General features: G+C 41.6%; 1 long non-coding RNA gene across 1 annotated transcript; it reads right to left on the bottom strand.

Annotated features, from left to right (window-relative positions):
• Nucleotides 1-32,676: 32,676 nt before the first annotated feature.
• Nucleotides 32,677-52,235, bottom strand: LOC122451669. Its single transcript, XR_006272504.1, has 3 exons — nt 52,062-52,235; nt 47,361-47,363; nt 32,677-32,689 (listed from the first exon to the last, which is right to left on the bottom strand). It is a non-coding gene; the product is annotated as an uncharacterized LOC122451669 (long non-coding RNA).
• Between the last annotated feature and the right edge of the window lie 19,854 nt (nt 52,236-72,089).

The following is a 72,089-nucleotide window of genomic DNA, read 5'->3' as shown; positions in this document are numbered from 1 at the left end:
CGTGAGCACACAGCGGGAAGGCTGCTAGCATCAGGAGAAGAGACCTGGGAGAGGACTTGCATGCAGAACATATGAAGAGCTCTCAAAACTTAACAGTAAGGAAGCATATGTCTCAATTTAAAAAGAAGCAGGAGATTTGAACACTTTACCAAAAAAGATACATAGATGGCAAATAAGCACATGAAAAGTTGCTCACCTTCATTAGACATGAGAAAAATTCAGATTAAAACCATCATGAGATACCATTACACACGACATCGAGCCAATGGAAATTACTGGCTACACCTTATGTTGATGAGGATGTAGAGAATTGGGAATTTTATAAACTGATAATGGGAATATAAAACGGTACAACCACTCTGGAAAACAGTTTGGTACTTTCTTAAACATACATGGACCGTAGCATCCACCCATTCTGCTCTTAGGTATTTACCCACATATATAGACAACTTATTTTCAACAAAAAAATCAAAGAAAATTCAGCAGGAAAAGGAGAGTCTTTTCAACAAATGATGCTAAAACAATTGTATGTACATATGCAAAAACACTTCAATCTACATATTGTACCTCACACAAAATTTAACTGAAATGGATCATGCATCTAAATATAAATCCTAAAATGAAAAATCTGTAGAAGATAAATATAGGAGGAAATCCTTGTGACCTGCCTTTTGGCAAATATTTCTTAGCTATGACACCAGAAGCATATTCCATAAAAGAAAAGGCCTGCTAAATTATACCTCACCAAAACTGAAACCTTTCTTTCACTTTTAAAAGACACTGTTAAGAGAATGCAGAAACGAGGTACAGATCATGATAAAATCCTTAGTGTTAAATCTCTATTTGTATAGATAGAGCATGTGGTTCTAGGGCTTGCCCGTGTCTCAATGTGACCCATAAATGCGTCAGGAGTTTTCTACCAATTAGAGTTTTTGAGCTTCTAATTGAAAGGGTGCACTGAATGTCAGGATGAGCAGAGGGAATGAAAATAAAACAGTATTTCTGAAGGGCCAAAAAATTAGCAAAACTCAGTGATTATTTTAAAAGCATGCATTTTTCTTTCTTGAGATCAAAAAGTATAGGGTGCAAATAGAGACATGTAAATGTTTTAAATAAAATAGCAATTATTATGGTGATAGAGTTCCATTAAAACATAAGGGTGTTATATAAAACAGACTATTACAAGTTATTTAGGAAAAGGTACCAATTATTATAAATTAGTGGCTGTTCTTTTTAATGTAGCAATGATACAAACTCACAGTCAGCAGGACTGGGAGTCCACGTTCCTTTCCTGATCATAACGATGGTTTCTCCTTAGCCATCTGTGTCCTCCTACCTGATTCTTTTATAATCAACAGTATTTGTTTACAGATGGCTGAGTGGGATTTGGGTAGAATTTGTGGTTACAAGGCATTTCTCTTTATACCTCTGTCTTGTTTAATAAGTGCTCATATTATGACTTTGTTGTCATTAATAATGGGCTCTGAGCAGGTAATTAAAAAGCTCACACGCATGCTATCGAAATACCAATGGCATTTTTCACAGAAGTAGAAGTAATAATCCTAAGATTGTATGGAATCACAAAAGATCTTGGAAATCCAAAGAAATATTGATAAAGAACAAAGCTGGGGGTTTCATGCTCCCTGATTTCAAGCTACACTACAAAGCTACAGTAATCTAAGTGGTATAGTACTGGCACACAGATAGATCATAGATCTACGGATCAGAATAGAGTCCAAAAATGAATCTGTATTTATACGGTCAATTAATCTACAACAAAAGGGCCAAGAATATACAGTAGGGGAAGAGATAGTCTCTTTGATAAGTGGTGCTGGGAAAAGTGGATAGCTACATCGAAAAAAGAAAGCAAAAAAGAAAAGAAACAGAACTTCTTTCTCATACCATATACAAAAATGAATTCAAAATGGATTAAGGCTTAACTGTAAAACCTATAACCATAAAACATCTGTAAGAAAACATAGGCAGTGCTTTCTTTGACATTGATCTTAGCAATAGTTTTTTATCTGTTCCTCAGACAAGGACAACAGAAAGAAAAATAAACAGATGTACCTAACCAAATTAAAAAACTTTTGTATGGTGAATAAAGCTATCAACAAAATGAAATGGCAACCTATTGAATGGGAGAAGATATTTGCAAATGATATAGCTAACAAGTTAATATCAAAATACATAAAGAACTCAATATTTAAAAAAGGCAAAGGATCTGAAGATATATTTTCCCAAAGAAGACATATAGATGGCCAACAGGCATATGAAAAGATGCTCAACATCACTAATCATCAGGAAAATGCAAATCAAAACCACAGTGAGATATCACTTCACACCTGTCAGGATGGCTATTATCAGAGAGGCAAGGGAAAAACAAGAGTTGGTGAGAATGCAGAGAAAAGGGAACCCTCAAGCACTGTTGGTGGGATTGTAAATTGGAACAACCACTATGGAAAAAAGGATTGAGATTTCCTCAAAAAAATTTAAAAATAGAATGATCATACAATCCAGCAATTCCATTTATGGATAGTTTCCAAAGAAAATTAAAACATGAATTCAAAAAGATATTGTCCTCACTATGTTCATAGCAGCATTATTTACACTAGCGGAGATATGGAGGCAGACTAAGGGTCCATTAACAGATGAATAGATAAAGAAATAAAGAAGATATATATATATATGTGTGTGTGTGTGTGTGTGTGTGTGTGTGTATATATATATATAAAACCTAATCTCTGACTGCATTGAATTCAAAAGTCTCTTATCAGCTTTTTTAAAGTGCACATAATTCACGTATGTGCTTATGTGATGTTCAAAGTCAGTTAACTCTGTGGCATGACGTGTGCGTGCTCAGTCGTATCTGACTCTCTGTGACCCTGTGGACTGTAGCCCTCCAGGCTCCTCTGCCCATGGAATTTTCCAGGCAAGAAATGCTGGAGTGGGTTGCCATTTCCTCCTCCAGGGTATCTTCTTGACCCAGGGATCAAACCTGCATCCCCTGCATTGCAGGCAGATTCTTTACTGCTGAGCACCAGGGAAGTCCGTAAAGAAAACAATGTATAATAAACAAATTGGTGTTTAGAGATAGAAATTATTGGGCACAGCTACACTGCAGTGTCGTAACTCCCCAGGAAGACATAAGGAAGAAGCTGGATCCTAGCACGCGTGTGTAGCATCACCACACGTGGTGCAAATGTGTCCTGATGAGCTGTATGTCCTGGTCACGTTTGTCTACTACAAACACCCACTGATGGTGCATGATGTACCAAAGCAGAAATCACATCTTTATAAAGTTGGAAATAAGACTATAATACAATTTTTCTTCAGTATATATTACGATAATACCATATCTGGAAAATTCAGTTTATATGAAAGCTCTGAAAAGGAAAAAAAAAAAAGCTTACACAAAAGATATACAATATCAAGACCAGTAACATTTGACTGGAAAGTGGGGTGTTTTCTGGATCCACCATTTCCTTTGGAAGGAAAGATTCCTCCTGCCCATCTATCAGAATTTTTTTTGCGTTTGCCTGTGGGCTGTACAAGACTGAGAAAGGAGTTAAGTTCAAGGTAATTATAAAATCAAAAGGTTAAAGATTTTTTTTAAAAGAACAAGGGGTGATTTTTGAGTATGTGGATCATTTAAACGTTGTTTGTTTCTTTGAAATGAATCATATTCTCTGGTTCCACTGAAAGGCAGTTTTGTTTGGAAATAAGCTTTAATGGCAATATATAATTTTCCTTTGAAAAACAACTTCCTATTTATGGTTTTGTATTTTAATTACTATAGGTTAATATCTGACGTTTTTCTTAACATAAAATAGAGGAAAAAGGTAACACGCGTGGTCCATTAACCCCAGAACATGGCAAAGATAGGTTTTTCTTTTTTCAACCTTTTGCACCACAAATAAAGGAGAATGATTTACTATCCTAGGGGGGAACATCTGAAAATAAAAATAAAGGAAGCACTAAAAGCATTCCTTTTTAGCCCTTCCGTGGAAGCGGCTCTTGCTTTCCCGGTTAGACTGGCCGCCCCCTCGCCTCCCTGGGCATCACGATGCTTCCTCCTCTGGCCCAGGGTGGAGGCACGTGTCTCCCAGGGGGCCTGCGGGCAGCCCCGGCCCTCAGTCCCAGCTCTGTAGGTGTTTAATGGGCTCAGCGAGAATACCTCCAGGTGAACTCTCCCAGAGCCCAGACGCCTCTTACAGTAGCCTCACTGACACCTTTTAACGCTTATGGTATTTTTCTCCTATTTCAAAAGTGCTCAGGGATTTGCAGATTGTGCATGGAACTCACCTCCGACTATGCTCATAAACTTTTTTATAGGACAGTATAAAACATTCAGGGCTTCTCAGGTAACGCTAGTGGTAGGGACCCTGCTTGTCACCGCAGGAGATGTAAGAGGGGGATGCGGGTTCCATCCCTGGGTCGAGAAGATCCCCTGGAGGAGGAAATGGCAACCCACTCCAGTATTCTTGCCTGGAGAATCCCATGGACAGAGGAGCCAGGCAGGCCATAGTCCATGGGGTCACAAAGAGTCGGACACGACTGAAGTGAATTAGCATGCGGGCAGGCATAGAACATTTAAAAGCTCTGCTCTTCTTCTTATGTAATTTATTTGTAAGTTTATTTCCTTTCCTGCAATATATCCATCTAATATATATGTTACCTCTTCTGAAATAAATCCATCTAATATATATATATATAAACTATATATATAGATTTGTGTGTATCCATCCCTAATTATGCAAATTCTGTTATTATTTAGAATGAGATTTTTTTGAGTATTTCAAGGCACTTAAAACATTTGACCTACAGTTAAGCAAGTGTTAAAAGAAACACAAAAGGTCTTTCCCCCTTGTTCCAAGAAGTGGAACCTGCTGCCTTTCTAAATGAGAAATATCTGAGTATGGCTACTGACACGAGCTTATCACTTTCCAGCTTCACATTATTTATTTCTGACTTGTTTAGTGTCCGTCTCCTCAACGTGCACGTGGGCTCCAAGAATGAGACTTCATCTTTCTTTCTTTTTTGTCTGCACCAGGCGGCATGTGGGACCTCAGTTCCCCAACCAGGGCTGAACTTATGCCCCTCGCAGTGAAAACGGAGTCTTCACCGCTGGACCAGCAGGGAAATGCCCGTCTCTCCTTTTGTTACTGTATCCGGGGAACCTAGAGTGATTCCTGGCCCATTTGTTGAATGACTAAATAAAAGAGTAAATTTTTTAGATGTCCATTATGTAGTACCTTATTTTTTCTCATGTTATAAATAAGTAAAATAATATTTTCCTCACAAGGTATTATAAAGATAAGATGATGAAAGATAGGCATACTCTCAGTCTTATTCTTGGAAAAATATTGGTTCCCTTTATTCTCCTCTAAGGAGTGGTTCTCCAAGTTGGTGATATCAACCCTGTGGAAGACATTTTGGAAATCTGGGGGTGGGGGGAGGATTTTTGGTTATCATGGGAGAGAGAAGCAGTATCCACTGGGCATTTCCAGGGGAGCCAGAGGTCTCTCCCGCCTGGGAGAACCCCTCACACTCAAAATGACCCCACGTCATGCATGACTTTTAATTGTCCCACTGGACATACAGATAGGTCACAGTTCTGTTTATAGTTACCAAAGCTAGAGTCCAATCCTATTTTACAAATAAAAACGAAGTTTTTATAACTAATACAGTATTTTTACAAGTGCAACAATTACAAAGGTCAAGGGAAGGCTGAACTTTTAAAAAATAAAGATTTTCAATAGAGAGCTCAGTAGTTACCATTGTGATATTTTTGCTGGCAAATGGCTAAAAACAATTCTAAACAATAAGACAGATCTAAAATGAAAAATCTAAAATCTCCCTTCTCCCACACCTACCATTAGCTCCACACACACCTAAAGTAACTCCTTTTGAGCAATTTCTGCTTTCTAGGTCTTTTATAATTATAATTGCCATTTAACACAAAGTATGCATTACTAAATTGAAATCTGATATTTCTTGGGACATCAACTCTCAAACAATATTTATTATTTAATGCAACATTCTTTTCCTCTTCCCCATCTTCTATTTTGCTATCAGCAGTTATTATTTTTACATTAACTAAGTTTGTAATAGGTATTCTGTATTGTACATCTTCCACATTTGTTTGTTTTTTTCTGTAGACTTTTTCTTAATATCATTTGACGAACATTTACATTGTGACCTAAATATTATACACTGGAGAAATAACTGATGTGACTGGACACGTATCCTGATGTGAGTGGACATGTAAAGAAAAAGAATACAATTTTATATTATCAATCCTCTAATATTTCAGGTGGATAGAAATATTATTTTTATCAATTTCTCTTGCTGCTCTTTTTCCTGTATCTCACTCATGCTTAGTGGGTATTCTGTTATGTTTTCCTAGATTATCTACATGCACTTTTTCATATGGGTGCATGGAATATGGTTTTCTTTCAGTTTGCTTTACAAATCGCCAAATATCTTTATCTCTATTTCTATTTCTTCTTAGAGTTGATAGTTTCTAATAATATCATGTCAAAATGGGGAGAGGAAATTATTTCATAGTGTTCTACCACTCACTGCTGCTAAAGAGAAGTCCTGTATCCATTTCTTTGTAAGATACCAGATCTTCCACTCTGGAAGCTTTCTTGATTTATATCTTTTTTATTAGACATTTTCTTCATTCACCAAGATTATATGTGATGTTGTTGTTATTGTTGTTCAGTTGCTCACTCGTGTCCGATTCTTTGTGACCCTATGGACTGTAGCCCACAAGGTTCCTCTGTCCATGGGATTCTCTAGACAAGAATACTGCAGTGGGTTGTCATTTCCTCCTCCAGATGATTTTCCTGACTCAGGGATCGAGCCCACGTGTCTTACATCTCCTGCATTGGTAGTCGGGTTCTTTACCCCTAGTATCACCTGGGCAGGCCATGAGGCTTGCCCAGTTCAGTTCAGTCACTCAGTCGTGTCCGACTCTGTGACCCCATGGACTGCAGCACGCCAGGCCTCCCTGTCCGTCACCAACTCCCGGAGTTTACTCAAACTTATGTCCATTGAGTTGGTGATGCCATCCAGCCATCTCATCCTCTGTCATCCCCTTCTCCTCCTGCCCTCAATCTTTCCCAGTATCAGGATCTTTTCCAATGAGTCAGTTCTTCCCATCTGGTGGCCAAAGGATTGGAGTTTCAGCTTCAGCTTCAGTCCTTCCAATGAATTTTCAGAACTGATTTCCTTTAGGATGGACTGGTTGGATCTCCTTGCAGTCCAAGGGATTCTCAAGAGTCTTCTCCAAAACCACAGTTCAAAAGCATCAATTTTTAGGTGCTCAGCTTTCTTTATAATCCAATTCTCACATCCATACATGACTACAGGAAAAACCATAGCTTTGACTAAATGGATCTTTGTTGGTAAAGTAATGTCTCTACTCTTTACTGTGCTGTCTAGGTTGGTCATAGCTTTTCTTCCAAGGAGCAAGTATCTTTTAAATTCATGGCTGCAGTCACCATCTGCAGTGATTTTGGAGCCCCCCCAAAAATAAAGTCTGTCACTGTTTCCACTGTTTCCCCATCTATTTGTCATGAAGTGATGGGACCAGATGCCATGATCTTAGTTTTCTGAATGTTGAGTTTTAAGCCAACTTTTTCACTCTCCTCTTTCACTTTCATCAACAGGCTCTTTATTTCTTCTTTGCTTTCTGCCATAAGGGTGGTGTCATCTGCATATCTGAGGTTATTGATATTTATCCTGGCAATCTTAATTCCAGACTGTGCTTCATCCAGATCAGCGTTTCTCATGATGTCCTCTGCATATAAGTTAAATAAGCAGGGTGACAATAGATAGCCTTGACGTACTCCTTTCCCTATTTTTAACCAGTCTATTGTTCCATGTCTGATTCTAACTGTTGATTTCTGGCCTGCATACAGGTTTCTCAAGAGGCAGGTCAGGTGGTCTGGTATTCCTGTCTCTTTAAGAATTTTCCAGAGTTTGTTGTGGTCCACACAGTCAAAAGCTTTGGCTTGGTCAATAAAGCAGAAGGAGATATTTTTCTGGAACTCTCTTGCTTTTTCGATGATCCAGCGGATATTGGCAATTTGATCTCTGGTTCCTCTGCCTTTTCTAAATCCAGCTTGGACATCTGGAAGTTCACGGTTCATGTACTGTTGAAGTGAACTCCCCAGGTTGGTAGGTGGCCAGTATGCTACTGGAGATCAGTGGAGAAATAACTCCAGAAAGAATGAAGGGATGGAGCCAAAGCAAAATCAACACCCAGTTGTGGATGTGGCTGGTGATGGAAGTAAAGTCTGATGCTGTAAAGAGCAATACTGCATAGGAACCTGGAATGTTAGGTCCATGAATCAAGGCAAATTGGAAGTTCTCAAACAGGAGATGGCAAGAGTAAACACTGACATTTTAGGAATCAGTGAACTAAAATGGACTGGAATGGGTGACTTTAACTCAGATGACCATTATATCTACTACTATGAGCAAGAATCCCTTAGAAGAAATGGAGCAGCCATCATAGTCAACAAAAGAGTCTGAAACGCAGTTGTTGGATACAATCTCAAAAATGACAGAATGATCTCTGTTTGTTTCCAAGGCAAACCATTCAATATCACAGTAATCCAAGTCTCTGTCCCGACCAGTAATGCTGAAGATGCTGAAGTTGAATGGTTCTATGAAGACCTACAAGACCTTCTGGAGTTAATATCCAAAAAAAAGAGGTCCTTTTCATTATAGGGGGCTGGAATGCAAAAGTAGGGAGTCAAGAAATACCTGGAGTAACAGGCAAATTTGGCTTTGGAATACAGAATGAAGCGGGGCAAAGGCTAATAGAGTTTTGCCAAGAGAAAGCACTGGTCATAGCAAACACCCGCTTCCAATAACACAAGAGAAGACTCTACACATGGACATCACCAGATGGCCAACACCAAAATCAGATCGGTTATATTCTCTGTAGCCAAAGATGGAGAGGCTTCATTCAGTTCAGTTCAGTTCAGTCCCTCAGTCGTGTCTGACTCTTTGTGACCCCATGAACCACAGCACGCCAGGCCTCCCTGTCCATCACCAACTCCCAGAGTTTACTCAAACTCATGTCCATTAAGTCAGTGATGCCATCCAGCCATCTCATCCTCTGTCATCCCCTTCTCCTCCTGCCCCCAACCCCTCCCAGCATCAGGTTCTTTTCAAATGAGTCAGCTCTTTGCATCAGGTGGCCAAAGTATTGGAGTTTCAGCTCCAGCTTCAGTCCTTCCAATAAACACCCAGGACTGATCTCCTTTAGGATGGACTGGTTGGATCTCCTTGCAGTCCAAGGGACTCTCAAGAGTCTTCTCCAGCACCACAGTTCAAAAGCATCAATTCTTCGGTGCTCAGCTTTCTTCACAGTCCAACTCTCACATCCATACATGACCACTGGAAACACCATAGCCTTGACCAGATGGACCTCTGTTGGCAAAGTAATGTCTCTGCTTTTTAATATGCTATCTAGGTTGGTCATCACTTTCCTTCCAAGGAGTAAGCATCTTTTAATTTCATGGCTGCAATCACCATCTGCAGTGATTTTGGAGCCCAAAAAAATAAAGTCTGACGCTGTTTCCACTGTCTCCCCATTTATTTCCCATGAAGTGATGGGACCAGATGCCATGATCTTAGTTTTCTGAATGTTGAGCTTTAAGCCAACTTTTTCACTCTCCTCTTTCACTTTCATCAACAGGCTCTTTATTTCTTCTTTGCTTTCTGCCATAAGCGTGGTGTCATCTGCATATCTGAGGTTATTGATATTTCTCCCGGCAATCTTGATTCCAGCTTGTGCTTCTTCCAGCCCTGCGTTTCTCATGATGTCCTCTGCATGTAAGTTAAATAAGCAGGGTGACGAGGCTTCATTAAGGAGATGTAAATTGAGAGTTACACTTTAGCAGTTGCATGTGTACATGCGATAGGTATATGTTTGGCCGATTATGCACTGAGCAAAGATCGATGTGACTGGACAAGAGGACGACACAGACACGAGGACAGCGTGAGTGTCCCAGGTGCAAGGAGCGGTGCCCAAACCTGACCTGCCTCACTGGACTTGACCTCATCAACATCTGGAGGTGGATGGATCAGCGGATGGAGCCCTCAATCTGAGTGCAGGTTCTTGAACACAAGTGACACTTCAGGGAAGTTTTTAGGATATAATTTTATTTCAAAATCTGGTGAGCTTCAAAACAGACTTAAAGGAAAAAATGTTGGGGAACGAGAAACAGGCCCTCTTAGCAGGCTCTGTTCTAACAAACACACATTAACTTGAAATGTGGCCTATGCTGATCCAGATGTTCTGAGAACATGAGAGGCAGGAGAATTGTGATGGGTTTGGGGTTGATAAGCTGCAGGGAGGGCCGTGCTGAAAGCAAAGGCGACCCCTGGCTGGAGGAGCCTGGGAGCTCAGGGAGGCGGAAAGAAAGAAGTACACAGAACCCATCCCCAGTCACAGTTTTTTTTTTTTTTCCATTTATTTTTATTAGTTGGAGGCTAATTACTTTACAATATTGTAGTGGTTTTTGCCATACATTGACATGAATCAGCCATGGATTTACATGTGTTCCCCATCCTGGACCCCACCCCCCCAACCTCCCTCCCCATCCCATCCCTCTGGGTCTTCCCAGTGCACCAGCCCTGAGCACTTGTCCCATGCATCCAACCTGGACTGGTGATCTGTTTCACCCTTGATAGTATACTTGTTTCAATGTTATTCTCTCAGAACATCCAAAAGTCTGTTCTGTACATCTGCCCAATCACAGTTTTGACTAGAACCTTCCTTAATGTGTTCAACAATGTAAATCATGGTTCCTTTTTATTTTCTCAGCATGTTATTATTCCCCTGCATCAGTGTCTATTTTAAAGTCTTTGCTAAAAACTCTGCTAAAGTTATAAAATAATAAAGTTCAAAGCAAAACAAAGAATGAACCGTTTTACTGTATTTACATGCACAGTCACACTTGGTGTTTATAATTCCACATGGACTTGTGAGAGGCTTAACCTTCTCTGTATATAGAAGTCCATGATTACTCTAGTGTTATTTCTCTCTGCTGCTAACATAAAAAGGATCCAAACATATTTGTAAAACAAACAAATTAATGTTAAACTCTTATAGAAATAAAGGGAACACCATGTAACGACAAAAAATACAACTCCTACAAAGAAAACCAAAAAGAACCCAGACATACATGAGGTGTTATTTATACTCTACAGAATGTAGCATGCATTTCTTAATGACTTTTATTCAAAATCTCATGTGACCCTTTCTTTTATCTGAATGCCTTCTTCCTGCCCTCTTTTTCTTCCTTTTTCCTTCCTTCCAAGATGAAGGACCTGGTAGTTTTCATCACTGTGATCTGATTCATCTTTCCTTAGAAGAATAAAGAAGAAACCTTAAAAGAGCCTTAAAATTGCTCACAGGGCCCAAGGCGCATTGAACAGAATCGTTTGGAGGACATTATTCATCCCTAAGTCTTGATAATGTGATGCTTTGTGTGTGTGTGATTTGTGTGCAAGTTGTGTTAATTATACTTCATGTTTAGAAAAATACTCTTTTTTCTAAATGAACAGTGTAAATGTCAGTCTCATTAGCTATCATTATTACCTGTCAGAAAGAAGATGCTTTCCATGAATGATAATTTCCCTCTAGAGTTCTGAGGACATGTACAAGTGTAAAAATTCTTTTTTATGTTTTCCTATTTTCAGTGTCAGTAACCTTGCCTCATTCTTTCAAAATGTTTTCCAACCACTCTGAATTTGAAAAAGAAATAAATTGGCCTGATTATAAGGTACTTGGAGAAGGAAATGGAAACCCACTCCAATATTCTTGCCTGGAGAATCCCATAGACAGAGGAGTCTGATGGGCTACAGTCCATGGGGTCATAAAGAGTCAGACACGACTGAGCAACTAACTCTAAGCTACTAGCTTGAATTAGTTCAGATTGATTCATGGCCTTAAAAGTGAGCAGTCTTATTATGGTAGGTCCTCCTCTTGGGCAACTTCATACCAATAATGGTAACAAGAGAGAGTCAGCTTTCTCATCCTCAGCTTTCACATCTGAAGATTCAGCCAATGGAAATTTTGAAATTTCAATCTGTGGTTGGTTGAATCCATGGATGTGAAACTTGTGGATACTGAAGGCCAAGTGTATTCATTGTTCTAAGCCACTTAAAAAAGTAACTAATCAACTTCATTAACTTTTATTGGCGTACAGTTGCTTTACCATTTTGATTCATTTCTACTGTACAGCAAATAAATCAGCTATGTGTACACACATATCCCCTTTTGTTGGATTTCCTTCCCATTTAGGCCAGCACAGACCCCTGAGGAGAGTTCCCTTCTGCACTGTGCTGTAGAGTAGGTCCTCATTATTTACTTATTTTATACATATGAGTGTATACTCATCAGTCCCAATCTCCCAATTCATCCCAGCCCCCCGAACCTCTTGGTAACCTTAAGTTTGTTCTCTACATCTCTGACTCTATTTCTGCTTTGCAAATAAGGGACTTGAGTGTCTGCAAACTTTGGTGTCTGTGGGGACTCCTAGAACCAATACCTTGCAGACGTCAAGGGAGGTGTGTTGTCTGAAAGGTGAAGGTGAAGGGGAGTACAATCCCCACTTTAATGCTGGTTGTCTCAAAGATCCGATTTTAGCTTGACTGATCTCTCTTTGGACCACTTCCTGCTGGACAGTACCTATTTGGTCTAAATGTCAACAGGCCCTTGATAAGATATGCTTTTTGAAAGGGCTTCCCTAGTGGAACAGACGGTAAAGAATCTGCCTGCAATGCAAGAGACGCGGGTTCGATCTCTGGGTTAGGAAGAAACAGACAGCCAAAAACGATGGTATGTAAGCTCCCCAGTGCTCTGGTATCACCCCTGAAGCAGAGTTATGAAGGATTTTCTGCCTTTCAAATAATTTACACATCCAATGTCTGTTTCTTTTGACCCCTAAAATACTCTGCCTTGTAAGGATCAGTGAGTCCTAGAGATTATTACCTAAAGTCCATATTTTATGGTTCCACTGAGACCCAAAGAAGAAATACAATTTGCCCAAGCTTGTTATTCCAGTTATTAGCAGAGAAAGTGCATTTTGAATGTTGCATATTTGATACAGGGCCGTTTAGAAACATTTGCTGAATCATACTACTAGTCTTTTTGAAAACTTCGGTAAACCCCAAAGGCACAGAGAAGGTGGTGTCATAAATGAGATTTCATAAGTTAATGGTAAAACCAGGGCTGAAATTTTCATCATAGTTCATTTTCTTTTCCTCGTCTATCTCTGAACCTGCTATATAATTGAAAATCTAGATTCAAAAGAATATTTTCAAGGATAGAACTTCTATCAGCTGTTGAATAGGAGCTGGGGACAGAACAGCAGCAGAACATGGAAAGCTAGTTCTCCCTGAGGAATATGGAACACCCAGGAAAGAAGGAACGCTATTTAGGAACTGTTCTATTAGAGCTCTGACTACCTTGTTAGGACACCATAATCTGATTGTAATGCCCCATGGAATCTGCCAAGTTCAGGTGTATCTACTTAAAAAGTGAAACAGTTTCTAGGACTTTATCAATATGACAAAGAGTTTTCATTAAAAATGACTAAAACCAAAAAAAAAAAAAATGACTAAAACCACATATAAGATGGGTGATAAAATGTTCACTAATTATTTAAGTGGTATGCTACAAATTTTAAGCAATATGCAGGCAAAAAGACAATGGGATTCTAGGGTAAATTTTCAGTCTTTTTATGTGAATCAGGCAAAGCAATTAGCCTGATATATTGAATTGGCCAAAAAGTTTATTTGGGTTTTCCATTAACATCTTATGGAAAAACCTGGATGAACTTGTTGGCCAACCAATTGTGAGAATGGTTCCCTCCCACCTGGTTCATTGGAGACTTTTCTGCGTTTGTGATTTCATTCTGCATTCTTCCCCGCCTCCTGTCTCATGTTGATCTGTACTACGTCGGTCGTTTCTCCGGAGGAGGGCTGACAAAGTGTTTACTGCTGGCTGTTCTCAACCTATGTTAGCGATTTTTCAGGCCAGACTTCAGTCACAAACTGGTAAGCAGTGGTGGCGGAGGGGTGGTTGAGATCTAGTCGGCTGAGTGATTTTCCTTCTCCCTCTCGGGGTCAGCAGCTTCAGCTCCTGCTCCCCCAGCACTGTATCCTGACTAGGGCTGTCACTGTTTCACTTGGATCCCCGCCCCAATCCTGCCCTGAGGCTGGACTTGTGGGTTGGATCTGGGGAAGCAAATACCTCGCCCCACTGGCCAGTGGTTCAGAGAGGAGCACGTGAGCCGCATTGGAAGAAGGAGAGCTCTTCTGGGTCTTTTGCTAAAAGACAGGGAGGACTGTCCTGCTTGCTGTTGGGGAGCATGTAACGAGAAGACGTGACCTTGGACCTGATCCATCCATCTTCCTAACTCCAGGGCGGCCACTGATTCTTAAGGAGGTTTTGTATAGATTTGAATGAAGTACACTTTCTCTTGGGCTTCCCCAGTGACTCAGCCTGCAATGGAGGAGTTGCAGGAAACGCAGGTTCTATCCCTGGGTCAGGAAGATCCTCTGGAGGAGGGCATGGCAACCCACTCCAGTATTCTTGCCTGGAGAGTCCCATGGACAGAGGAGCCTGGTGGGCTACATCCATGGGGTCATAAAGAGTCAGACATGACTGAAGTGACTTAGCACGCACACACACTTTCTCTTAGAAAAGCTTTTTGTGGTGGATACATTATTTCTCCATAAGAGGAACTAGAACAGATGTACTATTCTGTTTAAGTAAATGAAATGAAATTATTGAACATAAAATAAGGAAAACTTAGAATATTTTGTCACAATAAATAGGTACCCAAAGTTACTATAATGTGAAAATTTTTAAACTTTTATACATTTTGCTCTTTTGGAAAACAAATTCTTTCACTGTTTGCTCCAATATCTGTTTTTTCTTGAGATGTTGCAGGCATTGAAATAATTTTTTTTAATATTTCTTAACCTTAAAAAGCAATATTCTCCAGTGGTATCTGAAGTGGGAAAACAATTTAAGGTCCTTTTTTCAATGTCAAGGCTGTACTGAGCCATTAATTGATTTTAAGGGAAAATGTTTATATAGTTACAATGGTTCAAGCCATGATTTTCTTCAGCACGACATATCTTTCTCATGATGGTGATATTTCTATATCCAATATAGAAAAAAATTGATTTCGAGACTTAATTTTGAAATATAGACCCACTTGATCAAGGAGTTCACAGTCAAAAATGGTCTTTTTACTCTCTTCCTCTCATATTCAAATTGGATAAGTTAATATCAGTGTCAAGAGGCTGTAATTTGTTTATTATCAATTTTTTATAAGCATCATTGTTTGATTTTTCTTCACAAATGTATTAATCCCTTAATGCCTTCAAGAAAATCAGATGCATTGAATTTGATTCTTGCATGATGCCTGGTTAATTCTGAGCAACAAACTTAGGAAGGAAATACGTGAAAGTGCAACTTGGACTTGTTTTCTAGAACAGACGCCTTCGTTGATAGCTCTCATAGTTTCTAAGAGTACAGTGTCTTACCTCCAGCTGTGTTTTCGGTGTCATGATAGTGTCAGCTTGATCATCTCCTAGAATTGTCAATAAACATGTCAACTTGTGTTTACCCTTTAATGTTTCACTGAAGCTGAAAGCTAGTTGGATAGCTCTTGGATAACATAAAATGTGGTGGTATCAACAAAGAAGTTACCTGAGGTTTTCATGATCAGACTTACACAGTGTACACTCACAAGTAACAAAGAATGCCTAGGTCTTCTTTTCTGAGGATCTCCTTTGACACTCCATTATGTTATCTATGCATAGTTATGGCACTAGTATGCATGCTGGGCTTTTCAAAATAATTTTATCTAGATGAAATTTTCAAAAATATGCTTCTGAAAATGTATTCTTTTGGATCCATATGTATATGGGACTAAATACTTGTATTTTAAACATCTGAAAAAAATCTAACAATGATTTTTTAAAGTCTACATGGCTTCCATGAACATTGGATCTGTAAGAATTGAGAAATAATGCAAATGACTCTGTGTCACACAAAATAATTGTGATCATTGCATCTACTATAATTTTAATCATTTGGTTTTATATTTTACTTCCCAGGAGGTATATTATTCAATGTTGATATTTGTCTTCTATGTAAATATTCTACTACATTATTACCAGTCATTGCTATTGTTGTTATTGTTTAGCCACTAAGTCATGTCTGACCCTTTGCAACCCCATGGACTGTAGCACATCAGGCTCCTTTGTCCATGGGATTTCCCAGGGAAGAATATTGGAGTGGGTTGCCATTTCCTTTTCCAGGGGATCTTCCTGACCCAGGGATCAAACCTGTGTCTCTTGTATTGGCAGGAGGATTTTTTTTTTTTTAACCACTGAGCCGCCTGAGAAGCCCTCAGTCATTGCTTTGGTTTCTGCCAGATATAGACCATTCCCACTATTAGCCTTATATAGTCTCCTGGGTGGTCTTCTGAACACCATGATCATCTTCCCCATAATGGAATTGTGTGTATTATGAGTTGGACAGTGTGAAGTTCCCCTTATTAACCACATGCAGCACAAATAATCACCTATTGTTTAGATCAGACACCACTTCAGAATCCTCCACCACTGCACCCATTCTTGTTCTTCAAATTATTTTTTTGTATTCCCAAAGAATTTTTTTAAACATAAATGTAATACAGAATCTTTTGAGACAAACTAAAGTAATTAGGTGCAGATGGTGACTGCAGCCATGAAATTAAAAGAAGCTTTCTCCTTGGAAGAAAAGTTATGACCAACCTAGACAGCATATTAAAAAGCAGAGACATTACTTTGCCAACAAAGGTCCGTCTAGTCAAGGCTATGGTTTTTCCAGGAGTCATGTATGAATGTGAAAGTTGGACTATAAAGAAAGCTGAGCACTGAAGAATTGATGCTTTTGAACTGTGGTGTTGGAGACAACTCTTGAGAGTCCTTTGGACTGCAAGGAGATCCAACCAGTCCATCCTAAAGAAAATCAGTCCTGAATATTCATTGGAAGGACTGATGCTGAAGCTGAAACTCCAATCCTTTGGCCACCTGATGTGAAGAACTGACTCATTTGAAAAGACCCTGATGCTGAGAAAGATTGAAGGTGGGAGGAGAAGGGGATGACAGAGGATGAGATGGTTGGATGGCATCACTGACTCAATGGATATGAGTTTGAATAAACACCGGGAGTTGGTGATGGACAGGGAGGCCTGGCATGCTGTAGTCCTTGGGGTCGCAAAGAGTCGGACTCGACTGAGAGACTGAACTGAACTGAAAGTAATTAGAAGACAGGGTTATTTATAACCACTTCAGTATTTTTTGTGTGTGGTAGTTCTCCCAAATAGTCTACTTGTATCATTTTATAAAGGTTCAATTTATTATTTGAGGTTGATAATTTTAGTATTAAAGAGTAGCCAAATTTTATGGCCTATACCTGGTTAGCAGAAAATACATTTTGTTTAATAAGTTTTTTGCTTTAAAAATTTGTTTTGTTTTAAATCACAGGTTTTGGTTGACATGGACGCAGAAGTAAAATTCCTATCTTCTTTCTGTAGACAGCATATGTCTATGCTACATTTTGTTCAAGTAGTAATTACAAAGACTTTTCCTTTTATTGTATGTTTGCATCTAGTATTTTTGTCATATGTATTCAATATTCCAAATATTTCAAAATTTTACTTCTCTGATGGCTTTTCATGTTCTGTTTTCTGATCTTAAGAAATTCAAAAAACATAGTTTTTCTGGTATCTGGAGAAAAATAATGTAATGGTTAATATTTTATTTAAAAATTTGTAATATTTTAAGATAAGTATGTATAAGCAGTTAAATTTTGTATGAGTGGCTTTTCTGTAATAACAAATAGCAAACTTCTATGATTATTAGATTATTATGTAATATGATCAATTTATATCCAAATAATACTTTGTGAGTTATTGGTGACTATTATTACTATATGGTTTGGAGTATAGGGACAGATTTAAATGGATGTGTGAATTGAGAACTCATAGATACTGTTCTAACATGGTAATCAACAGACGGACGATATAAACTCTGCAATTTGAAAAATTCAATTCACCCAGTGTCCTCATACTTCAACAAGAGGTTTTTTAAGAAAATTGAGATGTTAAAAAAAAAAAGAAAATTGAGATGTTTACCAACCAATAGATCAGCCCCAAAATCAAAGAGGTACACTTTGTTTAGAAGCACAGGGAATTTTAGATGTTGTTAGATCAACTAGTTTTTTGATTATTAATTCCAGTTTTATAAGTCAAAGTAAAATGGCACACATTTACCCATATTGGAACAAGATACTTCACTGCCATCTGCCAAAAAATTGTCATCATAAATATAGAAACTGTCCACTGTCCACCTTAGAGTCAATAAAACTATAATCATAGAAATAAAGGGTCTATGATGTAACTAGTGTCACATTAGATAAGTGCCCTTGTGCAGTGTGAAACCTGAACAACCATACATGACAGCCTTGTCCCAACCCCTTGGAGAAAATAAGTCTGTTAGCACCTGAGCTTTTCCGACATTCATGACTGGTGAGCTACATTTGACATCTTCATTGTGGCATGATTTTGCAGGACTGAAAAAAAGAATTCTTGGCAGTGTTCAGTTCTGGAAGTTGTGTCTATGCAATTCTGCTTTGGAAACACAAAGTCCGTAAGCTGGCAAGCTTTTCTGTAATCATTATAACCTGAAAAAATTTGAATTTTCAAACTTTGCTATGACGGGAACTCTTTTCCTTCCCTTTTTCTATTTGTGAACAAATTAGAGGTGGTTTGGAGTAGAGGAAAAGTCTGCTCTTTGCTTGGGTGTGTCCTAGAGTCCAAGGTTCAAGCACCGGCCCTTCTGCACCTATTAGGTGCCATTCATTTGTTATTCCCTTCGTTTCAGGTCTGGGTGTGAGCGGGCAGAGCCTTCAAGAGGACCCTCCTGGCGAGGGTCCTACTTTGGAGAAAACAAATCTGATCTGAGGAGAGCTGCCAGGTCAGTTTCCTATGAATGTAACAATTTGTTGAAATCACATTTGCTGAATAAAATCTGTTCATATATCTTGCTCAGATGAGATATTAATGTAAAAAATACATATGTATATAGGACGAGATGGTTGGATGGCATCACTGAGTCCATGGACATGAGTTTGAATGAACTCTGGAGATAGTGAAGGTCAGGGAAGCCCGCTGTTACACAGTCCATGGTGTCACAAAGAGTCAGACGTGACTGAGTGAACAGCAAGTGTATGTTAACATACAGATAATATGCATATAAATGATAGGTGTACACTTTAAGCAATGAGGTTTTATTTACTGCACAAAGGTACAGCACAGAAGGCTAGGTAAAGAGAGATTAGGTTCCCAACCAGTGTTCCTGTTCTCTTCTGCAATCGAAACCTTCTGGGATCCACATTCAAGGCAGGGAGCCCTTCTCCGGAGAGGTGTGGTCAGTCGGTCTGCTGTTGTGCCCAGGAAGCTGTATGTTTTTAGAACTACAGAGAGGGCGCTGATATTCATCCGGGAGACTGGATTTGCATTTTTCCAAGTTTCTTCCAACTCATTTTTGTTCTGTATCACAGACCGGTCTGCCTCTAAAAGGAATCATTCAATTCCCAAATGTTTACCATGTACGTATTATCAGCAGAATTATAGGAAATACGAATACAGATAAGATCCAGTTTTGAAGGAGGTTAGAGTGGTAAAGAATCCACCTGCAATGCGGGAGACCTAGGTTTGATCCCTGGGTTGGGAAGATCCCCTGGAGGAGGGCATGGCAACCCACTCCAGTATTCTTCCCTGGAGAATCCCATGGACAGAGGAGCCTGGTGGGCTACAGTCCACATGGTCGCAAAGAGTTGGACACAACTGAGCAACTCAGCACCCAGAATCTAGGAGGAGAGATAAAAACCTGAAAATGGCAAGACGCAACAGCATCACCCAGCCTGTCCGGTTCCCTCCCAGGAAGTCGGAGGTGCTTCTCCAAGTCCCGGATGTTATATTCTCCGTACAGTGCTGTGGCAGTGCTCCCGAGCTGACATTCAGAGATGAAGGAGCAAGTGAGTTATCAGGCGCAGGGAAAGGAAATTGAACACAATGACTCTTTGTCGTTAGGAACAGGTAGGAATAATTTCTACCTTGAATTAATGTAAATAGACCTCTGTTTTAGGATTTAAGATTTCATTGAAGCTTACTATGGACCCTTTCCATTATTGTTGTGGGTCTACTGTCCACATTTATTTTAAAATATAAAAGTGCTGTTTTTCTGAATTGATCTATAATTTATAAGGAACATCATTATAATTACAAAGACGGTATTGTTATTCTGCATTCATCGCGTGAGAATGGTCGCTTAATGCTTATGGTAATGCCTTCCCTATTTCTCCACAACTGATTTATCACTTGTCTGACCCAACTTCCCCACACACCATTGTTCTGTGTTCTCCACACCCCTCACTTCACAGAGGAATGTTAATAATGGGATATGTTATTCAGCTTTTCATTTACATGCTCTGCGATGCCACGCTGTATAATTAATCACCATCACAAATGTTCTCTTGTCTATGCTTTATCCATATATACTCTTTCTGGGTCACTGAACTAATAAAGCCACGTATTCTAAGCATCTTTGCAAATCGCAGCCTATGGCTATGAGGCAGTTAGTAAAATGCATAAGGTAAGCTTTGATTTGCAAGATATTTTCCATCAGTTAAATACAGGAAATCTTTTCCAATGATGCATGTGCTAATATGAATAGAATCCACAGTAAACACCTGTCTTATGTTTGATAAATACTAGTGTTTTCATAGCTTTTAAATATTTATAAAATTGTTTTAAAATAAAGTTGAAGGAAAGACGAGACTCACCTTGTGCTCTTTTTCTTCAAATAAGGAAACAAGTCGCATATTACTTCTTAGTAGAAAATTTCACCTGGCTGAAGGTCAAGTAACCCACCAGGCATTCAGAAAGCCACACTTGGGAGGACTTCTCTAAGACCCTGCTCTTCCAATGCAGGAGATACAGGTTTGATCCCTGGTTAGGAACTGAGATCCTGCATATTGCAAGGGTGGCCAAAAATTTTTTAAAAAAGAGAGAGAGCCACGCTTGAAAGATGAGCTCTCTTCCCTCCAGTTGCTTTTCTCTGGGTCTGTAGAACAGATGGATTTCTCAGGAGGTGGGTTACAAAGTAAATGTGTTTTCTTACATTTCTTTGAGACAGTTGAATCTAGGGAGCACCCCCCAGAGACTTGGGCCCCTCTAATCCCTTTTCCCCCATTAATGGCACTGACTATAATCTGGGAAAGAGTTCATTATCTTCCCGCTAAGAGGGAAGAGCTACAGGTACGATACCCAGGATACAACCCAGGTCCAAAAATGTTAATGCTCGAGCAAGGATGTCGTTAGAAATCAGTGTCAGAGTCATCAGATCAGAGTCAGAAACAAGGGTCGGAGTTTCAGGCTAGACAGAGGCAACAGAAAAATGGATGTTAGAAACAGCTTGTCTGAGTGAGGTTTTCTGATTTGTTCTCTCACTCATCCTTTCACTCAGCAAACATCCACGATCACCTGTTCTGTGCATGGTCCTTCTCTGTATGGAACTTAAGTTGAGGGGTGTGGGAGGCGGGGGTGGAGGCAGGCGACATCCAGCAAGGTGCCTTTTGGCTTGATTAGAACCGTGATGGGAGCTCCCTGGTAGTCTGGTCTAGAGTGAGAACCTGAGGGCCAAGTGAACATGGGCTCCGAGAAGCAAGGATGGCGATGAGCTTAAAGGATGAGCAGGAGTTATTAGAATAGAGAAATGCACAGAAACAGGAAACCTGGGTCCAGCTTCCGAGCTGGAGCGGGGACGGTAACGGCGGGCGGCTGGGGGGCAGGGAGGGGCGATGTCAGGTTCGCACTGCGGTGTGGGGCCCAGAGTCCGGAGTGAGGCGGACCCACACCCCGGACTGCCTTTTCCTGGGGCTGCCCTGGCAGCTCGGTGGTAAAGAATCCGCCTGCAGGCAGGAGACCCGGGTCCAATCCCGGGGTCAGGAAGATCCCCTGGAGGAGGGCCCGGCAACCCACTCCAGTGTTCTTGCCTGGGAAATCCTGTGGACAGAGGAGCCTGGGGGCTACAGTCCAGGGGGCCGCAAAGAGTCAGACATGCAAAGAGCTGGACCCTAAGCCCACACGCGGCTACGCTGTCTCACACACATCCACCTCTTTGAGCCTCCGTTTCTGAAACCGTCACAGGTAAATGATGCAAAGGAAAAATATAACAGGAGTAATAATATTGCAGTGGGGTTGGGAGAACTAATTTTAGAGTTTTGCTGTTATGGCATTTATGACTTCATCCACGTAACTGCCTGCCCGTAGCTCAGAGATCCTTTCAGTCATATTTTTGATTTGCTATGACTTATGCCCCAAAGTTAAAATTGTGATATCAATTTTCTGTGTAATCAGGATTGCCATTAATACTGTCCATATGCATTCCATAGCCCTTTTATAATGAATTTATCTAGGTTTCCCACCCCAGAAGATATTTTCCTCTGGCAATTTATGGAATAACTAAATTTGAAAGCAAAAAGAATCTATCTCAGAAGAAATGGATTGACTTTGTCACTAGGGGGAGACCTAGCCAGGGTTTGAAACTTGCCCCAACTTTCAGAATTCTTTTCTTTCCTTGGAGATCTTGAGGAGAAGCAATGAAGTGGGAAAAGGCTTTGACAAAACTTGACAGTCCCTGCAGGAGGATTGGAGGTTTTCTTTCTTTCTCTCTTTCCTTTTCTTCTTCTTTTTCCCCCCTGTAATGGCCCTTAACTCTTATGGCAATCCACTCCAGTATTCTTGCCTGAAAAAAGTCCCATGGACAGAGGAGCCTGGTGGTCTACAGTCCATGGGGTCGCAAAGAGTCAGACACGACTGAGCGCACACAAGCCCATAGCAACTGTTTTCTACATGGTGGATAATAACTCTTAGGGGATACAGATGCTCAGACAGCCTAGAAACAGCAGGTTAAGCCAAGACTTGTGGTGGGGGGAAGGTGGGGCAAAGGGGCATTGCCTCCTTTCACAGGACCCTCTGGGAGGGGAGGGACGTTTAGTAAGCACCAAGATTTCTTACTGGTATTTTCAGTGACCATAGATAGTCTGTGTTTATATATCCTTGTACACTTTTTTCTATTATATATATATTTTCTGTTAACTACATTTCTTGCTTCATCTTGAGCCACAAGCAGTTGCGAAGAAGAGGGGTGGGGAGATCTGGACCCTTTTGCAGAAGGAGAAAGCCGAGGAGAAAGTCGTCTCACAGGTAACCTCCACGGGCTATTTACCTGAGGAGCCAGCTCACAGGAGGGTGAGGCCACTCAAGAGGCAGAGTTCCATCCAGTTAATGATCTCTCTTTATTTTATTTTATTTTTTAATTTTTATTTATTTTTATTTATTTTTTTGTCATACATTGATATGAATCAGCCAGCAGGCTTGAGCTGAGTGGCACACCCATTTACCTTTTCAGTTCTCTTCAGTCTATCAGTGTGGCTGATATGAGAGGCTACTTGTAATAAAATAGCAGACTTTTATTTAAGATAATGCAGAGTATAAACATGAAATATAATTAATTATGAGGCTGGTTTAAAAAATAATTTCGGACACCATCGTCGCTATTAAATGCTTCTAATTGTACAGTTTATAAGTATCAAGTGCTAGACCTCTCACCCAAGTGATAATTTATATTCAGCAACGTGGCATTTGCCTTACTGAGCACCTTTTCTGAAGTCCACGAATCCCACTAGCATAAAGTTCAGGAGATTCAAATTATATTATGTACGATTGAGTTAGGGGTCACTAGGAAACCAATGAAAATATTTTAAAAGAGTATTTTTTTCTGATTATAAGAACAAGTGTATGGTAAACAAATTTAAAATCATCTTTCTTTTTTTTTTTTTTCAGGAAGTGATAACCACTGCTGTCATATTGGGTTATTTCTTTTTATCTCTTAATCCATAACTTTTTTTTTTTTTTACAAAATTGAATCTTGTATGTACAATTTTGTATTCTGATCATTTCTTTCCCCCAGAGAACAAGGTTTGTGGTTTCTACACTCATCACTGTCTACAAATGGAGCACATGTATTGTTCTTCTTTTAAATACAAAATCATTAGAGATTGTTTTTTAAGCTACATAGTAGTTCAGCCTTTTCCCTTATCATTAAAAATGATTGTAACTATTACTGGAATAGTAACAAGATATTTCATGACATGGATATATCACAATTTATTTACCAGTTTCCTTATTGTTAGATATTATTTACAATAAATAATCCTGTAATAAAAGTTCATGAAATATTAGCAGTATTTTACTGTATTTAATAAGGATGATTTACATTGAAACCACAAAGCTATTTTTTAACTATAGTGAGATTAAATGGCTATATTTTTAAATGAAAACTATAAGCCACTAACAGTAGAACTACTAGAAGCTGAAGTTTCTGTGACATATGACAATTCCTTAGGATATCTTAAAAACCCTTTTCATCTCAAGAATTGGATACAGGTACCACGTCAGTGATGATGAGTGCTTTCATATTAATAGAATATGAATAGAATAGAATAGTAGAATAGGGACATCCCTGGTGGCTAATCACCCCTCACACTTAAGAAGTGTTTACGCTGCAGCAAGCACACTGCTGAGTGTTCCCACTCACATGAGTTCTTAATCGTTAAAATAACCCTGTGACCATCCACATCTCTTCAGATGACCCAACTGTGTTCCTTTTAACATTCCATTGCATATGTGTACCACATCTCGTTTACCTGCTGATGGATGTGTAGGGGGTTCCATGTCCTGGCTACTGTACAGAGTGCTGCAGTGAATGTTGGGGTGCATGAATCGTTTTGAATTATGATTTTCTCAGGGTATGTGTTCAGTAGTGGAATTCCTGCATCAAGTGGTATAATCTAGGAAAATGTTGCAGATGAAGCTATTTGCAGGGCAGGAATAGAGGGGAGACGTGGAGAAGGGACGTGTGAACATGAGGTGGGGGTTTGGGCGTGAACTGGGAGATTGGGATTGCCACATGTATACTGCCGTGCGTAAAACAGCCAGTGGCAGGCTGCTGCCGAGCACAAGGAGTCAGCTTGGCGCGGTGCTGACCTCAAGGGGTGGGAGGGGATTATATTTATTTATAGCTGATTCACTTTGTCATATAGCAGAAACTAACACAATATTGGAAAGCAACTATACTCCAATAAAAATATGTTAATTAATTTAAAAAATAACCCTATAGGATATAGAATATTTTATTGTTATTTAATAAATAATGCCTCCTGGGTATGGCTTCTGTAAGGATTAAATGAGTTAATACACTTATGAAATGAACCAGTACACATAAATAAATATCATTTAACTATATACGCAAGTAGTCCACAGGAAGAGGTCTAGATGAATCTATACTAAACTGCTAATGATGTTTATTGCCTGGGTGAGAGAAAGGGGACTGATCCTGGAGGTAAAAGTCAAAGTACACTTTGGGTTTATCATTAACCTTTAGTTTTTTCCTGAAAGAATGCATCACATTCTATTGGTTTAATGAAAATTATTTTAAAAATAGAACTATTTATATAACAAGAGAATTATTTCTATTCTTGAGCTTTACAATCATATTTGAAGGCTTTGGAGTTTACTACCTCCTCATTATTTGTAGGAAAAGGATAATTGTAGAAAAATTTAAACCCCAATTTTAGGTCTCTGAAAATTAGAGTCAGTAAAATAAATGAAGAAAACACCTCCAAGTGAGTATGCTGTTCTATGTCAAGAGCAAAAAAGGATTGCTTGCAACACTCTTTTACATTCATTTTTTTATAGCAATTTGTGCCAGATGTCATTGACCCTGTAGTATGAGAATTTATTTTTAGGGAATTGCTTATGCCTTCCACAGATACTACATATTGAGCACTTACTCTGTCCCAGGGACTGTTTCAGTGAATCAAATAGCAAAGTGCTGCTTCCATAAAAGCTGGGGAGAGGAGTAATCAGTCAATCAGTCAAAGTACTCATGTCAGCTTGTGATCCACTCTGAAGAAAGAAACAGGGTAAAGAGAATGATGCTGAAGCTAAAGCTCCAATCCTTTGGCCGCCTGATGCGAAGAGCTGACTCATTGGAAAGACCCTGATGCTGGGAAAGGTTGAGGGCGGGAGGAGAAGGGGACAACAGAGGATGAGATGGTTGGATGGCATCACCGACTCGATGGGCATGAGTTTTAGAAAACTCCGGGAGTTGGTGATGGACAGGGAGGCCTGGCGTGCTGCAGTCCACGGGGTCGCAAAGAGTCGGACACGACTGAGCGACTAAACTGAACTGAGAGAGAATGAATGATGAGCCGGGTTGAGTGGGAGGGGTGACATCCAGCCATCAGAAGATGGGGAGGCAGCTGAGCCCCAGCCTGAATGAGCTGAGGGCTGGAGTCCAGGAACGGCTGGAGGAGGAGGGGTCCCGACAGAGGGGGCCATGAGTGCAAGGTCTTCGGGTGGGAGCCTGCAGGACACGACGTGGGGTAGGAGAGCAGGAAGCGGTGTGTGGGGCTGATCACAGTGTGCGGGAGAGCAGAGAAGAATCCAGAGACACAGTGATGTAGACTGCAGGTGGGGGGACAACGACTTCAGAGGCAGCCCTTCAGTAACTCCCTGCGATGAGCAGGTTGGGGTCTCTGGCTGCCTGTGCAGAGATGGGGATTGGGGATGTAAGATATTTATCAGGCATCAACATCCTTAATAAATGAAGGAAGGAGAAGGCTGGGGGCGGGGCTTTTAAATCTCAAGGAGCCGATGCCTTGCCTTGTTCAGTCACCAGATCTGTGTATGACGGGGCAGGGGTGGCCACAGAGAGGCTGCTGCCTACAGCCGGACCTGAAGGTGTGGATGTGTGGTCTCCAGGGTGACCACATGAGGGCATTTATTAACGTGCTCTGCATGCGTGTGTGCATGAGTGCTCGGTCGCTTCAGTCACGTGTGGCTCTTTGCAACCCCATGGAGTGTAGCCCACAAGGCTCCTTTGTCCATGGGATTTCCCAAGCGAGAATACTGGAGTGGGTTGCCATGCCCTTCTCCAGGGGATCTTCCCAACCCAGGAATGGAGGCCTCTGGTATTGCAAGCAGATTCTTGACTGTCTGAACCACCAGGGAAGCCCCACTGTGCTTTAGGAATGGGTTAAGATTTTTAAGATCATAAGTATTGAAAGTTTCCTTGATAAAGGTGAGTGGCCAAGCCTGATTGGTATAAAAACTTCTTAAAATAAGAATGGATTGATATTTCCTTGCCATGGTAAAAATATTTACCTATCTCAAGCTAAAATCCAGAGTCACAATTTTCAATGACATTTTAGAAGAAATCTCTATTAAAGCCAAGATGCCTGCTACCACCAGAATTATTTGGCAGTTCTCTGGAAATTCAATCCAATGCAGTTAGAACAGAGAAAGAACAGAAACATTAAATAAAGGAAAGAAGAGGCAATAGTATCATTGCTTGCATGTGATGTGATTTTTTTTTAACCTAGAAAACCCAAGGAAAGGGAAAAATCATTTTTAAAAATTGAGAAAATTCAGAAAGGAAGTTGTTTATCAGTTAATATATAAAATTGAGTAGCTTTCCTGTGTATGAGGAGTTAGCAATGTTTTTTCTGTAGAGCACCAAGCTGGTGAGGATTCTAAGTTTGCGGTCACACAGTCTGCGCTGCATTCACAGTGCGAAAACAGCCACGCGTGCGTGCGGGCTAGGTCGCTTCAGTCATGTCCAGCTTCTTGTGACCCTCATGGACTGTGGCCTGCCACGCTCCTCTGCCCATGGGATTCTCCAGGCAAGAATTCCGGAGTAGGTAACCATGTCCTTCTCCAGAGGATCTTCCCGACCCAGTGATGGAACCCATGTCTCCTGTATTGCAGGCGGATTCTTTATGTCTGAGCCACCAGGGAAGCCCGTGTTCCAGTGAAACTTAATTTGAAAAACAGGCAGAAGTCCAGATTTACACCAGGCTCATCATTTGCTGACCCCTGCTATGATCTTGGGGGCATCCCAGGTGGCTCAAGGATAAAGAACCCTCCTGCAGTGCAGGATAGGCAGGAGACACAGGTTCCAACCCTGGGCTGGGACAAGCCTCTGGAGAGGGAATGACAACCTGCTCCGGGATTCTTGCCTGAAAACTCTCGTGGACAGAGGAGCCTGGCGGGCTTCAGTCCAGGGGGTTGCAGAGAGTTGGGTACCGCTGAGCAGCTGGACACACCTCTGGAACTGGACAGCACTTGTTTGTTGTTTTTAAATTTCTGAAAAGTGAAAAATCATATCTCCTAGATTTTTAGTTGATATTATTTGATATTAAGAGAGAAGTTGGACATTTTTTCCTTCTGCTCACTGACCGTAGTTATTTTTTCCTAAATGGCTTTTTTATACCCCATTTTAAATTCGTTTGATTGCTCCCTTTCTTACTGGTTTATGTGAGCTCCGAATTAAAGAATTTATCTCTGGGTCTCTTATTTTCCCTGCAAAACAGGTTATGGTTTCCCAGTGTGTATAAAGAAATTATTATTATTTTTTCCTTTATGAGCTTGAGATTTTGTGTACCTCTTAGAAATGCCAACCCTTTGTATCATGCAGGACTCGGCAAAAAACATCACCTCCTAGGAGGCTTTTCCTAGTTGTCAACCTGAAATAGGTATCATTTCCCTCACCATGTCAATAAGGAGACTAAGAGAAAGTAACTGGCCCAAGATCACAAACCTCATAGGTAACTGCACCTTAAGCCAGAATTTAAGCTCAACAGCGTCTAACCCCCAAGCCTGAGTTACTGTACTATCTTATCCCATCCTTGCCATGCCCACCTACAAGGGGTAGGAATGCATTTTAGGGTTGGAAGAGCCATTTAACTCATCTGACTTTCTATGCAGAGTCACTTAAGATAGATCATGAAGGATACACAGATTGCTAGCTGTAAACGTTCCATGCTTATGTTATGGTCACTGACCAGCAGTTACTTCTCTTGGAGAAAGTCTCAGAATTATTTTCTTACAATGTATAGCATCTCCTTTACAATTCTGATGTGCACTAACACACTGCCAACTTTGGTACCCATCATAGATGTTACACATTGTTATGTGTAATGATTATTATTATTTGCCTTAGGAAAGCTATGATTGCTAGCTGGATTTAATAATTAATCCCCCTAAGTATAGTATTTATTATTCTGAACCTTATGTAGCAGCAGAACCATGATTTTCAGTCATTAAGAGTTTCTATGAAACTCTTTTGGAATGAATTTTCAGATTTGGGAAAAACAAAAGGCTGATTAATGGCATGTTCTCGCTAAATGTCACGAAAACAAAACATATGCTCTCTGCCGGTAAATCAAAATTACTCTGCCAGTAAATCAAAATTACTGGTAGTCCTAGAAGAATGCATAATCAGAAGAGCAGGTGATATGTTAACTAATTTTTTATATTTGAGGCATATAAGATGAATTATTCATCTTTACTGACCATAGAAATCAGATTATGTGAGTTTAAAGGTTGAGGCTTAAGAGTTCTACCAAGCAGTTCTAATTGGTAACTTAACAGTTCATTGTTGATATGGACAAGCAGCTAATAATACTCTATTAGCTCTTATTTCAAATAAAATGATAGGAGAATGAGGATTTGATAAGTTAGGATAAGGCCAAGTATATTTATTGCTATTAGTCATCACATGGCATTTCTAAATGATTTCCCTTCAGATTATTGTGTGTCTGTGTGTTGTTTGCTCAGTCATGTCTGACTCTTTGTGACCCCATGGACTGTAGCCAGCCAGGCTCCTCCGTCTGTGGAATTTTCCAGGCAAGAATACTGGCGTAGGTTGCCATCCTCTTCTCCAGGGGATCTTCCTGACCCAGGGATCGACCCACGTCTCTCATGTCTCCTCATCGGCAGGCGGGCTCTTTACCATTAGTGCCACGTGTGAGGCTTCCCTGATAGTTTGGTTGGTAAAGAATCACCTGCAATGCAGGAGACCCTGGTTCGATTCCCGGGTTGGGAAGATCCTCTGGAGAAGCTCTTCACTCTCACATAGGCTACCCACTCCAGTATTCTTAGGCTTCCTGGTGGCTCAGCTGGTAATGAATCCGCCTGCAATGTGGGAGAACTGGGTTCAATCCCTGGGTTGGGAAGATCCCCTGGAGAAGGGAAAGTCTACCCACGCCCGTATTCTGACCTGGGGAATTCGCAGAGTTGGACACTACTGAATGGCTTTCACTTCACTTCACTTCTTCCTGGGAAGCCCCCACCATGATTTTACCCAAATTGACCTATATCCTGCCTTCAGAAAAAAATTGTTCGGTCACCAAGTTGTGTCCAGCTCTTTGCAACCCCATGGACTGCAGCACACCAGGCCTCCCTGTAACAACAGAAAAAAAAACTACTCAAGAATTTTCTTCCACTGATTTATTTTAAAAATTAATAAAACAAAGAAAATAAAATGGAGACACATGTAGAATATAGTTTAATTGTGTATTAAATCTGCTGAGCAACTCTAATTGGACTCAGACTATTTGTGTCCTGATTATTTTGGACAAAAGTTATCGGGGCTTGTATTTAGATCACAAGACATTCAAGGAAGGAATGGATTGTGGTGTTTTTGTATTTTCTTCTGTTTTCTGACTACAAAATTGACAGTGACCCTTCATGGCATGAAATGTTTAACTATAACCCAGTGGCAACTTGATAGGGACCAATGAAGGCTGCAGATTTGGTTGTAATTATATGAGAAAATTCTGGCGCGTTTTCTCTATGTAGCATGGAGGTGTAACCTTAGAGATCTAGCCAGGGCTGTTGAAATGAGTTCAGGATCTGATCAAAAAAAAAAAATTTCAGTCCCCCCCACAATGTTTGGTTGAGGTTCAGATCCTCTTCCAGCCCAGGTTATTTGTACTGAATTCCCTCAACCTGTTCAGCCCTAAACATGCCAGGAAAGCTAAGCATAGTTTGAATAAAGATATGATTTCATGATTTCAAGCCACTCACCAGCTTTTTGTTGTATTCGTCCTTTTTTTAAAAAAATCTAGTTATTTATTTATTTGGCGATGCTGTGTCTCCGTTGTTATCTGGGGTACCCTCTAGGTGCGGTGTGTGGATTTCTCATCACAGGGGCTTGTCTTGTTTCGGAACATGGCTTCAGTAGTTGAGGCACGTGGGCCCAGTAATTGCTGTGCCCAGACTCTAGGGCACAGGCTCAGTAGTTGTGGCTCACAGGCTTAGCTCTCCCTCGGCATGGGGGATCTTCCCCGATCAGGGATCGAACCCCTGTCTCTGCACTGGCAAGCTGATTCTCTACCGCTGAGCCACCAGGGAAGTGCTTTGTTGTATTCTTTCTTTTTTATAAGTTCTGTAAAGGGCTTTAAAAGATGGAGTTTAAAAAAAAATAGTCAGACGGGTACTAGGTATAACTTCTGTTCCAATCAACTCGGTTCAGTTGCTCAGTCATGTCTGACTCTTTGCGACCCCATGGACTGCAGCACGCCAGGCTTCCCTGTCCATCACCAACTCCCGGAGTTTACTCAAACTCATGTCCATGGAGTTGATGATGCCATCCAACCATCTCATCCTCTGTCGTCCCCTTCTCCTCTCACCTTCCATCTTTCCCAGCATCAGAGTCTTTCCCAATGAATCAGTTCTTCACATCAGGTGGCCAAAGAAGTGGGGCTTCAGCTTCAGCATCAGTCCTTCCAATGAATATTCAGGACTGATCTCCTTTAGGATGGACTGGTTGGATCTCCTTGCTGTCCAAGGGACTCTCAAGAGTCTTCTCCAACACCACAGTTCAAAAGCATCAATTCTTCAGCACTCAGCTTTCCTTATAGTCCAATTCTCACACCCATACATGACTACTAGAAAAATCATAGCTTTGACTAGACAGACCTTTGTCGGCAAAGTAATGTCTCTGCTTTTTAATATTCTGTCTAGGTTGGTCATAGCTTTTCTTCCAAGGAGAAAGCGTCTTTTAATTTCATGGCTGCAGTCACCATCTGCAATGGTTTTGGAGCCCAAGAAAATAAAGTCACTGTTTCCATTATTTTCCCATCTATTTGCCATGAAGTGATGGGACCGGATGCCATGATCTTTGTTTTTTAAATGTTGAATTTTGAGCCAGATTTTTCACTCTCCTCTTTCACGTACATCAAGAGGCTCTTTAGTCCCTATTTGCTTTCTGTCATTAGGGTGGTGTCAACTGCATATCTGAGGTCATTAGTATTTCTCCGGGCAATCTGGATTCCAACTTGTGCTTCATCCAGCCCAGCATTTTGCATGATGTACTCTGCACATAAGTTAAATAAGTAAGGTGTTCCAATGGTCCCCACAAAACTTCAAAAAACAAAAGGATTCTGAAAATGCCCATTTGGGAATCACATTAACTACTAATTGTAGCTCTTGTCATTGTAACCAAGGATATGGAGTCACTGTACAATTTCAGTTTTCTATCCTCTGTCCTTTCTGGTTGAAGACACTCTCTGGCATCTTTTCTAAGGTAACCACCTGAATTTCTCAGGATGACACAGGCAAATGACCATCATCTCTTTTCTCTCTGAGATGTGGGGGACCATCCAAAGAGTGGTCCCCTGAATTACAAAGGGAACTGGGGTCTCTTTGTATCCTTGGGTGGGTAAGGGGAAGTCTTGGTCCTGATTCTTCATCTTCAAAGGAGGTACTGAGAATCAGAACTGCAGAAAAGCCTTGCGTTTCCTGACCACACTGAAGTAATCCTGGACGTGTCGTCTGCTGGTTGTCCCTAGGATTTTAGAGTCTAAGAACAGTGGCACTAGTCCATGAGAGGTGAAATAAGAAATTTTACAGCATAAAAACTATGAACTAAACTAGCTGCACAAACGTGGAGCCTGTTTAAGACTTTTCCACATGAGTCCAAGGAGCCACATTGGCAGGCACTGGAGGAGACCGGTGACTCAGTCACTGTTTGTTTAAATAAAAACTTAAATAAAAAATTGTGAATGTATTCTTTGGGTAATTATATTTAGCACATGCCTAAATCTTGAGACTTAGGTCATAAGCCACTAGTTCAACCATCTGTCTAACCTTGTTCCACATTATGGTCTTAAAGCTGCCTGCCAGACCTGTTAGTAAAGATAATAAAATTAAAAAAACCTGAGCTGGAGGGGCCTTACAGTTTGACGCTAACACTGAACATTGCTTGACTCATCAAGATATTATAAACATCTGTGAATTCAGTGCAAGATCTCAGTGGAGCTTAGAAATATGTACAAAGAAAAGGTTTAACAGCCTCCTAAGCTCTGAAAAATTATTCATGTTGGTGAAATTCTGCTTTGGGCAAACGCTCTGTCTTCTCCTTTCTGATTCACTGACAATTTTAGCACTTTGGCTCAAAGCAGTCACACAGCACCGCTTAACCACATTTCCAAACTGTTTTAACTTTTGCTGTAACTTTCAATCTAGGTTTAAGCTCAGTGATTCCAGGAAGTAGGAGGCAGTTCAAAGCACTGAAAATGGCAAGGAAATAGATACTAAAAGAAAGATAATAAAGAAAACACCCGTGATGAGTTTAGGCTAAGTCAAGCATACAAACAACACCTGTGCAAAGATCAGAAAAAAATATGTTCAGTGCTTCAAAACCATGAACTCCACTCACCAGCAATCAAATCTGTAAAACGGTCTGAAGTCCCAGATGCTGCTGCTGCTGAGGGCGTGGCGTTGTCTGAGAGGACTGTTGAATCAAGCTGAGTCTGGGAGTTCCGCCTTGCACTTTCCGTGGCACTGGGCATGCCGAGGTGGATGGGCTTGTTACGTGCAGACAGAGCATCACTGACCTCATAATCAGAGAGATGGCTCCCCCGATGGGAAGAATCCTGGAGAACATCTGAAATAACCCCTGTCCCCACTGCAGTTAGCCAGCTCCCACTCCATGAGGGGTAGCTTTACTATTAAAATTACACTTTTGTCCATTTCTCCCATAGTTGAAGAGTTTTTGCTTTAGGCATTTTGGTGCAATGCCGTTTGTCAACCAGAAGTCTATGGCATTGATATGTGAGCTGAAAATTGTATCTTTTTGATGATAACCACCTACACAGTGTAAAGATTACAAATGTAAAGATTACAAAAAGGGATGCAGAGCAGTTAAATAGCCCAGAATCAGAGAGAGATGGAGAAATAGATGCAAAATTAGATACACCTTGCTTTCCTCGCTGTGGCCTGGAGCTTTTTGCTTCTTGTGCCACATGACTTTGGGTCTCATGTGGTCGCCACGTGGAAACATCCGCTCTGCATGTCACTTATTGCAAACTGCCATTACTCTGTAAAAAATGGGAGCTGAAGACGGCGAATTTCTAAGTGGTCTTGGGTTCTGGCACACACACACAAAAATGGAATTACATTTTTTTCAGAAGAGAGAAGGCAAGCCTAACCTTGGTTTCCAAAGAATGGCATAAATGCTGGGTGAATGGAAAAACAAAATGCAATCGTGGAAGAGGCAATGCAGAGCATGGAGGTCGAGGACCTGAGTTCCCGTCTGGCTCTGTTATTTCTCACGAGGCCAGCCGGAGTCGCCTGGGTGGACTGAATCTGATCAGTGACGTTGGAGAACCTCTCAGTGGGCATCCCCTGACCAATGATGATTCTCATTGTCAACCAGAGTCCGTGCCTGGCGCTAAGGTGTAGAGGGCCAAATACAATGTGTTCTGGCTAAATTACCTTTGAAAACCAGGGTCTCGGGCATTCTGAGAGGGTCTCAAACAGGAATAGGCAGAGTTCTTCATTTACTTTTTCATTTTAAGAATTTATTTTAAGTGAAATGAAACACACATCACATCCCCTTTACGGCCTTAGGTATATTCACCACCTTGTGGAGCCATCACCACCATCCCCAGAAATTTTCATCTTGTAAAACCAAAATGCCGCAACCATGAACGTCTCACTCCCTACCCCCGCCCACTGCCCCTGGCACTGACGTCCAGTTTGGTCTGTGAGTTGTCACCTCCAGGGCCCCCACTGGAGTGAAATCCTGCAGTGTTTGCCAATGGGTCATTTGGAAGAGCTGGCTTCAGTCTGAAGCTCTAGACAGGGTACTTTAATAAAACAATATGGTCCTTGTTTCTGACTATGAGGTTCCAGGACACTCTTTTTAAAAAATATTTTCATTGAAATACGGCTGATTCACAATTTTGCCGTGTTGTGTTAGTTCCAGGTATATAGCAAAGATTTTCAGATTCTTTTCCATCATAGATTACTACAAGATTCTGAGCCTACTTCCCAAAAAGCTGGTCTTTCTTGACTACAGTTCTAACCCCACCTGATGAGCATTCTCCAGACATTTTGCTGAATGTCTACACATATGCATACAATGTACACATATATGTAGAAATATGTGTGTATAGAAATAGCTAAGAGAGTTTGATACCAGCACTCTGATAAAAGAATAGGGTTAATTACAAATGAAATGTAAAATTCTTACCTGAAGGTCAGTTTTAAGTTCACCTTGCCCCTCCCCACCAGTTTCAAATAACCTGACAGCCAGTGCAAACATAAGTGCAAAAATCCTGCTATTGCTCTCTGCAGTAGATGACGAGACATGGTCTTGTTTGGAGCACATTTCATGAGTTAGCTCTTGGTGTGATCCTATCCTTGGGAAGGCAGCTTGGGTAGAGTCCTGGGTAGGATCTGGTCTGGACTGATTAGGCCTCCTGGTGGCAGGGCATGAGAGATGGAGCAGCTGATTAGAGAGGCTCATTCTACGGAGGGCTGCCCTGGGGGCTCAGACGGTAAAGAATCCACCTGCAAGGCACGAGACCCAGGTTCAATCCCTGGTTCAGGAACATCTCCTGGAAGAGGAAATGGCAACCCACTCCAGTTTTCTTGCCTGGGAAACCCCTTGGACAGAGGAGCCTGAAGGGCTACAGTCCATGGGGTCGCAAGGGGTCAGACACAACTTAGCAACGGAGCCCGCCCACATTCCACTGATCCAGCCCTCATCTACGATCCCCGTATTCACACCAAGCCATTTAGATGTTCTGTCTCCTCAATAAACGTCTTTAAGGGGGAAAAAAATGTACTCAACACCTATTGGCAGGTCAGTCAAGATTTACTGTTTTAAAATATGAAATACATTTTCTGGTTCATATCCTTCCCGCTTGAGTTCTGCTGGCATCAGCCAGTTCTCCCGGAAGATGACTGATCCTGAAGAATCATCGCTGAGATCCACGATAGAGTGGGGGATCCCGTCTTGACCGGCAGACACGTGTCAAGCAGCCCTTGTTCTTGCCCAAATGTCATTTCTTCGGGCTTGTACAGTCTGCTCTGTTTTCCAGCGCAATACAGCACAGTTCGGGGAAGAGACTGTGGTAGGGGCCAGATTCCAGGTGACCCCGGGAGCAGGTAAGAGACAGCCTACCTGTGCGTCGTGAGAGAAAGGTTTGGAGGGAGTTCGAGAAGGGCCTCACCTGGCTGGGCAGCCGTGTATTTCCTCCAGCATCAGGGATTAATCATCAAGAACCCCTCTCCAGGGACTCAGATGCAGTGGCGTCATAAGAAAGGGAACTGCGGTTTCCTGGCTCAGGCGAGAGCTGTGTGAACCTTTCATTCATGGGAGGAGAAAGTAGACAACGAAAGCGTGCAGTGTGACTTCCCCCGGGACCTCAAGGTTGGCTTCCCAGACCAGTCTGCTGAGCTGGTGTCATCAGAACCAGCCCACGGGTGGCTAGGAAAAATTTAATCTCTTTTGATTTGTTCCAAGATGGAAATCTTATGTATATACTTTAAAAGCGCCTATAAAATGGTGTCCTTATTTTGGCCTCATAATTAAGTTATAATAGGAGGCTGCACTGCTTTACAAGGCAATATTCTAGTTCCTAAGTGGGTAAGAGACACAGATGCTTGCCAAAAATTGTAATTTATTCTGACAAGGACCCCTGCTCCCACCCTGTTCTTGATGAGAGAAACAGGTCTGGGCTTGCTTGGAAAGAGTTAAAATGAAACCCACGTGGGATTAAAAAAAAAAAAAGTGCAGCAGAGTTAAACTGGAGTTGCCGTTGGAACAGGCGTTTTGATCCTCTTGAAGAGGAATTCTGGGTTAGAAAACAAAGGTTGTCTGATTCTTGGCACTTGGTGTGTGACCAGTCCATTCCTGGTCTCTGGCAAACCACAGGAGCCGTGCGAAGCTGCCCCATCTCACAGAAAGAAAAGTGAAATGTGTTTTCATTTTTCCCCCATAAAAATAATTTTTAAAGTACAGTTTGGTTTCCAGACAGTTTTAAGAGCTAAAAGGCTCATGAGGTGGGGGTTGGGGGAAGTTAGGAATGGTCGTAACATTTAAATGTGCAAAAAATTACCTTAATTTGGGGGACTTGCAGGAATTGTATATTTGATATCAGTTTATTTTCAGATCAATGGCTTAATTCTTAAAATATTCACATTCTGCAGAGCCCGGATACAACTAAATTATAAAATGAGATGTTTGAAAAGCATTTGTTTCCAGAAAATATGGTCCCAAAGGTCCATATTTTAGTAAACTTAACTTAGAAGACCTGCTCCAGGCAATTAAACCTATGAAACTTAACAAAACCCAGGAATAAGGCTGCCTTCAGCTCTACACTTAGAAAAAAAAGATTTCCCTAAAAACTTGCTTTATCTTATTCTGTTCTTGAAAATTATTCTTTAAATTTTAAAATTTAAAAATTCTTTAAATTTTTAAAAGAAAACTATTCTTCTGCATTAAAGACATGCAAAGTAAAATGATTCTAAAATGAGCTTAAATGTATCTAAAGGAAAACGAATCCATCATTATTTGCACCCTTTCTCCTGGAAGAAGAGACGAGGCAACATAAAAACAGAAAAGATAGTCGGATGAATTCATTCCGTGGCCTTCAGAAATTATGTGCATTTTCCCAATAGCTTTTCGTTACCAACAAGCACAATTCTAAGTCATCTATATTTTTTTCTCATTTGGAAAAAGAATGCATAAGTGAACTGTTGCCAAAAGCAAAATATTTGCACCTCTGAAAGTGGCTCTCAGAAAAGGCTAGTAAATCTAAGAACCCAAGGAGAGGTAGAAAGAATCTAAAAATGTCATTGACTTATTTATGTCTTCCAAGTGTATGACTGAGAAAATAATGGGCAGCTCTACACATACCCTGGCATCTCCCTAGAGTTCTCAGTTATCTACTGCTGTGTAACAAATACCTCCCCCAAACACAGTGACTTAAAGCAGGGACAATGCTTTCTCACAATTCTGTGGGTTAGCTGGTCTCACCTGGGCTCCTTCACTTGGTTCCATCTGTTTTCTGTTCTCGGTTGGCACGGTTGGTACCCTTCTTGCAAGTCATTCCCTGACTTGGAGTTCTCTAGGCCGTGGTAGCCTAGGGGAGCCCTCCAAGAGACTCGGGATGGACATGATGAGGCCTTTGAAGACCTGGGCTCCGGAATTTGGCAGCACCGCATGGGTCACATTCTATTGGTCTTAGCAAGACACAAATAGAGCCCAGATTCAGGAGTTAGGGAAAAAGATTCGCCTCTGGGTAAGAGAGGCGCTTCCCACGTGGCTCCCTTGGTAAAGAATCCACCTGCCAACATGGGAGTTTCGATCCCTGGGTCGGGAAGATCCCCTGGAGAAGGAAATAGCAACCCCCTCCAGTATTCTTGCCTGGAAAAGTCCATGGACAGAGGAGCCCGGAGAGCTACGGTCCATGGGGTGGCAGAGTCGCACACAGCTGAGCTGAGCACAGTGGGTAAGAGAAGTGACAAAGACACGTGGGAGGGTCTAACACACGGGCGTGGAGGACTTTGTGTTCACTGATTTCAGGCTGCCAACAAAACGCCACAGACTGGGCAGCTCATGGTCAACAGAAGCGCATTTCTCATAGCTGTGGAGGCTGAGAAGTCCGAAATCAAGCTGCTGGCAGATTCAGTGTCTGGTGAGGGCCCGTCTCCTGGCCGGTTGTCTTTTGTCTGTAGCCTCACGTGGAGGAAGAGACAGAGGACCTTCCTTAGACTTCTCTGATGAGGGCTCTGCCCTCATGACCTAATCATTGTGCAAAGACTCCATCCCCTACCACTCTCCCCCAAAGGCCCTATTCCTACATCTCACTGGACATCAAGTTTTCATCATACGGATTTTGGAAGGACGTGGACGTGCATTCTATAGTCACCAGCTGCCGCGTGTGATTTGTAAGGTTTAGTGTCAGGTCAGGCATTATAAGTGAGCCTGTTTTTTGACTAGATAGACGCTGATGGACTTGGAAACAAATTCATTGGTATTTTCCCACCAGTGCCCACTGATTCTCTGTCACCATTGAGATTTGAAGTATCTCGGCCCAGAAAGTGACTGGTACACCATACGGCTAGCTAGCTAAACAAATAGGAAGGGCATGCAACAAAGAGGGCACGTGTGGACGAAGTTCAAGCCCTCTGCTGATCAGTGCATTTGCCAGAAAACACGCCCGTGGTTTTCTTGGAGAGGCAGTGCGGCGCTGGACACGTCTACACTCAGAGCCAGACTCCAACCCCTTCCACATTTTCCTGTCAAAGAACAGTGTGTGTGCATGCCTGCTCGGTCACTCAGCTGTGTCCGGCTTGTAGCCCACCAGGCTCCTCCGTCCCTGGGATTCTCCAGGCAAGAATACTCGAGTGGGTTGCCATTCCCTTCTCCAGGGGATCTTCCTGACTTAGGGATTGAACTTGCATCTCCTATGACTCCTGCATTGGCAGGCGGATTTAAAAAAATTTTTTTTTCCCACCACTGAGCCACCTGGGAAGCCCGTCAAAAGTGAAAGTGAAGTCGCTCAGTAGTGTCCGGCTCTTTGCGACCCCATGAACTGTAGCCTACCAGGATCCTCCGTCCATGGGATTTTCCAGGCAAGAGTACTGGAGTGGGGTGCCATTTCCTTCTCCAGGGGATCTTCCCGACCCAGGGATCGAACCCGGGTCTCCTGCATTGTAGGCAGACGCTTTACCGTCTGAGCCGCCAGGGAAGTAAAACACAGTAACAAATGGTAGTTTTTGGTACATAGTAGCAGCTGTCCCCTGCTTGTGTGTGTGTGTGTAAAAGGAACAGCTGATGCCTGAAGGCTGCAGGAATCCACATTTCTCAGCACACTCCTATTTGCAGAATACCTGGGTTGAGAATTCTGAATGACTGAATGTGGCCCTGGTCATGTCACCTGCCCTGTCTCTGAAACAATAAAGCCAACACCCTTCCCTGCTTCCTCACAGGTTGTTAGGAGGATGAAATTACACTACAGAGAATTTGCATAATATCCTAGACCTCCCGGAGTCCAAAGCTGGAAATGGAACCAGTGGGACAGCATTATTTTTCTCAAATGAACGAAATTGTTCATGTAATGATGATCGTAACTCTCCCCATCTTACACCAATACACTTACTATTTTGTCATATGTAGCCTCAAAGCGACACACATCTGAAAGGCATGTCTGGTACAGTAGATGAATGTTCAACGATTACAACCAATATTCTCTTGTTGGACAGCATACAGCCAGTCCCTGAAAGAAAGAGCCACATAGGTTTGAATGAAAAAAACACAGAACTGAACATTATAGAGACATTGTGCCAATAGAGTTGAGTCCCAATAATAATTTCTATGAGCGAAATGGTTATTTGCCATGGTAAATGAAATCTGGTTTACATTTTATTTTACCCACATGACTTCTCTTTTCTGCTATTACTTTAATAAATGTAAGAGGATGACCAGAAAAGTACATGTGTTCGCCGGTGAATGAGCCCTCCGAGAGAAGTTCACATTAGCCCGCAGAGCAGTCCCAGAACCTTCCAGCCCTGGGCGGCTCTGGGATCCTTGGTTCACAACCCAGCTTGATTCAGCATGCATCAACCCAGCTTGGAAACACAGACCTTCGTGAGCATGCCTGAAAACAAACCAAACCTGCCTGAATCAACCATTTAAAAAGTTTAGAAATTTCACTCAAGATTTGAAGGTCACACAAAAAAGAATGCAGTCTTTCCTTAGCTTGCTGTCTTCCTTGCACTTTTTGTCCATTTTCTTCCTACCTTTACAAGAAACAAAGGAATGCTCCTGTCCTTGTATACAGTAGATCAGTTCCACCCACGTGGAGGACACACCAGGTCTCCAAATCCCAAGGGAATTTTTAAAATCAATTTTCCCAACAAAGATTTCTCCCTAAAATAACCCCTGTGCTAGTTGATAAGTGAATAAAAATATCTCCACGCTTTAGCATAATTGCATCCCAAGTTTCCACTGCCTGAGCTGATGTCTATGTTCTGTCTTATTCACTGACAGTCCTAATGACATTAATAGGAGGGAAAATTAAATTGGGGATGATGCTCTTTTAAAATGTAAGATTGTCGTCCAGCAACTTGTCTGCATGTCCAAACTCTCCAGTTGTCCTGTGGAAATGGCCCCATTCCTCGCCCACAGCTCTTCTTTCTCAATCCCTGAGTTCGGGCATCCTTCTTAAATCACAGATAAGACAGAGGTTGGGGTGCATCAATGCCTGAACTTGATGCTCCTCCATTGCAAAACTTCTGTACATTGAGTCCCAGCCACCCGCTGGTCTTAGAGAAAGCAGCTTGCCTCCTCCAACTCACAGCTGAGTCCTCCAGCTGCTCACTGAATTCCACCAGGTCCTTCATTTATCTGGATTGTTGCATCCATTTCCCTTCTGACATACTCAGCCTCTCTGTTTCAGCTGTTTCTTTCTCCTAAAACTCTCATTCAACTCCATGCACTGTAGTTCTCTCTCTCTCTTTTAGACTAATATTTTTTTTACTGAAGTGTAGCTGATGTACAATGTTGTGTTAATTTCCTCTATACAGCAAAACGATTGAGTTATACGTTTATGTGCATGTGTACTAAGTCGCTTCAGTAGTGTCCGACTCTTTGCAACCCTATGGACTGTAGCCCGCTAGGCTCCTCTGTCCATGGATTCTCCAGGGAAGAATACTGGAGTGGGTTGCCATTCTCTTCTTCAGGGGATCTTCCCCACCCAGGGATCAACCCTGGGCTTCCTGCACGGCAGGCAGATTCTTTACCATCTGAGCCACCAGGGAAGCCCATATCCTACTCTTCAACCAAAACCAGTTTCTCCCAGGTACGTGACTTTCCGAGCAGCCTTCTTCAACGGTAGCCTTTGATTTTGTTGTGTTAGAAATATCCCCTTACGCATTCCTTTAGTGACTAACCTGCTTTTGAAGGCCGACACCAGACCCTGGCTTTCTCACCTTCTTGAAACTTTCCTGCTCCTGTAAGACTCGGGCCATCCGGTGAACCCCCTGCCCTCACCCCAGGTCCTCTCTGGCCCCGAGAACCCTTTGCTCCCCACCCCTCGCAGCACCGCCCCATCCAGGGATGACTCTGCCCTCAGGCTCACCAGCCTATCTCCACCCTGTCTGGTCTCCATCCTGAGTAAGGTCAGCAACCATCCGAATGAGTCAGCTCACCTCCTTGGTCTTCTCATCTCCGATAACCTCCTCTTCTGCCCCAGGTCAACTGGCCAGAGGCATGGTCTAGCCCAGAATCCTCAAAGTGTGGTCCGGGGACTGGCTGCACCAGGACGGTCTAGGAGGCTTGATGAAAATAGATTCCAAGATCAACTGCCTAGTTCTACGGAATAACATTTTTGGAGAAAAGGTCCTGGGATCATGCATTTTAACAGTCTTCCCACATGATTCTTAGGCAAAGCAACTTTGAGGTCCACTGTGTGAAACCTGATTTTCACCAGAAACCACTGCACAATTCAAGCGAATGACTCAGAGATCACATTCTTTCACTAGAATCTCCTGTCTGTCCAGATAATTTTCTCAATTGTTCTCACTACAACTGCTCTTTATTGAATGAGGCTTCTCCTTTTGTATTCTTTCTCTTTAAGTGCTACCTTCAGATTTCTCTTTTCTCTCTCTTTAGCTTAGATTTTTATTAGTAATAATGATAGCAAGGACTTCCATGGTTCCCCAGTGGCTAAGCCTTGCAGTGCAAGGGATGCAGATTCGATCCCTGGTCAGGAAATTAAGATCCCATCTGCCATGGAGCAACTAAGCACTCAAGCCACAACTAGGAAAGACCATGTGCTTCGACAAAGACCTGATACAGCCGAATAAATAGACAAATACTCAATTTGGCTTTTGTGTCCCTGGCCAAAGGAGACAGATCCTAGACTTGAACGTCTGTTTCCTTCACCCAGTTAAGGAAGTTTTTAGCTAAAAGTCTCCTACTGGTATTGTATTCCTGTCGATTTCTCCCTTCATGGCTGTTAATATTTGCTTTATATTATATAGATGCTCCTATATTGCTGCTGCTGCTGCTAAGTCGCTTCAGTCGTGTCCGACTCTGTGTGACCCCATAGATGGCAGCCCACCAGGCTCCGCCGTCCCTGGGATTCTCCAGGCAAGAACACTGGAGTGGATTGCCATTTCCTTCTCCAATGCATGAAAGTGAAAAATGAAAGTGAAGTTGCTCAGTCGTGTCCAAGTCTTCAAGACCCCAGGGACTGTAGCCTACCAGGCTTCTCCACACATAGGATTTTCCAGGCACGAGTACTGGAGTGGGTTGCCATTTCCTTCTCCAGCTCCTATGTTAGGTGCAAAATTAAACAAACGAGACTACTTTAAACTAAAATCTTTTGCATAGAGAAGAAAATTATCAACAAAACTGAGAGCCTGCCTACTGAGTAAGAGAAGATACTTGCAAACAATATATTTGATAAGGGCTTAATATTGAAAATATAAAAGAGCTCACACAACTCAGTATAAGAAAGGAATCTGATTAAAAAATGGTCAGAGGATGTGAATAGATGTATTTTCAAGTTATACGGAGGTCCAGCAGACACAAGAAAAGATGCTCAATGTCTCTAACCATCAGGGAAATGCAAATAAAAAACACAATATCACCTCACACCTGTCAGAATGGTTATTATCAGAGAGACAGCAAAAAATGTTGATGAGGATGTGGAGCAAAGAGAACCCTCATCCGTTTTGACGGGAATGTAAATTGGGTGCAGCCAGTATGGAAAATTGTATGGAGGCTCCTCAAAAAATTAAAAATAGAGCTACCACATGATCCAGCAATTCCACTTCTGGATATTTATGTCAGAGAAAACAAAAGCACTAATCTGAGTAGATTCAAGCACCCCAGTGCTCATAGCAGCATGATTTACAACCTAAGTGTCCATCAACAGATGAGTGGATAAAGAAAGGGCTATGTACAAACTATAAGCCCCCCCCAAAAATCTAAAGAGGCATTCAAGCAACTGTCAAAATTTCCTAAGGGTCTGCCATATACTAGGCATGGTTCCAGCCACTGGGGGCAGAGATAAAAATCACAGACAAGGTTTCTGTGACCTATAAGCTGGACTAAGATTTCGTTTTAGAGGGTTCATCCCATTTCAAAATTAACTCAGGTACATAGACTTACATATTTAAAGGATACAACCAGCAAGTGCACCCATGAGGAGAAGATGTTGCTACTAAATATCAGTTTAATTACAGTTGAGCTCCTTTCAGTGAAATGTGAGCTGTCTTAATGATATTCATACTGAGCAGCTCACTGCAATGATCCATGTAGATCTTTGAGAATTTCCTTGGGTTATTTTTATTTGCTCAGAAGTATGCTGGCTAGCTTCTTGAAAGAAATCTGTCTTAAAGAAAAAAATAAACATTTATATAGAAAACATAGAGAGCTGATTTTTTAAACTGAAGCTTTCTTTTTAAATGATTTATATGGATAAACGAATGTGTAGCCTTGTAAACTCTTGGGAGTTGAGGAATTGAGCATGAATATTAGTGCTTTCACTATAAACTAGCTGCAAAAAAAGAGAAGCACTATTCTAAAAAAATATGTTAGATATAAGATAAGAAGACCTATTCCTTTCAATTCAGGGTAAACACGAGTGTGCTTTAGCCATCCTTACCTGAACTATATAGGAGCCATCTTTACCTGAACCGTAGGGTTTTCTTCTCAGAAGTTTTGCTACTCTGTATCATTTTTTTCTAATTTGACTTTCTAGTCTACTCTTTTTTCAGTTTTTAGAACATATTCCCCAACAAAATAAATAATTAAACTATAGATGAACTGTCAAAAGGGAACATTATTTTAATGCAACATTAACATTTTGGTAATTAACATGGAAGTTAATGCATTTAGCAGATGTAACAACATTAGACTTGTAAATTTTAATTAAAGCTAATGGCTCATGATAGCTGTAGGGAGCAGGCCTCCTCTTAGGTACTGAAAACATGTCTAATGTGATTAGAAATACTAATTGTAGAAAAAAGGATAGTACCGGCAGTGACTAGTCTTCATTTCTTACAAAAGCATTAACTTGAAAGTCCTTTCAAATGAGGAAACTGGCAAGCAAAGAGAAGTTAATAGAAGAGGTGATGATAATATTTAAGGCACTGAGTCACAACACACAGGATATTTTTGTGTATTTCCCTTTCTCTGTGAACCTGAGATTATCCATGCCCCCTCCCCCACCGCAAAAAGCAATGAAGATATTTACTTATTTTAAACTAGGGACAAATATGTCATCTTCAATTCAGAGAGCTGAAGTTTCTAGTGGAAGTTTGTCATCCAAAACTATATTCAGGTGGCTCAGTTTAGAGTTTTGGAAATAAGAGTGTCAGTTACTTCTAGTGCCAAACAAAAAACCTGTGTGTTATAATTTTGATAGAATGGTGAAAATGGTGTCTGATGCACAGCCACACTTATTAACCAACCAAAAGTGTATCTAATATTCAAATTTAGGACTTCCCTGGTGACCCAGCAACTAAGACTCCATGCTTCCACTGCAGACAGCAGGGGATCAGTCCCTGGTCGGGAATATCCCACATGCCCTTCAGTGTGGCCAAAAATAAATAAATAAATAAAGTAGAATTACTATCCAAATTCCATGCCAGTGATTGGTGCTTCACATATAGATAATGAATCTGCCTATTTACCAGCGGGGCTCAAGATTCCTTTAATACTTCCGAGCACCTTCCTTTCCACTAAGGCATCATTACTTATGGTTACTGATTCTAAACAATTAACATACTGCCTTTCTTCTTACTAGACTGTAAGTGTGTCTTGCTAAAACAGTACTTGACAAAAGCAGGAACTCCATAAATATTAGGTGAATGAACGGAAACATTTAATTCTCTGAAATTTAAATAAATTTACAATTACTATCTCCACTTAATACAGGTTATTAATTATATTATATACATTAAGATATCATATATACAATGATTACAGCTTTCTTTTTTGGTCCCCAAAAGCTGTCTTAAAATCTAGTGTCTTACAGTGGGTGGTGGAGGATAGGAAGTATAGAAAGCTAAGTGTTTCCATAAGTAAATATTCTTTTGAGAATGAACTGAACTCTCCAATAGTAAATTGAGCCCTGGACACAAGCAACTCTGAGTTAAACACTTTTACACGTCTTCACTGAGGGTGAAAAACTCAACTCAAAATACGGAGGACTCAACAGGAGGAGCTGTAAATACCAAACCTGGACGCTGGGGTTGCATCAAGGCATCCCGGTCCCTGAGACATCAGAGCTCACTGTGTGTGTGTGTGTGTGTGTGTGTGTGTGTGTGTGTGTGTGTACACGCACACTCAGTCATGTCCAACTCTTTGCAACCCCATGGACTGTAGCCCTCCAGGCTCCTCTGTCCATGGGATTCTCCAGGCAAGAGTACTGGAGTGGGTTGCCATTTCCTGTGCCAGGGGATCTTCCTGACCCAGGGATCGAACCTGTGTCTCTGGCGTCTCCTGCATCGCAGGCGGATTCTTTGGGGCTGAACCACCTGGGAAGCCCTCAGGGCTCACTCCTCACTGTCACATTCCTCCTGGTGCAGAGTGTTGAACTGCTCAGCATGAAAACCTCTTCCATTCCTTAGTCGTGACGGTGGTGTGGTCCAGATTGCAGAAATTACAGATTAAACAGAGACCATTTCAACTTCTTTTCACACTCCATTTTTGGCTTGGTTTCCAACCTAGCTGTAGACAGGCTAATTTGCAGGGCTATTGAGAAGTAGTAGCCCCGAGGTTTATTGTATATTATAAACCTAATGGAATGTTGGGAATGAAACCTTGCTTTCCAATCGGTTTCTCCAGGAGTCTTTAAACTACTTTTTAAAAATGACGAGAACTTGGAGCACCACAGAATCTGCTGGCAAGTGACCAGAGAACGTCTCACATTTCCACACATAAAACGTGGATTATGTAATATATTCGTTATGGATTTTAAGCCACTTTCAATAATAACAGTGACCCCCTAGGTCAGGTATTTTCTGGGTAATTACTAACTAGCTGGGTTAGCCATCCAAATCTCATAAAATATTGTTAGGATGATTTTATGTTTTTATAATCCAGAAAGGTCAACCAGTGAAATTAGGTTGTTCTGTTTTTTTTCTAATGGTGAATATGAGCTTACACCTCACTTTAATCTCACTTATTTTGTAAAGCATGGACTCTTACCATTATTAGCGGCAGAAAAATATGATTCCGAAAATTTAAATATTTGAAAACACAGAGAAAGTAAATGATAAAGTTACCGGTGGGAAGGAATTTTAATTCAAAACATGATCCATTGACCAATTCAGTACAGACGTAGAGATTTTTTCCAAGCCACCAATGTTTAAGTCTCCCCGAACTTCCGAACCTTCAGAGTGCTAATAACGTATCAGCCTGGGAAATAATTTTACACCAGAGTTGCCAGATATAAGAAATATAAACATGGATACCCTACTAAATTTGAATTTCCAATAAATAAAGAACAATTTCCTTTTTAGTCTAAGTATTACATAAGACATGGGCTTCCCTGTTGGCTCAGACCAGAAAGAATCTGCCTGCAAAGTGGGAGATGCAGATTCGATCCCTGGGTGGAGAAGATCCCCTAGAGAAGGGAATGGCAATTCATCCCAGTATTCTTGCCTGGAGAATTCCATGGATAGAGGAGCCTGGAGGGCTACTGTCCATGGGGTCATAAAGAGTGGGACACGACTGAGCGACCAACACTGACATAAGACACACTAAAATATTACGTGTTGTTTACCTGAAATTTACATCTAAGTGGACATCCTGGGTTTCTTCTGGCCACTCTACCTCCTCATCCAGATTCCTGTGTCTCTCATCACTGGCTCATCCCCCAGGACGGAGTCCAGGTGGGGTGCTTGCAGCTGGGGCATGAGGTGCTCTGGATGGTGACCTTATCATCTTTTCTCCTCCCAGATTGGCCAGACCACTGTTTGCACTTTCCTCGCTCCATCCCATGTCTGCAGTTTTTTTTTATATTTTTTTGCACAGACTTTGACGTCCTCTCTTCCCAGAGATTCAGGCAGGAAGTAAGAATAAACCCCTGTGCTCAGGACACCAAATCTGTCTCTAATGACACCACTTTCAGCCTTGCCAACCACAGGGTGAAAGATGCTTCAGAATTCCTGACCCCAAGACCACTCTACCTCCAATTCATTTCCCTCTCCTCTATCTCCAGGCTCCCGCCTCCAATTATGGGCTAACCAGCCCACCCCCTCTCCCCACAACACACATATTTTTGTGAGGTAATAAATCACTCCCTCATCAAGCTTCATCTCCCTGATGGCTTGATCACCTTCCTTTTGAGCTGGAAAATCTGGCTTGGCTGGGTTTTCTGACACAGACTCAGAGACCTATTGTACTTTTCAAATGGAAAACCTGACTACTGAATTTTTGTTTGCTTTCACCTTTCATCTACTTTGTGGCCCAGGTTGCCTATGGTTGAATGGGAGGGAAACAAAAAAGAAAAAATGACTCTTGTACGATTTCACTTTACTGTGCAGCTACTCTCAGAGTGACTTTTGGCTCAAGGTTTTTCCTCAGACCCTCCATATCTTCAGATTGAATGCATGGTCTTCTCTATCAGCCTGCCAGCCGTCCAGTTATCTGAGTGACCTTTCGAAAGTGCTTAGTTCTCAGTGTTCCTCCTTATTTGTAAAATGGAACATGTTGGGGAAGAGTTATTTAATACGCTATCAAGTAACTCTCATCTGTTATGTAATATGCAGTATTTCATTATGCACAATATCAACTACAACAATGCCTAGCCTACAGAGAATGAAATACAGTACAAGGCAGGCCTTTGAAATACAGTAAATGCTTGCGGGCTCCCTAATTCTTTATAATGAAGTGTGTGATTCTGTGTGGTGATGAGATTACATTACGTTGTGAGCAGTCACAGATTCTCGACATTACAAGGCTTCTGATCGTGTATTTGGTCAAATTTCCTCATTTCAAAACAATGCAGCTGTATTTTTTAAAAATTTTTAAATGGAGTCTAATTGCTTTGCAATGTTGTGTTGGCCTCTGTTGTACAACGAAGTGAGTCAGCAGTAAGTGTACGCGTCTCCTCCTTCTTGAGCCTTCCTTCCACCCCCACCCATCCACCCCCCAGGTCATCACAGCACCGGGCTGAGCCCCTCGGCCGTAGCAGCTTCCCACCCGCTGTTTTACACGCGGTCGTGTGCATGTGTTAATTCTACTCTCCCAGCTGCTCCTCCCTCTCCTTTGCTGTTGTTCAGTCGCTAAGTTGTGTCGGACTCTCTGCGACGCCATGGACTGCAGCACGCCAAGCTTACCTGTCCTCCATCATCTCCCGGAGCTTGCTCAGACTCACGTCCATTGAGTCAGTAAAGCTATCTAACCATTTCATCCTCTGCCACCTCCTTCTCCTCTTGCCCTCAATTTTTCCCAGCATCAGGGTCTTTTCTAATGAGTCAGCTCTTTGCATCAGGTGGCCAAAGTATTGAAGCTTCAGCTTCAGCGTCAGTCCTTCCAAAGAATATTCGGGGTTGATTTCCTTCTCTTTCCCCCTCCCTTAATCAGTATGATCAGACATATATTGTGCACTATGTGTAAAATAGATAGCTAATGAGAACCTGCCATGTACTACAGGGAATTCTACTCAATGCTCTGTGGTGACCTAGATGGGAAGGAAATCCAAAAAAGAGGGGACACGTGTATATGGATGATTCACTTTACTATACAGCACAAACTAACACAACATTGTAAGGCAACTGCACACCCATAAAATTAATTTTTAAAAAAGAGAGACACATTCAGGAAGTTTCAGAAATACTGCCCCTTCCTTTAAAAATGTGTACTTTTAGTTTTCATCAAGCTCATCAATTGTCAATGGAATCTGTCAACTTTTAGATCAATAAATCTAAATTAAAATATTAATTTTTCTAAGATTGAATATATGTTTGCAGAAAGTTCACATCTATTTCCTTCTTAGCTTATAAAAATCTTATCTAACAATTTAAAACCAGGGCAGGAACAAATGATTCTATGATTAAAATGTGTGTCAATGATTAATAAAGATGGAAAATACACATATAATTTTATAAATAATCAAAGAACTATTAGTTAAAACAATGAAATGACCCTTTAGTTTTTTCCTTCCAAACTGGCAAGTATTAGAACAATTACAGTCAACATTGTAGGTGGGAAATTTTGAAGTGAATCAGACACTAACACCTTGCTGAAAAATTTGAGCATAAATCATTGGCATTATCCTAATCCTACATTTCTTTTTTTCTCAGCAGTGATAGCCACCTCCTGGCTTCATTTACCATTTTACACCTGTTTCAAGACTAATTATCACCTACATACTCAGCCCATATAATCAACTGCCTATTTGATATCCGCTTGAATGATTCAGTTACTGCAAATTCAGTACCACAGTGGGATCAGCCCATGTATTTGTTGTTGTTGTTTAGTCCCTAAGTTGTGTCCGACGGTTTGTGACCCCATGGACTGTAGCCCGCCAGGCTTCCCTGTCCATGGAATTTCCCAGGGAAGAATGCTGGCGTGGGTTGCCATTTCCTTCTCCAGGCAGTGCATGTATATTGTTCTACAATTTTCTTTTCTTTACTTAACCTTTCATTGTGGGTGCTTTATTTTTCACGATGGTATATTTATATCATTAAAAGTAAGTATATCTTGGGACTTCCCTGGCAGTCCAGTGGTTAAGACTTTGCCCTCCAATTCAGAGTTCAGTACCTGGTCAGAGAGCTAAGATCCCACATGCCCCAGGGCCAAAAAACCAAAACATAAAACAGAAGCAGTGTTGTAAACAATTTCAGTGAAGACTTTAGAAATGGTCCATATAGAAACACTTTAAAGCAATAAAAAAATAAAAATATCTCAGCCCATTTGTCCCTTTCTGCTCGCTAGCTCTTCTCTGATCAGGCCAATATCACAGGTAGCCTGAGTTTTTGCAAGACCTTCCCTGACTCAATGTCCTTGTACTTCTCTTGGACACTTTCGATCTTTTTTCCCTCTAGTTAGCCAAAGCTGTCTTGTAAAAAAAAAAAAAATACTAAGTTTAGCTCTCCCGAGTATCAGCCCTGTGACATGAAAGACCTGGTGGTCCCTGGGGAAAAGTTTGAATTTTATTCCAAATGAGAAGGGAAGCTACTGAAGAGATTCAGGTGGGAAAGACATATGCATGACTCTCCCTTTTCAAGGTTGCTTTGACAGCTGTGTGGAAATGGATGAGGGGGCTTTAGCCGTGGTTCAGATGCAGTGTGATGGAGGCTGGGGCTATGGTAAAAGCAGTGATGAGAGGGGGGACAAGTTCTTGAAACAGCTCATAGGTTTGTTTTTTGTTTTTTTTTTAATGTGGGCCATTTTTAAAGTCTTTATAGAATTTCTTAAAATACTGCTTCTGTTTTTTTGTGTGTGTGTTGATTTTTTGGCCACAAGGCATGCAGGATCTTAGCTTCCCAAATAGGGATCAAACCTGTACCTCCAACATTGGAAAGTGACGTCCTCATCAGTGGACCACCGGGGAAGTTGCTCTCGTAGGTTTAATTGACAAGCATTTCTGATGGATTGGATGTGGGAAGTTAGGGAGAGACTATAGTGGAGAATTATGGGAGGTGGGGAAATGAATTAGTTTAAGAAAGCAGAAATTTCATTTGGGGTATGATCATTGGGTCATGCCTCTAATACAGCGACCCCACCCTTTTTGGCACCAGGAACTGGTTTCATGAAAGATAATTTGTCCATGGAAGTGGGGTAGGGGGGATGGTGTCAGGATGATTCAAGTCCATTACATTTATTGTGCACTTTATTTCTGTTATTACTACATCAGCTCCACCTCAGATCATCAGGCATTAGGTCCTGGAGTGTGGGGGCCCCTCATCTAATACATTCAACTGGAGATTCACTTACCCACATAAATTTGAACACAGTGGAGGAGTTTGGGCTAACCAAATAAATTTGGGGCTCAACATATTTAGAGCCCTAAAGATGGAAGGTGGGGAATATAGGTATAGCAGCAGATGCAGAAATGAGTCTGAGGAACTGCTACATGTAAAGACTGAATAATGAAGACCTGTTAGTCACTCAGTCTTGTCAAACTCTACGAGACCTCATGGACAATAGCCTTCCAGGCCCCTCTGTCCATGGGATTCTCCAGAAAAGAATACTAGAGTGAGTTGCCATTCCCTCCTCCAGGAGATCTTCCTGACCCAGGGATCGAACCTATGTCTCCTGCATGGCTGGCAGATTCTTTACCGCCTGAACCACCAGGGAAGCCGCATAATGAAGGAGGAGGCCGCAAAGGAGACCAAGAAGGGCCTGTCAGAGGGAGGAGAAAACCAGGAGCAGGAAGTGTTGAAGAAGCCAGAGCAGACCATGCTTGAAGAAGAAGGAAAGTGCTGCCAGAGGTTAAGTAAACTGAGCAGAGAAAGGAACTTGGAGCCTGGCAGCGCAGAGGCCAGGGAGTGTCCGCATGGGGCGTCATACCGTTAACACTCCAACAGTCCTAACGGTGAGTCTCCAGCCTAAAGGCCTTCAGTGTCTTCTCCTCAGCTCCACGGTGCACTTCAAAACCCTTCCCGTGTCTCTTAAATCCCTCCCCTCTGGCCAGTGTCCTGTCTCCTTTCGGGTCTCTGCAGCCACCCAGACCTGCTCTGAGTTGCTGCCCAGGAAACGGGCCACGCCCTCTCTCCTATCAAGGCCCTCACAGGGGTTTGAACGCGATCAGTGCAAAGAAATAGAGGAAAACAATAGAATGGGAAAGACTAGCGATCTCTTCAAGAAAATTAGAGATACCAAGGGAACATTTCATGCAAAAATGTGCTCAATAAAGGACAGAAATGGTATAGACCTAACAGAAGTAGAAGATATTAAGAAGAGGTGGCAAGAATACACAGAAGAACTGTACAAAAAAGATCTTCATGACCCAGATAATCATGATGGTGCGATCACTCACCTAGAGCCAGACATCCTGGAATGTGAAGGCAACTGGGCCTTAGGGAGCATCACTGTGAACAAAGCTAGTGGATGTGATGGAATTCCAGTTGAGCTATTTCAAATCCTGAAAGATGATGCTGTGAAACTGCTGCACTCAATATGCCAGCAAATTTGGAAAACTCAGCCATGGCCACAGGACTGGAAAAGGTCAGTTTTCATTCCAATCCCTAAGAAAGGCAATGCCAAGGAATGCTCAAACTACCGCACAATTGCACTCATCTCACACACTAGCAAAGTAATGCTCAAAATTCTCCAAGCCAGGCTTCAGCAATACATGAACCGAGAACTTCCAGATATTCAAGCTGGTTTTAGAAAAGGCAGAGGAATCAGAGATCAAATTGCCAATATCCCCTGGATCATCGAAAAAGCAAGAGAGTTCCAGAAAAACATCTATTTCTGCTTTATTGACTATGCCAAAGCCTTCTACTGTGTGGATCACAATAAACTGTGGAAAATTCTGAAAGAGACAGGAATACCAGACCACCTGACCTGCCTCTTGAGAAACCTGTATGCAGGTCAGGAAGCAACAGTTAGAACTGGACATGGAACAACATACTGGTTCCAAATCGGGAAAGGAGAACATCAAGGCTGTATATTGTCACCCTGCGTATTTAACTTATATGCAGAGTACATCATGAGAAACGCTGGGCTGGAAGAAGCTCAAGCTGGAATCAAGATTGCTGGGAGAAATATCAATAACCTCAGATATGCAGATGACACCACCCTTATGGCAGAAAGTGAAGAGGAACTAAAAAGCCTCTTAATGAAAGTGAAAGAGGAGAGTGAAAAAGTTGGCTTAAAGCTCAACATTCAGAAAATTAAGATCATGGCATCTGGTCCCATCACCTCATGGGAAATAGATGGGGAGACAGTGGAAACAGTGTCAGACTTTATTTTTTGGGGCTCCAAAATGCAGATGGTGACTGCAGCCATGAAATTAAAAGATGCTTGCTCCTTGGAAGGAAAGTGATGACCAACCTAGACAGCATATTAAAAAGCAGAGACATTACTTTGCCAACAAAGGTCCGTCTGGTCAAGGCTATGGTTTATCCAGTGGTCACGTATGGATGTGAGAGTTGGATTGTGAACAAAGCTGAGCACTGAAAAATTGATGCTTTTGAACTATGGTGTTGGAGAAGACTCTGGAGAGTCCCTTGGACTGCAAGGAGATCCAACCAGTCCATCCTCAAGGAGATAAGTCCTGGGTGTTCATTGGAAGGACTGAAGCTGAAGCTGAAACTCCAATACTTTGGCCACCTCATGTGAAGAGTTGACTCATTGGGAAAGACCCTGATGTTGGGAGGGATTGGGGGCAGGAGGAGAAGGGGACAACAGAGGATGAGATGGTTGGATGGCATCACCGACTCGATGGGCATGAGTTTGAGTAAACTCTGGGAGTTGGTGATGGACAGGGAGGCCTGACATGCTGTGATTCATGGGGTCGCAAAGAGTCGGACACGACTGAGCAACTGAATTGAACTGAACTGAATTTCTCGACTGTAATCAGATGAAAGCAGCATTCCATGGTGGTTAAGAATGCAGACTTCTGTTACCCCCAGATTCCTAATGTTACCCCTTCCTCCTTTCCCCTTTGGTAACTGCATGTTTGCTTAGATGCACACTACTTTACATAAAAGAGGTAAGCAACAGGGGCCTATTGTATAGCATAGGGAACTTCTTTCAATATCTGAATAACCTGTGATGGAAACGAATCTGGACAAGAATGCATGTGTGTGTCTGTGTCACTGAATCACATTGCTGCACACCGGAGTCATTGTAAGTCAACTGTACTTAAAAAAAAAAAAAATAAGAATGGAGGTTTGAGAGTCAGCCTCCCAGATTTGGATTCTAGCTTGTCTGTGTGTGTGTGTGTGATCTTAGAAAGCACCTTTCCTCAAGTTTCTTCATTTCTGTTTGTCCCTTCAGGAAAATGGGGACAATAAGCAAGTGAGCGTGAGGGACAAGTTGGGAGGTTGGGGTTGACACGCACACACTGCCTTGTATAAATCAGATAACTAATAAGGCCCTACTGTGTAGCATGAGAACTCTCCTCAATGCTCTGTGATGGCCCAAATGGGAAAAGAATCTAAAACAAAGAGTGGATATAGGTGTGCGAATAACTGATTCACTTTGCTGCAGAGCAGAAATGAACATAACTTGTAAACCAACTATACTCCAACAAAAATCTGAAAAATTGACTTCTTCCTACCTCTTTGCCTACCCCACCCCCAGTCCCAGGCAACCATTCACCTGCTTTCTGACACTCTACATTCGTTTTGCCTCTCCTAGAATTTCATGTAAATGGAATCACACAGTACTGTTCTGGGTCTGACTACATTTATTTCTCATGTTGGTTTTAAGGTTCATCCATGTTGTTTAAGATGTATGCAGTTTGGTCCTTTTTATTGAAGGTTAGTATTCCATTACTGATAAGCCATAATTTATCTTTTCACTGGTTGAGGGACATTTGAGGTTGTTTCTGATTTTTAGCTTTTACAAGTAAAGATGCTGTAAGCATTTATGTTTAAAAAAAGCAAGTATCATGAGAAAGATCAAAGTATCACAGAACCACAAATGATGTGGTGGTGTCCAATCGGATTCTGAGGGTTAAGGAGCTGTGCAGTGCTCACCAGATGTGCATCTTACCAGCAAGTAACTGTGATTATTTAAGAATAAAATAAAAATATTACTTGTACTTTCAAAGTATACATATAATTTTTTCCAAATGGCTACTAAGCTAAATTAGGACATAAATACTAAATGGTTAAGATTTAATTACTTGGTGAAGTGAATCAGCAGGTGGTGTTTGTTTGATATTTGTTGGTTTTTCAAGGTTTTGGGGGGGAGTTGGGGGTTTGGTTTGTTTCTCATTTGCCAAGGTACTTGTAATAAAATTGCTGATACCCCTAAGGGCATCATAAAATGAGAAAATTTGGATATCCCTTTTTATGGCATGCCTAGCTGAAAAGACCCTGATGCTAGGAAAGACAGGGCAGGAGAAGAAGGGGGTGACAGAGGATGAGATGGTTGGATGGCATCATCAAGTCAATGGACATGAGTTTGAGCAAACTCCAGAAAGCGACGAAGGACAGGGAAGCCTGGAGTGCTGCAGTCCACGGGGTCACAGAGACACGGTTTAGCGACTGAACAACAATCTGATACCAGCCTCAGAACTGAGAATCAGTGCTCTTGACAATCTGGATTTTGACAAGCCTGAATCTGCTTCACCTCCAGGTAAATTCATCTATTTGTTCAGCTGATATTGAAAACTCACTATAAAGTGTAAAGTACCCAGAGGTACACACTGATGAATGATTCAAGACTTCCTTCCAAGTAGCCTTTATATCTTCCTGCACAAACATATTTCTTACAAATGAACTCTTAACTTAAAAGATCTTCCTTCTGTGCAACACGTAAAAATGCTGTATCCCTGAAGAGAGCGTGAGAACTACTATTAATTCTACCACATTACCATTTTCTCCTTCCCCAAATTATACAGATTTATCAATAATTCAAGAAAGCGTCCTGTGGGATGTACTAGACAATCGGAAGCTGTCAGAGCAACAGCGTTAGACGGCAGCTGGCTGACTTTTGGGCTAAGAAGGCAGGCTCGCCCTTCACTAGCATGATCACTCTCCTTCACCTTTAATAGAGACCCCTTGGACACAATGGGAAACCAGGAAGGAGAATTTTAACTTCAGAAACAGTCTTATCCCACAGGATAAACACTCTTGGGAAAGTTCTACTGGCTTATTTTTCCTTTTACTTTTTTTTTAAACTGAATCGCATGCTAGCATTTTAAACAGGGAGACTCCAAGGACCAGAGCGAAGTGATGAAAATTTAATACCAGAAAATTCTAAAGTGATGATCTAAAGAATTATTATGAATTTACATCATCGCCAGAAATGTGACACCACTGCCAAAGCATGCCAAGGAGACACTGAAACAATTCAGACCCTCAGAGGGTTCAGAGTTCCTTGCTGGACGTTCCCTATGATTCCCGAGTTTATTATAATTTCTTTTTTTTAAAACTGGAGGATAATTGCTTTACAAAGTTGTGTTGGTTTCTGCCGCAAGTATACATACATCCCCCCCGACTTGGTCCTCCCTCCCCGACCCAGTTCACCCCTCTCGGCTGTCACAGAGCACCAGGCTAAGCTCCCTGCATCAGCTAAACTGAGGCGGATGAACCTAGGGTCTGTCATACAGAGTGAAGTCAGAAAGAGAAAAATAAATATCGGATCTTAATGCATGTATGTGGAATCTAGAAAACTGGCACAGGGGAACCTATTTGCAGGACAGGAATAGAGAAGCAGACGTAGGGAAGAGACTTGTGGACACAACGTGGGGAGGCGAGGGTGGGAGGCACTGAGAAAGCAGCATTGAAACTATGATTTCTTTTAGTGAAACAGATCTGAACTTAGAGGAAAATGCAGGAAAAACCCACAATTTAGACATTCTCTCCTTCCTCCCTAAGTAGGCTTTGAATTATTGGATTGTTGAGAAGATGGCAAAAGGAGGAGAGGAAAAAGAAAGAGAAGCAGTAGGCAGCGGGGAGGGAGAGAAGTGTGTCACTGGGTTTAGAAATGGGGCCTTGAAGGAGGCGATTAATTTAGAGGAAAACTGTGACGTAGAGAACAAGCTTATACTTACCAAAGGGAAAGGAGGGGAGGGATAAATTAGGAGTTTGGAATTAACTTATGGACCCTGCTGCTGCCGCTGCTGCTCCTGAGTCACTTCAGTCGTGTCCGACTCTGTGAGACCCCATAGACGGCAGCCCACCAGGCTCCTCTGTCCACGGGATTCTCCAGGCAAGAACACTGGAGTGGGCTGCCATTTCCTTCTCCAATATGGACACTACTATATATAAAATAAATAATCAACAAGGACCTCTTATATACCACAGGGAACTAAGTATTTTGTGATAACCTATAAGGAAAAAGAAACTGTGTATATATATATATATACATATATATAATTATTATATAATATATATATAATCACACACACACATATATACATGTATATACGTTATGTATATATACGTGGCACTAGTCGTAAAGAACTGTCCTGCCAATGCAGGAGATGCCAGAGATGCAGGTTCAATCCCTGGGTCAGGAAGATCCCCTGGAGGAGGAAATGGCAACCCACTCCAGTATTCTTGCCTGGAGAATCCCACGGACAGGGGAGCCTGGTGGGCTACAGTCCGCGGGGTCGCAAAGAGTCGGACACTGCTGAAGCAGCTTAGCGGAGCGCAGCGCACATACATGTATCTACGTCTGACTCACTTTGCCGTACACCTGAAACTAACACAACATCATAAATCAACTATACTTCAATCGAAAAAGAAAAGGCTATGAGGGTGGGCCTTAATCCAATCTGACTTCAGTTCAGTTCAGTCTCTCAGTCATGTCCAACTTTGTGACCCCATGGGCTGCAGCATGCCAGGCTCCTCTGTCTTCCTCTGTCTGCCGGAGTTTGCTCAGATTCACGTCCATTGAGTCGGTGATGCCATCCAACCATCTCATCCTCTGTCATCCCCTTCTCCTCCTGCCTTCAATGTTGCCCAGCATTAGGGTCTTTTCCAATAAGTCAGTTCTTCACATCAGGTGGCCAAAACATTGATGGCCAATCTGACCTATGTTCCTATACAAAGAAGAAAATACCCACAAGAGGAGACACCTAGAGCGTCTGTACACAGAGAGAAAAGACAATGAAAAGATGGCCATCCACAAGCCAAGGAGATGCCTCCACGGAAACTGGCCCCAGCACCCTGCTGGCGTCTTGACCTTGGACTTCCCATCCCCGGAGCTCTGAGAAAATAAACTGCTGTTGTTTAATCCATCCAGTCTGTGGTATTTTATATGGCAGCCCTTGCCAATGAATTTGACATCTTAGAATGTAATGGTGGGTGGGATACATCTGAAGTCTTATAATACCATTGAACCATTTTTCAGTCCGTTATAGAAGCCTTAACCAAACAGAGGAAAGTCAGTTTCCTTCTTAAGGAACCAAAATGAAGCTTGGTTTTTAAAGAGTTATTATAAAAGTTGTCAGTGTTGTTCACTGGTGAGAATGTGAAATAGAATTTTGGAAGAGAAATGATAATTTTTCTGTTTGCTTTTGTTTTAAATCTCTATGAAAAAACAGTGCTCTGAAAATTCCAGTATGTGATTTTTCTCAAATCATTTAACAAGTACAGTGTTTTTTGAGATATGCCCACTTTGCTGTGAAGGTTAGTCATTAAATTTGAGTTTGGCCTTTTATCTACGTTGACTTAAATTTTATAGTAATCTCTGATAGCTCTTTTCAATTTCCTGACTTTCTCTGGACTTATATTTGCACAACATGTCCTAGTTTATATAAATCTTACTGGTTTTTGTGGTATTCTCCCAAGAAATGATAACCTTAGAAAAGAAAAAGCATTTTTTAGAGCCCTTTGTCTGTGGAGTCCTTATATCTATCTCAATAATAAAAAGAATTCAAATAAAATTTGTATTTTGTAATTGACGGAAGCATAAATGAAGTCCTTAAAAATGTTAAGGTGACATGAAGGTATTATGAAGTATTAAGTGTTCCAAAAGAAGAAAATAAATGCTTTCTCATGTCTCTAACCAAATATTTGGTTCATAATGTAAGCTTTGTAAAATCTTGAATCAAATATTGTAATTCTATGAATTTTATGTCAATGTTTTTCTACTGAGAATTCACCAGAAGCCACCGTGTTTAGTAATACCTCTCTCTGTTCACGTACATTTTATATTTGACGAGTGGCCTGAAACCTAGGCTGTCCTCCTGAGTCATTCATCATGGAGGAGTGTAAACAAGAAGGAAGAGTTAACTCAGTGAGGTTTTCCTGTAAATATTTTCGAGGATTACAGTAGGTCCAAGTGGTTAAGACTGCTAATACCAATTTTTCCTCTTATTAAAATCAGCTTTGCTCTTTTTCTTTTTTAACTAAACTAGATTTCTTTCTCCAAAACCTCTCCCCCAGCCATTCGTCATCATGACAGCATGATCAGAAATAGGAGAACTGATCACACGCACTCCCCCGAGGCAGGTGGTAACACAGCTCATTAACTGGGCAAGTGGGACAGATTGGGGAGCCATGCGGCGTCCTTGTCCCCCAAGTCAGTCAGCTGACGCTCACTGAGCGCCAGATGATAACCAGGTAAGAGACACGCTTTGCCAAGAGCAACGTGAAGCCACACCATGTAGCAAGGATGGCATTCTTACACATTCTTATCAAAATGTCATCCTACCTAACGATAATAGATGGAGCTCCCGAGTTAACGCAAACAACTGAGATTCACTGCTGCTACTGTGTAAAGCATGAACTTGAAGCCCAACAATTACCCTTCTAGGATCAACATTGAGTTTTAGTTATGCACAAGGGTATATTCCATCTTCAAAGCATACTTTTCAGATCCCGCACTCCCATTTACAGACACATCTTATAAATTCCATGTATATGTTTGAGTTGCCAGGAAATAAAAAACTGTCTTTAGGATTTGGTCAGTATGCCCTATTGCAAAAAAAAAAAACTTAGAAATGCAATTCTTAGCCACCGTTTTGCCTTGTCAAATTCAGCAGTATTACTCTACCTGTAATTTACAAAATTCCCTTTAGAGTGCCCCATGTGCTACTATTACCTTTTAAGAATTTGTAAGAGTCATCTGACATTATTTCAAAGGCAAATCCCCCTTCCCTCTCATGAACCACTATTACATATTTGGGACTCACACAAGGCAAATCAAAGAGTAGGAATGTAAAAATAAGTGTAATGTTAAAATTTGATGACACCAAGAGAATTGGTTTATATTCATAAGAGGTGGGTATATTCATTCTTTGCTTGAAATGTGTCATGTTAAAAATTAAAAATTTAGGAAGATATTTTGACCAAAAGAATATAGAAGTTACTTCACTATTTTTAGTGTCCATGTTTTTACTCCTGTTTTAGTCGGTTTGGGCTGCTCTAACAAAGTACCATGGGCTCATGTGATTGCTCAGTCGTTCATTTGTGTCTGACTCTTTGGACTTTTTGTGACCCCCTGGACTGTAGCCCATCAGACTCCTTGTCCATGGGATCTTCCAGGAAAGAATACTGGAGTGGGTTGCCATTTCCTGCTCCAGGGGATCTTCCTGACCCAGGGATAGAACCTGCGTCTCTGGTGTCTCCTGCATTGGCAGGTGGGTTCTTTACTGCGGAGCCAGCTGGGAAGCCACTGTGGGCTGCGTGGCTTATCAACCACAGAAACTTAACGCTTGAAGCTCTAGGGGTTGGAATACTGAGATCTGCATCGTCAGGTTCTGGTGAGAACCCTCTTCCAGGCGGTAGACAGACAACTTTGTGTTACATCCTCACACTGATTAGAAAGAGAGACTCCGGGTTCTCCATGCCCTTAGAGGGCAGCAGTCCCATCACAGCTCCTCCCCCAGGACCTCATCCAAACCTAGTTACCTTCCAAAGACCCCGCCTCCAAACACCATCACACTGGGGATCTGGCTTCAACATATGAGCGCTGGAGGAACACACAAACATTCAGCCCATGTTAACTTCTCATTGTCTATCTCCCACTAATAACAGAAATATAATGGATTTTTCATTATTCAAGTTTTTAATGCACCATTGTATTTTCCTTTTAACTGGTTGTACTAAAAACATAAGTTTTTGTCAAAGTCTTACATGTACATGACTATTTAAAAATCAAAGAGTTCAGAAAGGTTTAAAAGCCACAGAGCTCTGCCCTACTTTTTCTCCTCCCAGTCCTGTCCTGCAGACATGACCACTTTGAAGTGTTTCTACTTTATCTCTTGGGCTTTAAAGATGGCTCAGTGGGTGAAGAATCTGCCTGCATTTCAGGAGCTGCAGGAGGCATGGGTTCGATCCCTGGGTTGGAAAGATCCCCGGAAGGAGGTCATGACAACCCACTCCAGTCTTCTTGCCTGGGAAATCCCATGGACAGAGGATCCTGGTGGGCTACAGTCCAAAGGGTCGAAGAGTATCGCTCAAGACTGAGCACGCACGCATTCACTCATTATCTCTTCTCGTAGTTATGGCCATAATTCTAAATAATATAGGCTGATATTTCTTGATCAATCCATTTTAGGGTCTATCTGTCAGCTTTCTGCTCTGATGAACAAGAATTTAGGTAAATTAGCATCCTCCAAACATTCCCTACAAGTTAAGAGCGATTTTTCATTCATCCATCTATTTATTTACTCAGAATGGCTTATTATTTCCCTATTCCAGGAAGCTTTTTTAGGGGCCTGGTAACATCAGCTAATAAAAGAGGGACAATAACTGCCTTTCGTGAGACAGAAAGTAAACAGCATCATTAAGTAAATTATATCTAGTGTGTTAGAAGGTGATCAGAGCTACAGAGAAAAGGTAACTGGGTAAAACAGGGTGAGAATAGGAGGTCTGAGGGGAGGGTGGTCTTGAAGGTAAGAGAGACCCGGGGGGCTGCAGACACCTGAGGGATGAGCACTCAGGGCCAACGCTGCCGCTCACGTTGGCTGAAGGACAAGGAGGATGATGTCACGGCCGGGTGGGGAGAGCAGCAGATATGAAGGGCCTTAGACTTTCTCTCTGGGTCACCTGCGAAGTCTCTGCATGGCTTTGAGCAGAGATATAACAGCATCTTTCTTCCACCTTGAAAGGAATTCTCTGGCTGTGGGTCTGAATATTCTCTAAAGGGACAAAGAATGAAGCAGGGGTACCAGCTGGGAAGCTATTTTAGTCATTTAGGGCAGAGGCTGGCTAGTGGTGGAGGATGTGAGCAGGGAAGGCATTTAGGACGAGTCCTTTTCTGCACAGAATTTGAAAGGACGGCCAACAGAATTTCCTAACGATCTGGATTCAGGTTGTGAGAACGAGAGACGAATAAATAACGCAATGATTTTAGTCTCTAAGTTATTCTCCCAACTTGAAAGAACAGACTTTTGTTCTCATGTTTCATCAGTGTGGTAGACATCGGTCATCACCTCGGGTGACCTTTGAAATATCATATTTGGGGGGAGAGCAACATGGTGATTCCCTCCTCTTGACGCTAAGCGATGGTCCCTGGTGGCTGTGACAGCACGTGACCTGGCTTCAGCCAATCAGACGCTTCTGTTCAGAGTCTCGGTTACCGGTGAACAAAGTAAGGGAGAAGAAACAGGCTCTTTCTTGCTCACATGTGTGCAGTGTGTGGAAGGCAGAGGATGCCGGCTGACGGCAGGGGTGGTGGTGGCTTCCCGGGGCTGCGTGATCGAGTTCCTGGCACTGACCGGTAGTCGACTGGGAGGCAGAGGCAGGTCCTTCCAGTGTTGAGTGGAGCCGCCGAGGGTTTTATCGTCCATCAGACCTGCTCTGCGACATGCTTTTTGGATATGACTTTTAGAAACAGCTCTGAGCCTGTTTTATCCCCCCCAGCTTTTCCAGAGCTAAATTCTTATTTTTAGCTTTCCACTATGATTTTAGTGATCTCCTTTCTTCTTAGTAAAGTCAGAGTCACCTTCCTTGGCTTGCATCTGACACCCTTGATGAATGCTGGCAACTAGAGATGTCCTTTTTTCACTCCAGATTTTCTAAGATGAGGATACTGGTACCCATGTCTTTCCTACCAACTGAACTCTCCACCTTCCCACTGCAGTCATCTGAACTTGAACTTGTAGAGAGTGAAGGTGGATAATATTTATGATTTGGCACTTTAGCCATAACTAAATCTTTTGTCTGTAAGGTAATTCTAGGAGTTATGTCAATGAAAGTTGAACTTTATGGTTTCACCACATAAATCTTATTTATTTCAAATCCAATTAGTGCAGCATAAATACCCTCTGTCCTAAAGGAGATCAGCCCTGGGTGTTCATTGGAAGGACTGATGTTGAAGCTGAAACTCCAATACTTTGGCCACCTGATGCAAAGAGCTGACTCATTGGAAAAAACCCTGATGCTGGGAAAAGATTGAGGGCAGGAGGAGAAGGGGATGACAGAGGATGAGATGGTTGGATGGCATCACCGACTCAATGGACATGAGTTTGGGTAAACTCTGGGAGTTGGTGATGGACAGGGAGGCCTGGCATGCTGCGGTTCGTGGGGTCGCAGAGTCGGACACGACTGAGCGACTGAACTGAACTACCCTCTGTATCTTTTTGATTTATCCTTGAGTGTCTTGTTGTCACTGTTTGCTTCTTATATTGTTAGGATTTATTTCTTTCTTCAGATCACCCAATACATTAAATCTATGAGTATGATCAAATCTCTGGATGCTGTATTTTCTCCTTTGTTGTTCAGTTGCTAAGTCGTGTCTGACTCTTTGCGACCCCATGAACTATAGCACGCCAGGCTTCCCTGTCCTGTACTGTCTGCTGAGTTTGCTCAGATTCATGTCCACCGAGTCAGTGATGCTATCTAACCATCTCATCCTCTGCTGACACTTCTTCTGCCTTCTCTTTCCCAGCATCAGGGTCTTCTCCAATGAGTCGGCTCTTCCCATCAGGTGACCAAAGGATTGGAGCTTCAGCTTCAGCACCAGTCCTTTCAATGAATATTCAGGATTGATTTTCTTTAGGATTGACCGGTTTGATTTCCTTGCAGACCAAAGGACTCTCAAGAGTCTTCTCCAGCACCACAATTCGAAAGCATCAGATCCTTGGCACTCAGTCTTCTTTATGGTCCAGTTCTCATCTCCAAGCTTTGGTTCCAATCAGGATTAATTGTCACCTGAGCCTGCTGTAAAGCTGTTTCCCAGACTTTTTTTCACCAGTTTCCTTTGTTACATGCACTAATTCTTTCATTTTCTGTCCTTGCCTCAATTTTTTGTGTAATTCCCTTATTTTTACGAGTATATACTCAAATAATTCCCTAAGAAAGGCCATGTGGGAGATAATTTTCTAAATCCCTACATGTCTGAATAGATATTTTTATTTTGCCCTTCTAATTGGTTGACTTTTTTTCTGGATGTAAGAGTAGGGATTATAAGTAATCTTTTTTTGAGATTTTGAAAGCATGATTCAATTACCTTCTAAGCATCTACAATCTGAGGCCCTAGAATTCTCACTCTCTTGAGTGTGACTTTCTGAGTGTGTGTGTGTGTGTGCACCTGTGTGTTTCTGTGGGATTCTCCTGAGACCATACAATGACAAGTCAATGAAGGAGCATCTTTTTCTTGAATGTTTAAGGCAAACCTTCTCCAATATAGCGACTTATAATAAAATGTTTGGTCTAGAAACCATGACTTAGTTTACAGCCTCAGAGGGTCCTTCCTGAGACAATTTACACTGAGTATATTATTTAAATGAATTAGTTACCATTGAATTTGGAATTTGAAAAACTAAGATTAGAAGTGATTATTTTGATAACTCTGATATGATAATTGGATGGGATGAGTTTAATGATAAAACATGATGACTTGAGGAATAAAAATGAATATTAAGTTAGAAACACAATGAAATATCACTACACACTTGTTAAAGGGGCCCCAAATAAAAAAGACTAGAATACGAAACGTTGGTTTGGTTGTGGAGCATCTGGAACTCTTATTCATTGCTATTGGGAAGCACAAAAGTGTACAATCTGTGAGATTCCATTTAATGAGAAAATCCAGAACAGGTAACGCTAATATAGGATGATATGAATCGACCAGAATGAGAGGAATTGACTGGAAGGTGGCAGGAAGGAACTTTCTGAGGTGATGAAGGGTATACCTTGGTTATATTTGTCAAAAATTATCAGTGTGTATGATGGGCATGAGTTTGAGCAAGCTCTGGGAGTTGGTGATGGACAGGGAAGCCTGGTGTATTGCAGTCCATGGGGTTGCAAAGAGTCAGATATGACTGAGCGACTGAACTGAACAATTAATATTTGTATCTTTTACTCTATATAATCATACCTCAATATCGACTGTTAAAAAGGGAATATTACATAAATCAGTTCATAACTATTTCATAAAGTAGAAAGTAATAATATCCTTTATTTTATTCATTTAATTGACATGTAGTTAATTTACAATATCATGTTAGTTTCACTATCACAGCATAGTGATTTAGTTTTATATATATAGAGAGAGAGGCTTTTAAAGATTCTTTCCTTGGACTTCACTGGTGGTCTGGTGGCTAAAGACTGTGCTACCAGTGCAGGGGGGTGGGGTTCAACTCCTGGCCAGGGAACTAGATCCCACATGCTGCAACTAAGAGCTCGCATGCCACAGTGAAGTTTGAAGATCTTGTATGCCACAACTAAGACCTGGTGCAGCCAAATAAATAAATATGAAAAACAAAATAAAAATTCTTTCCTTTATAGGAAATTACAAAACATTGGTATAGTTCTCTGTTCTATACATGTAGGTCCTGGGAATCTTCATGATTTTAAAACGGGAGAAAACCAGGCACGTATATTTTCCATATTAGTGTAACAATAATGTAAACCGGGCTTTACCTCATTCAGTACACCTAACAGCTAGAAGCTTCCCTGGTAGCTCAGTCGTTAAAGAATTTGCCTGCAGTGCAGGAGACCCAGGTTCAATCCCTGGGGTCAGGAAGATCCCCTGGAGAAGGGCATGGCAACCCACTCCAGTATTCCTGCCTAGAGAATCCCATGGACAGAGGAGACTGGTAGGCTATGGTCCTTAGGGTCTCAAAGAGTCAGACACAACTGAAGCGACAGAGCATGCACACACACACACACACACACACACACACACACACACACACACTGTAAATAGTGATGATAGGGCTAAGACTTGGAGTGTGTTGCATGTGGCCGTGAATTGTCTACACTCTCTGTAGAGTATAGACAGAACCCCTGATTCCCTGGTCCTGGTATTCAGCAGTGGAGGAAGGCAGTCAATGCAACCCCTGAGGAAGAATCTGAATGTGCGCAAACATCCAGCCTAAATTTCGACTTGGGTCTGCTGCCTAGGCCGGGTGTGAGATCTCTCTGTAGGGCTGCTGGTTTCTCTATGGCTTCTGGATTTCAGGAGGGCTTCACCGTGGTCTTGGACTCCCCAGGTCTCATTGCACATGCGTGTATGCTCAGTCGTGTCTGATTCTTTGCGACCCCGTGGGCTGCAGCATGCCAGGCTCCTCCGTCCGTGGGATTCTCCAGGCAAGGATACTGAAGTGGGCTGCCGTTTCCTCCTCCACCAGGTCTCATTACCTAAGGCCGAAGTCTTAGAGCTGATTCCAGCTCATCGGAATGTGTAGGAGGAGGAGAAGGAGCAGGGGCTCCATTCCTCCCGAGCCCCCGCCCCGTTCCCATCAGCACGGGCCCCCATGCTCTGCAAGCAGAGGTGGACACGAGGGGCTGCAAGCGGGAGCACATGGCCCAGACTGCTGCCTGTGGCTCCTCTGTCACCTTCCTCTCTGTCAAGCAAGGGGGTTCATAACCTAGGCGTCCGTCTTCCAGGGATGGATTGATGACATGATACAAGGCTGAACTCGCTGGTGTTTCAGTGGTAAAAAAATTCGCCCGCCAGTGTGAGAGACACGGGTTTGATCCCTGGGTCGGGAAGATCCCTGGAGAAGGGAATGGCAACCCACTCCAGTATTCTTGCCTGGAGAATCCCACGGACAGAGGATCCTGGTGGGCTACAGTCCACAGGGTTGCAAAGAGTTGGACATGAGTGAGCACGCATGGAATGCAATGCAGTGCAACTCTGATTAGCGCTCCTTAGACCACAGGCATAGGAACGTCATTCAAACCGGCAAAGCTGAAAACCAGAGTACTGACCTATGATATGGAGAGACACACTGGAGCTGATGTCCGGCATGGCTGAGTCAAGGTCAGGGACCTGACTTCCTCTGTTTCTCAGCTCCGCTTCCCCACCTATCACCTTCACGTTCATGCAGGTTCCCCTGGACCCAGGGCTGAGAGGCACCTGAGAGTTCTGGGATTCGGTTTTATTCTTAAGGGTTTGAGCCAAAGTCCGGGGGTCCATATTCATTGAACTTGCTGGAGTCACAAGTATTTTGTATCCTCATCTGTTCTGGGCATTTATTATTCTTTCTCAGCTCCTCTGTTGGAAATGTGGAGTTAGTATCAGTATGTAAGTCTATTTGCTATCATCTAGAAGGATCTCTTTTTTTTTAAACTCCTTCCTGCAATTAAGTTACAAAGCCACTTGGTGGTGATAGATACTTTATTCATAACAGCCAATTACCAAATGAGATTTTTGAGGTCTAGTCAAAAGTGCTTTCCCATGATTTTCAGATTTCTAAAATTAAAAAATGAAAATAGCAAACAGTAAGTTTTTAGTAAAGTAAATAATTCTAAATAGAATTTGCAAAGGAATAACTAGAAATATTTGGTTTGGTAATTTCTCCCCTAATTATTGTATATAATTTACTTTTAATTTGCATTCTATACTCAGATTTTGATGAAACTATTTTGTGTTTTTAAAAGCAGAGATTTATCATTTGGCACCTTTGTGTCATAGCTCATTGATTCTTTGCTGGCTGTTGTTCAGTCACCATGTTTGAATTTTTATGATTGCATGGACTGCAGCATGCCAGGCTTCCCTCTTCTTGACTATCTGCATTCAGTGGGGTAGATCTTTCCCTTTCTCCTTTGCCTTTTGCTTCTCTTCTTTACTCAGCTATTTGTAAGGCCTCCTCAGACAATCACTTTCCCTTCTTGCATTTCTTTTTCTTCGGGATGGTTCTGGTCACCACCTTCTATACAATGTCACGAACCTCCATCCACAGTTCTTCAGGTACTCTGTCTACCAGATCTAATCCCTTGAATCTATTCATCACCTCCACTGTATAATCATAAGGGATTTGATTTAGGTCATGTCTAAATGGTCTAGCGGTTAGACATCACGAACTATGAGAAACATTCCAACTTCACAGACGTTAAATGTTAAAAAAGAAAAGTGTCTTAGGAGCAATGAAATCAGCTGTATTTGCTGATTCCAAAAGAGTCTTAGTTCATGGGAGACAGTAAATATGTCTGTGGAAGAAAAGAAGAAAGAAATAAGAAAAAAAAAAGGGAAGGAGGAAAGAAGATTGTGGACAGGAGGGGAGAAAAGGAGAGGAAGAAAAGCAAGAAAAAGGGCAGAAAAGAAAATGACATAGTTTTCCCAAAGGATGGACATAATTCTGAGGCTTTCTTGATGAGAAATATTTCCAATTTTCCTTTTCAAGGATGGAAATTTGATGCATTACATCAACAGTAATTTGACATTTCTGAGTTAATAAAAATGAAGCCACTGAGTTGTAATCCCAGGCCCATGAGCTTCTGCATTCCTTTCTTCCACGTGGAAGGAAGAAAATCAGATGTGGCTGCCTCTGGACCTTGGTGCAGGGGCTGCGCCTTGCTGCCTCCTTCTGTCCGGATCTCACTTTATGTCACTTCCTCCGAGAAGCACTCCTGGACTGATTGCCCACAGTAATGTGATTCTGTCTCAGAGTTTCTTATCTTTGGTTCCCTCCAGACTGTCTCATCTCCACAGGGGGCTCATTAACTAAGCTTCATGTATAACTCATTTCCAGAAGCATGTATACTTTGACAGTGATATAAAAGATCAAAAACCATCTAGAAATCAAAGGCATGCAAGCCTACATATTAATTACAAGTTTCAGATTGAAAAAAAAAAACACCCACAGTCACATGCAGTAACATGGGGTAATCTTAAACCTATGAAACTTAACAATTATAGTTAATCCATGGAGATAAGGGCTTCCCAGGTGGCTCAGTGGGTAAACAATCCTCCTGCAATGCAGGAGACTCAGGAGATGGAGACGTGGGTTCAACCCCTGGTTTGGGAAGATCCTTGGAGGAGGAAATGGCAACCCACTCCAGTATTCTTGCCTGGAGAATCCCATGGACAGAGAAGCCTGGTGGGCTACAGTCCATGGGGTTGCAAAGAATCGGACACGACTGAAGCGAATGAAGCGCACACACACGATGATAAACAGGACCAAGCTCTGTCCCAAGGCCATTGAGAATGAAGGAAGGATAAACGTGACTTACTCCCATATTTTCCTGGAGCTGGCCTGCTAACGGGCTTGTGTGCAAGCTTTCTGTGGCTTATGTGAGCTAATAGGTAACCTTTTGTGATCCCAGCCCATCTTTCTGCTTTTGGACAGGCCAGAAAGGAGAGCTAAGTTCCATTTTAAAATTTCTCTAGAGAAGGATATTTGTGAGCCGACTTTGCAAGTTTATGAACTCTTTTCCTGCAGTGAGTTTTAGGCCGTATCTTTCGTAAGTTTCTCATGTTTTACTTTAAGATGCTTTACTGGTGAAGGAGAAGAGTGAGCCTGTTAGTGCATGAGGGTCAGCCTCCTTTTGCAGCCCTGGGAGATAATAACTGGAAAACCTCCACAGGCTTTGTTACAGGCAACACCTCTGTTCCCCACCCCAGCCCCACCATCTACTCCTTCACCTCACATCACACCCTATCGACCCGGGTAGAAACATCTCAGGGACAAAACACAGATGAAATTCTATCCCAAAGCTGCACTGGTCTCAGGACTGGTCCATGAGCTGACGCTCCATCACAGGTGTGACGATCTCTTAGTATAGCAGCCGATTATTCTCAGTGTAGTCAGGAAACAGGCGGGCATTGGTTTTGATTTGTGTATAGTTTGCTCACATAGCTTCAGAGAATCATGAAACAGGAAAATACGTAGGTTATCCATTAAAGGAATTAAAATATGAGATTCTGAAAGTAATAAAAGTAGATTCTAGCCTTCCAGGGCTAGAAAATCAGAAGCAAAGATTTGGGTAATATGATTGTACTGACTTAATATAATCTCTCTGCCTATTTAGATTTCAAGATAGTATAATTGTCCATAATCTCACTAGCTAGGTATTAGTAATAAAAGTTTGATAATGTGGTAACCACAGGAAAGTCTATTTAAAATTTTATATAGGGAATTTACACCAATCATTGACATGACATGATTAATTTTCATGTTTTGTTTCAGTCATGTCTGGTTTATATTCTGACAGTTGTACAAACTTCCTGCTGTAAAACAGTAAAACATAGCTAACTATTTAGGTTGGAGTTACATGATACAGGCTTGATGGAAGTATTAATTTCACATATTTTAGAACATGAATAAGTAACATTTTTATTATTTCTTTATCTAGAGAAAAAAGTGATTGCTTTTACCTTTCAACATGATTGAGGGAAAGACAAAAACAGAACAGAATTTTTAAAACTTGCATATTTTGGTTGCCAAAACTATAAATTGTGTGTATACTTATATATTCTTAAATAACTTTTAAGTTACTAATATTTTGCTGTGACAGTTGGAAATATATCTCCCATAAATGATTTCTCCCATTTAAAAAAAAAAGTAATTTATGTTTAAAAAATAATAATATAAAATAAGTAGATATTTATACAGACAATTTAAAAGTTGTGCCAATTACATAAACCTATCAGTTATATACGATAAATAACACTCATGGGCAAATTTAACAAAATTGTCCAATTAGGACTGCTTGAGGTTTCCATGGGTGATAGTCTACTGTTTGTCTTCTACTCTTTCAAAGATCAAATTATCCCATAAGCCTATGGATAAATAGTGGCTTGCCTCCCCCAGTCCCTGAATGCTTATGCATTTAAAGTTTCTAGCCTTGAATTTTAAGGACCAGAACTTCATCAAGGTTTTAAACATTACTTTCAATTTTTGCACCCAATACTCAAGCTTTGGAAATGACTGTTCTGTTCTGGGAAGTGGTGTCCCAGGCGCCTCTTACCCAACATAATGCTAACTTTTACACAGAAAACCTGAT

The sequence above is a fragment of the Cervus canadensis genome, chromosome 13 (genome assembly GCF_019320065.1).
Source record: "Cervus canadensis isolate Bull #8, Minnesota chromosome 13, ASM1932006v1, whole genome shotgun sequence".
Lineage (NCBI taxonomy): Eukaryota > Metazoa > Chordata > Mammalia > Artiodactyla > Cervidae > Cervus > Cervus canadensis.
Note: the sequence above shows the minus strand (reverse complement) of the source record. Positions and strands in the feature narration are given on the sequence as shown.